Below are 72089 nucleotides of genomic sequence, written 5' to 3' on the forward strand. Positions count from 1 at the left end.
GGAAACACAGAAGGCCCCCTGAATGGTCAGACCCACCTCTTCCCAACACCATAAAGAACTATATTTTTGTTTCCTACCCCAAACACCGTATAACTCATTTCCCGTTTTTCCTGGGAGATTGTGGTAATATGGGGAGGCCTGGGGGGTCCCCAGGATAGAGCCGCTTGTAAAACAACTGTGCGGGGGTTCCAGATCTGACTTAATCAACCTTTCTCAAGATCCCGTAGACCCATAAAACTGCTTTCCTACCCGGTTCAGCCGGCTGATTTATTTCTCACCCCGCTGTCGCTGTCGCTGCTCCGAGCAGGTCATTTGTCAGGTTGAGAGAATTACAATCCACAGGACCCTCACTAGTGCTATCTCAGTTTATAAATTTCACGAATTACAATTTATTGCTACGCACCCTGCGGAGTCTCATATTAATAAATTGCGTCCCATCTGCAAAAGCCCGCGTATATGGGTCCCCTGGACACAGGCTTAGGGTCCTAGGGCTGCGGCGCGTCTGCACGTGGCCCTGGCCCTGAACCGGCTGCAGTCACGTTCCCGCTGCCTCCCTCTGATTTTGCCTCCCCTTGCAGCGAAGGTTCGCGGGCCCTGCTTTCTTGTTTTTACCTCCGCAGGGATGTTGTTTAAAGGACGTGTGTGCATGTTTGTATCCTGGTGGGGAGGGTGCGGTGGCAGCAAGAACTTTATCCCTTTCAAAATGCACAGATTGTACCTTGTTGACTTTATCAACCTGTGGGTACCAAAAAAAAAAAAAAATCCTGTTAATGATGCACAACTTTCTTTTGCTCACTCTTGTCCTTACCTGCCCCTGGAATCTCAACTCCAGCTTTCTGGAAGCCCTCACTGGCTTCTCACGTGCTCTCAGAAGCTAGTCCAGCTGTCCATAAGGTTCCATCGTGCAATGCCTCTTCCTTTTCCCTTCTTTCCCCTGCTCTGGCCTCTTCTACCGGGCAGGGCTGCTGGCACCTGTCGAGCACCTTACAATTTCTACCAGGTACCCCTAAGTTCACCCGGCACCTTTGTTTCTTACTGAAGACCTGCTGGCTACATCTGCTTCCCATTGGGCATGATGGCATGATTCTCGCTCTCTCTCTCTGCCATGGATCCGCAAGTCCCTGCTATGGACTGGTTTGTGTTTCCCCCACATTCATGTGTTGACGTCCCTAACCACAACTACCTCAGAATGTGACTATTTGGAGACAGAGTCTTTACAGGGATAATTAAGTTGAATGAGGTCATTAGGGTGGACCCTAATTTAATATGATGGGTATCCGTAAAAGGATGAAATTTGGCCATGGAAAGATAGAGAGAAGACCATGTGAAGACACAGGTTGGTGAAGCCACCTACAATCCAAGAAGAGAAGCCTCAGAAGAAACCAATCCAGCCAGTGCTTTGGTCTCAGACCTCTAGCTTCCGGAACTGTGAGAAAGTAAATTTCTTCTGTTAAAGCCACCTCGTTATGGCAGCCCTACCAAGGCAGTGCAGTCCCCTGCCAGGGGCTGTCTGGAGACTTCACGGTAACTAAGCTGGGTACCAGTGGATGTCAAGTTGGGGGAACGGGATTGTGACTTCTGTTGAGATTTTGCTTTGTTAGAGGAGTCTCAGGGCTCTACTGTTGGTACCTGGCTGGCTTCTGTGCATAAGGACTAGCCCAGACATCTGGTGCAGCCTGCTGCTCCAGGCCTGTCTCCCTCCCTTCCCAGCAAACAGCCTGTACTCAAATCATACAGGACTCGTGTTTTCTGGAAACTATTGTGACTTAGTTAGAACCAAGGGCTGGGATCACGCAGGGAGATGTGGAATCAGAGAGATCCTCCTATTTGGTGGGTGTGGGAGCCAAGGCAGAGACACAGCTGCTGCCAGAGGTGTACCTCTGGAGGCTGAGGGAGAAGGAAGAGATACTCTGGTTGCTCCCTTCTTCCCAGCCTCCGTCCCCTGCCAAGTGCCTCCTGTTGGCTGAACCCACTGGAAAACACAGGAGTCTGGGAAATGCAGCCTACAGGGGCCTGCCCCAGCCACAGACAGCAGAGTGGGGCACCCAGGCCCGGGACCAGCCTTCCTCTCACACCTCTGCATTCGTTGTCTGTGGCTGCCACACACATTAGTGCAAAGTTAGTGGCCTAAGAAAACCAGAAATTTATTCCCTTACTGTTCTGGAGGCCAAAAATTCAAAATCAGATGTCAGCAGGACTACACTCCCTTCAGAGGCTCTAGGAGAGAATCCTTCCCTGCCTCTTCCAGTTTCGTGTGATTTCAGGGGTTCCTCAGCTGTGGCTGCATCCCTCCCATCTTTACTTCCCTCTTCAAGTGGCCCTCTCTTCTCTCTGTGCGTCTCTCCTCTGTGTGACTCTTGTCAATGGGTTTGGGACCCACTCAGATCTTTCAGGATGACCTCATCTTGAGATCCTTAACTCACTGAGATCTTTGCCAAATAAGGCTGCGTTTGCAGGTTGCTGGGACTAGGATGGGAATGTACTTTTGGGGGCCACCTTTCAATAATCTTTGTTTGAGCTACTCTCTAACTAGAAAATCCTGCAAGTCTCCACTCTGGGTGGGGGGGGGGGTCACCCTTCCTGAACTACACTATCAAATAGACTCACAACCCCTCCTGAGCCTGATCATCCTTTGTTCACGTGCATGGTGCTTGTCGGCTTGGCGGTCCATTCCATTAGACTAGGAGCTCCTCAAGAACAGAGCAGGGCCGGGATCCCTGGGTGGCGCAGCGGTTTAGTGCCTACCTTTGGCCCAGGGCGCGATCCTGGAGACCTGGGATTGAATCCCACGTCGGACTTCTGGTGCATGGAGCCTGCTTCTCCCTCTGCCTGTGTCTCTGCCCCTCTCTCTCTCACTGTGTGCCTATCATAAATAAATAAAAAATTTTAAAAAATTCATAAAAAAAAAAAAAAAACAGAGCAGGGCCTGCGTCGTCTGCTCCAAGGACCAGCTCCTCTTAGCTTCTCTCTTTCACGAGGACTAAGATCTTTCTGTCTGGGCCCCAGTTCTCTCTTTCTGTTTTGGGTCAAAATAGCTTTCCTTACTCTTGAATCGTATGTGGCTCTGTCCTCCATCTGACACACACTTGTTGAGCACCTCATATGTCTGGATTTTATCCCACAATTTGTCTGAACCCCCTTTTTCCCGGACCTATATCACACAGGATTTCCAGTACAATCCTTGTTCATGAAGTGCTGCTGTTAGAAAGTCTTGTTAGAAACAAATAGGTCCAGGACTAATGATGGGGGATGAAACATTTTGTCATCTTAGCATTTCTGGTAGAATTTGATCTGAAATTTGGGAAGAGTGAGTCTAGTCTTTAAAAACACATTTAAAAATAATAGGCAGGTGCTTTTCTGTAATGAGTGATTTTTGCATTTTGTTCCAAGAAGTTTTGTAAAAACTTTCTGAAGTCCTGCAGAGGAAAACCTTGATCACCTGTAACATTTGGGAAATGGGGAGTTTTATTCTTTTAATTTGCCATAAGTGAAACTTCTTTTGGTTTTCAATTCTTGATGCTATTTTGCCTAAACTACGTATCTCTTTGCTGTTTCAGTAGGTGAAGGGGTGGCCAATGGGATGCTTACTTTCTGCTCATAGGTTACAGGACTAAAGATGCAGCCTTGGGAATGAAGCTGAGTAACCTGGGGCATAACCTTGAAAAAGCCTCATTTCTCTGCTTGTTTTCTGGGGATTTTCTATTTTTCTCTAAAAGTAGAGAGCAGAAAATATTCAACTGACTGAAGGTTTCTTTTGCTGACTTCCAATCAATTCTAGCTTTCCTTCTGCAGTGCTAAGAGTACGTTGTTAGCAGTGATTAACTGCCTCTACATTGGAGATAGAGAATATTATAAATGTTGGCACAGAGAGAAGTTTTGACCACTTTTCCTGACTTCTCCAGCCTGAGTACTTGGAGTTAGGTGTGCATGTGAGCATGTAACTGAGTGTGGGTACAACCGAGTTAGGCTAAGGTGGACAAAACTACAAAAGAGTGAATGAGAAAAGCAGTGGATTAAATATCAGAAGCCTGCCCGTTTTATCCCTCTCTTTACTGCTGAGCAGTGTGAGGACCATTGGCAAGCAGATTTACTGGCTCTATTTTCTCATCTAAGAATGAGGCTACTTCTCATCTCTGTCTGCTTTCTAGGATTGTTATGGGAATATGATAAGATGTTTTTAAAATGCTCAATGAATAAAATACTGCACAGACTTCCCATGCCATTACCATGACATCAAGCCCTGTGAAGAAGTGGTGTTTTTATAAAGGACTACTATTTTTATTTGTTTATTTTTTAAAGATTTTATTTATTCATTCATGAGGGACAGAGAGAGGCAGAGACTTAGGCAGAGGGAGAAGCAGGCTTCTTGCAGGAAGCCTGATGCCAAACTCGATCCCAGGACCTCTACACCTCCTATGGGGCTTGAACTCACAATCCCAAGATCAAGAGTTGTATGCTCCACGGACAGAGCCAGACAGGTGACCTTGATTCTTTGGGTTTTAAATGGAAGAAGCAGGGGTGCCTGGGGGCTCAGTGGTTGAACATCTGCCTTTGGCTCAGGTCATGATCCCAGAGTCCTGGATTGAGCCCCACGTTGGGCTCCCTGCTCATGGGAAGCCTGCTTCTCTCTCTCTTCCCTGCTCATCCTCTCTCTACCTCTCTCTCTCTCTCTCTCTCAAATAAATAGGTAGACTTTTTAAAAAAGATTTTATTTACTTATTCATGAGAGACACAGAGAGAGGCAGAGACATAGGCAGAGGGGGAAGCAGGCCTCCTGCGGGGAGCCTGATGCAGACTCAATCCCAGGACCCTGGGATCAGCCCTGAGCCGAAGGTAGACACTCCACCGCGGAGCCACCCAGGCATCCCAAGGACTACTATTTTTAATTGCTATTATTGTTGTTTCATTTGCTAACATTGGTTCTGCTTTGATCACACTTGAGTTTGTGTGTTGAGCTCATCGCACAGTCTGCCCTGCCCTGGTACACAGCTGTTTGTTGTATGCTGGGAGGAAGCTAGATTCTGCTTTTTTATCCCACGTGAAACCTTGATGTCTCCCTGGGTCTAAAAAAAAGAAAGAAAGAAAGGGGAGAGAGAATTAGACGCCAGAGAGACACTATATATAGTTTTTCTTTGACTGCTGGAAAAGATAAGTGGCTGAAAAGAGACTGGAATTGTTTGCCTATAAATTGAGTGCCAGCAGCTTTATCGCTGAATGCTGCAGATTATGTTGAGTGGAGTAATCAGGAGGAAGAAGGGGAGGCTACAATAACACTGCGATAGGGACTATTTGGAGTCCACAATCAGACCCTCCTTGACTTCTGCACCCTGCGTGGAAAGTGCTTATGTTACAAAACAGCGTGAGGTCCTGGCCCCGAGATACTTATGTGTCTCGTGGGTAGTGAGGCGGCCGTTGCCAGTTAGAATGGTATGCTCCTTGGCTGGGTCCGATGTCACCTGAGAGGGCTGGGTGGGGTGGCGGGGATGGCAGGGGCTTCCTCCCACGGGGCATGGCAACACCCCAGAGCCAGAATCCAGAGCACCGCTGAGAAGGGCAGTAAACGCCTGGCGCAGAATAATATTTGGGCAGGGTGTTCCTTGAACCATGGGACCCTTGGAGTTTTCTAGGTTTTCCTCCTCCTGCAACCCTATAAGCTACAGGTGATAAATAATTTCTTCAGTCCTAGTGGCGCCTGGTGTCTCCGTGGAGCACCCTGGTTGGCCCCCAGACGAGGCCACCGTGAGGGCTGCAGTTGCATCATTGGAGCCCAGGATGGAGGGGAGACTTGCGACAACTTTGGGGGACCCCAAAGCCTTTCTGCTTAGTTGGTGTTGCTTGTGTGGTGCCATGGTCTGAAAGGTGCTGTTTGCTTCCAAGTAGTCCTGCGTAGGGGTTGGGGGGCATTCAAGTGGCCAGGGAGCAGTGAAACGCGGTGACATTCATGTTCTGCTGGCAAGCATAAATCAACTCTGGAGGCTTCTCCTCCTTTATCTTGGCAATGGGTTTGCTTTCTTGATAAATCACCCTCATGACCAAATGGATTTGGCCCAGATTAAATGTCTTTTGATGTAATTTACTCACATTATTTCTCATTTGTGACTCCAGTGGGCTCACAGGAAGGACAGACTCAGTCTCCTATAAAATGGATACTCGCATTCTCCCCGGGATCCTGCTGTGTGAAGAGCCCCACTACTGTAAGACCAGGTGAGTGGTCAAAGAGGAGCCCGTAGTGGGTGCCTCTTCCAAAGTCCAATAGCTGAGCATGTTTGCAGACATTCCAGGTGCTCCCTGTTGCCTTCAAAACTAAGCCTCACCTCCCTAGTGAGGGCCTTTGTTCCCAGCTTCATCGCATGCTACTCTCTGCTTATACACCCTTTCCTCTGGCAGCACCAAAATACTTGATGTTTCCCAAACCATTTTCATATCTAACCCCCTGAACATTACTCTTGCTAACTCCCTTTGGCCCAAATGCCTATCTTTCTGGTGAGTTTCCACTTATTCTTCAAAAACCTAACTCAGGTGTGCCCTCATTATGACTTTGGGGGCCATCTATCCTCCTTACCACTACTCTGAATGGCCTGAAGTGTTCCCTTGTCCATGCTCCTCAGGGCAGGGTGTTTATCCCTCTAGGGTAGGGCTTATCATCTGGCATGATAGGTATTTGCTCAAGGTCTGACTTTCCCACTAATACTAGACTCCTTCAGGCTGAGATTTGGCTTAGGTACCTTTTTAAGTACCCAATAATCAGCACACGCTCTGTCCTTGATTACTTCTAAATTAAAATGATGTACCTGTAACATATGTGACAAAACCAAGTGCTGATTTCTTCTTGTCCCTCAACAGTTATGGGAGTAAAAGGACATAATTCTCTGAAAATTATGTCATTTTCTATCTGCTACCTTATGGCACATTATGAATAAAAGCAAAGAATAATGTAAATTGGATTGGAGATTTGTAAGTTGGAAGCAGGAGAGAGAAGACTGAAGATCATTATTTGTGGGAATAATCCTTTGCTCTTATTTTGACTATTCATTTCATCTTTCATTAATATTTCTCGACTCTTATTCTTACCACCCAAAAAGAAGTGACAGTGTGATTACTTGGCTGTGTGTTGTGCTGAGTAGAGTAGCATTGGATTGACAACCCAGGCATCCAGATTCAAGTCCTAAATCTTCTGTACACCATAAATCATCTTTGTTTCAGTTTCCCCATCTGGAAAATGGATCACTCTGCCCAATCCATCTCACTCAAGAACCATTTTTGAAGGTAAAATCAACAGAAGAATAGTAAGTACACTCTTTCATGTGTCAGGCATTTTGCTGGGTCTTTACATAGCTCTGAGGCTCATTTTGGAGGCAAGGACTATGAGGCTCAGAGGGTCACCCATGGTGAGGTGCTGCCTAAGTCACGGGTATGATTCAGGCCTGAGTCTAAGTCCAGAACCCAGGCAGGTGTACTCTGCCCATTGTCCCCTGCTTGTATTTTGGATATAAAGATGCTAAATACTCTGTTGTTTTTAGGCCCTGTGGAAATAGTGCATGATCTCTGCAAAACGGAAAGTACCTAAATGCCATATAGTTGCCAAATATTGAACATCTAACAGAATCTTCTTTTTAAGTGTTCCAGAATGTGTCTTGTTTGTGTTCCTCACTGCTGTTAGGGTGATCTTTTTAAAATATAATCTTACCATGACTCTCCCCTCCTAAAAACCTTCAATGGCTCTCACTTGACTGTTAAGATTCCTGAGAAGAATTTGGAGACCCTTATGATCCAGCCCTTGCATTTATTTCCTGCTTCTTCATGTTTATCTCCCCCAGCACCCCACCCTTATCATGCCAGCAATAGATGGAAGCAAGATAGAGGTGGTGGTGTTCCTTCCAACTCCCATGACCACGCTGTGTTGGCTTGGTGAGCTCTACATGTATTCTCTCTACCTAAAAGAGGTCCCCCACTTGCATAGCTAGTTGCTCAATCCATCTTCCCTCGTCTCTTCTTTCTTATTTTCCATATTAGTTATCCATTGTTGCATAATGAATTGCCCCCAAACTCATTTAAAACAATAATCATCACTTAAGATGTCACACTGTTTCTGAGAGTTAGTGATTCAGGAGTGGTTGAGCTGGGTGGTTGTGGCTAAGGGTCTCTCAAGAGGCTGAAGTCAGGTTACAGTTGGGCTGCACTTATCTGAAGGCTTGGCTGGTGCTGGTGCACTAGCACTAAAACGACTCATTTGCATGGCTGGGATAATAATGCTAGTTGTTGGCATAATGCCCCAATTCCTCACCACGTAGACCTCTTCACAGAGCTGATGGAGTATCTGCACAATATGATGATTGGCTTGTCCCAGATCTTCATTTTTACTGACCTTACATTTTCTTCAGTGTAGCAATGCACCCACCTTACAATCTGGAATTCCCGGGCTCACTTTCACCTAAGGTAGCCCTGGGACACCATTCAAGCCAATGAAATATATGTGAAGCTTATGTTTTATTGGGTGGAGCTTCCAGGAAAGCTCTTATTTCTTGGTCAAAAGGGACAGTCTCACCTGGTGCATACCTTTTCACCTTTATCTGTTCTTCCTTTCCCAAACTCACATTTGATGTCTGGATACGCAAGCAGTCATTTTGCAAGCAAGCTGATGAAAGTGGCAAATGAGGAATGGCAGAGGCGAATGATAAAAAGAGTTTGGTCCCTGACGGCTTCAAGGAGCTTCTATACCTGCCCTAGACTACTTAACCTCTGCACTTGTTACTTGAGAAAAATGACCCTGATTTGCTTATGTCACTGTTGTCAGTTTCTTGTTACATGCACCTGGCCACAATTCTATCCAATATACCCCTTTGTCTTTTTCTAAACTTGTAAAATTTCTTTTTAAAAAAAACTTGCAAAATTTCTATTACTATTCACGTCACACTTAATTTTCATTACTTATTTGCCTAGGCTTCTCCTCAACTCTTCAATGAACTCCTTGAGGGCAAACATTGAGCTATAGTTAGCATTGTACAGTACATTTTTATTAAGCTGATGAATTTATATGTAGAAGAAACTTTAAATGGATTCTTTGAGCTTTGACCTCAGAGAATAAGCTCCACCACTCTATTGGTGATCAGTGAATCTGGTCTCACCCTGACTTTCTTTCCCACCAGCACCAAGACCTCGGTTAGAGAAGAAAGACATCAAAGGCAATGGCGGTGGGGGCTAGAGAGGGGAAGACCTGTTTGATGTGAAAAGAAAGGGAGAGGTCTTGGCTAGGTGACTACAAAGAAGCACTTCTGTGAAAATGGCTGCTAGCTCACCAGGTCATTATTTTTGCCATTCACCTTGCATGGGTCAGAGGACTTGAAGACAGATTCCTGCAGCCAGAGAGTCTAAGCTCATCACGAACATGACTCCAACCTGTCACAGGGTGCCCTCCCCCCTCTCCTTAAGGCCTCTGCCTCAAAGGATAAGGAAGGAAGAGTCAAAGTTGATTCCAGGGTGATGAGGTGACTAGGAGGGTGCCTTGTCATTAAGAGAAATAGGTGGTCAGGGGCTGGGGGCTGAGTACCCAGCTGGCTTGCTTCTGACATCCCAGTGGAGATGTGCAGCAAGCCAGCAGGAGTTTAACTTAGGGAGTTGTCAGGGTGGAAGTGGTCCCTGAAAATGTGGGGGTGAAAATGATCCCCCAAGGGAGAGAATAGCATACAAAGAGAAACCGGTCAGGATCATCGAAACTTTGGAGAATTGATTGACTTGGGTGAAAAAAGAGAAACAAACAGAGGGTTTTTAGGGTAGTAAAACTATTCAGTATGATTCTGTAATGGTCATCATACATTTTCCAAAACCAACAGAATGTATGAGACAGAGTAAACCCTAATGTAAACTAGGGACCTTAGTTAATAACATTGTATCAATATTAGCTTATCAATGATAACAAATGAACTACACTAATGCAAATGTTAATAATGAGGGAAGCTGGGCAGAGGGGGTGGCATCCAGGAATTCTCTGTACTTTCTGCTCATTTTTCTATAAACCTAAAACTGCTCTAAAATATAAAGTCTATTAATTGCTTTTAATCACAACATAGATAAAGAAAAAGGGGTAGGAGGAGAGCAGAAAGTATTCAGTGGAAAAGGGAGTGGGGTGGGAAGGAACGCTAGTAGTTAATGGGGCTGACACTAAATCAGGAATTAGAACAACCTAGATCAAGCCATTTACTCTGTGTGACCTTGGGGGAACTCACTATATCTATTGTGTCTGGGATTCAGTGTCCTTATCTGTGTATCGAGTATCTAAGATATTATTAGAGTGTTTTCTCAAAACTTGGTAAACATTTTACTGGTGGTTTTGGAGATGCTGGAATGTGACCTTCGATAATATTGAATCACATGGTGGGAAAGTTATCTGCTCTCCAGTTCAATTTCAGTTTTGATTTGGTCAAGTAGAAAGTCTTGATTCAGCGCTAATCTTACTTTAACACCTTTTTAACATGTAACCACTGATTTCATTTTTTAAAAAATCATGGTAAAATATGTATAACAGAAAACCTACCATTTTAACCATTTTTAAGTGTAAAGTTCAGTGGCATTAAATACATTCACATTGCTGTGCAAACGCCATTACTATCCATCTCTGGGACTTTGCATCATCCTATACTGAAACTCTATACCTGAAAAATAACTTCTTGTTTCTCCCTCCCTGAAGCCCCTGGTGACCATCCTTCTACGTTCTGTCTTTATGAGTGTGACTACTCTAGGTATCTCATGTAAGTGGAACCATACAGTATCTGTTCTTTTGTGACTAGCTTATTTCAGTACACATAATATCTTTAAGGTTCAACTATGTTGTTGCATGTGTCTGCATTTCATTCTTTATTAAGGCCAAATAATATTCCATCTGTTGATGGACATTGGATTGTTACCACCTTTTGACTTGTGAATAATGTTGCCATTCTTTGTGTAGAGGAATTGCTGGATCACATGGCAATTCTATGCTTAATTTTTTGGGGGAACCACCATATTGCTTTCCACAGTGGCGACACCACTTTATATTCCCAATAATGATGCACAAGAGTTTTGATTTTTCCACATCCACACCAGTGCTTGTTATCTATTTGTTTTCATAATGGTCATTGTAATATATGTAATGACCTCGTTTTTAAAGACTTATTTATTTCAGTGAGTGAGAAAGTGCAGTAGGGAGGGGTAGAGGGAGAAAGAGAGAGGGAATCTCAAGCAGACTTCTCACTGAACTTGGAGCCCGACCTGGGGGCCTTGATCTCAAGACCCCGAGATCAGACCTGAGCAAAAACCAAGAGTTGGATGCTCAACCAACTGTGCCACCCAAGTGCCCTGTGATGATCTCATTTTAAAACAAGGTGTGAATGGTTTTTGGGCTCAAAGCCTTAGCAAGTGATGGTTTCCAGATAGAATTATAGAAGGAATGCTAAAAACATGGCCACCTGAAGGGGACCTTTGACCCCTATTGTTTGCCTCTCCTGGGGCTATGACAGAAACCTGTGGGCAACTGGATGTGAGGCCCTGGGATCTGCTGAGATCCTTATGAGAGAACAGGTGTGGTGCTTCTTCCTCATGGGCTTCACAGTGGTTGGGAAGCAGTGTCTGGGTCTAGGTTCTGGAAAAGATCTGATATTTGGGGGGCAGAAAGGGTTGATATTGACCATTTGCAAGTGAGCCAGGCCTCTGTGAACCCAGATAAGCCATGAGGAAGTTCAGTCGGGCTGAAGCTTCCTACTCCCTGGGTGAGTGGTGGGGAAGCCAGAGAGCTGACTTTTCCCAGGAACTCAGAAATCTACCTTTGATTATTGTCCCACAGGTCAGAGTCACTTTAACTTTAAAATTTAATCGCACTATTTGTTTTCACAGAATTTCTTTATACTGATTCCTCTTATTTATGACAAATGATATTGATTCTTCACTTACATACATTATTCTTTCAAAATAAGTTAAAATATGTGAGTTATTTTAAGAAAAACACTAAGTAGATAGTAATCTAGGGTAAGTAGATATGGCAAAAATTGGGAAAAATTGGGAAGGTGGAATCTCTGAGATATGACATACTTTTTTTCATGGGTCATGAAGTTCAAATAGCAAAATGTGTGTGAAAGTATTTTATTAGCTGTAAAGTACCCTTTGGGTGTAATATATCATTATTTTCATGACAAGTGCTGCAGATTTGATTCAGTTAAGTGGTGTGGGGAGAAGTCTGATGGTGGAAGATTAAAGAGTAGGAGGTAGAGAATGAGAGAACAGGTGCAGGCAGTAGGCTTAGCAAATTTGGTTTTGAAGAGGAAAAAAATCCCAAAGAATGGGGATGCTCTGAGGGTTCTCATGGATGCAAGAGCAGGACAGGAAGCTCATTTGGCAATATTTGTGGGTTGAAGTACATGTGATGGAGCAATCCTCTGGATGAGGCAGGAGAGGTGGGATTTGGGGCAAGAGTGGGAGGTATACAATTCAGCATCAGAGTCAAGGGCCCACTGGCTTGGTGGAAGTGGTGGGGAGAGTACCAGTGAGCAGCTCTGGTGTTCTCAGGGAAGCAGGTGAGCACGTGGGGTACATCTGCAGTTCATTCTCGGTGAGAGGGGTGACTGGTAGGAGTGCAAGCCCCAGAGCAGCATTCTTCAGACTATGTGTGCAGAAACATCTCTTGGGCAGAGTTTTCATAATGCAGATTCCCAGGCTCTTTTCTCTGACTCTATTTTGAAACGTCTAATGAAGGGCCTGGGCATTGAACTTTAGAAAGTCCCCGGTGAGGGGGGCGGGGCACCAGGGTGGCTCAGTCGGTTGGGCATCCATCCAACTCTTGATTTTGGCTTGGGTCGTGATCTCAGGGTCATGGGTTTGGGCCCGGAGTTGGGCTCAATGCTGAATGTGGAACCTGCTTGGGATTCTCTCTCTTTCTCCCCTTCTCCCCCAACTCCTCACACACAATCGCTCTCTCTGTCTCACTCTCTCTAAAAAAAAGAAAGTATCCAAATGACCATGATGCTGGCAAATAATTAAACACACTTAGGAGATACAGGGAAGAAAGCAAAGGTGAACAAAAGAGACTGTTGGCTCTCCAGTTAGAGTTGGAGATCATAAAAGGATTATTTCATGTATTGCATCCTACTTCACCTTTTTGAATTATTGACTATTGAATCTATTGAGCTCCAGTATGGCTGGTACTGTTGGGAATGTAGAGGAAGGAGCAGTCCAGGATCCTGGGTGCTAGATGACTTCTATGACGTCAGGTGGCATCTGTCACTCCATTAGTGCATAGTTGTAAGGGTCATTAGTGAGCACCGCTGGCTTGCAGTCCTGTGGCAGGCCTTATTCTGCTTCGTTTCTGGGGATGGCATTGATTCCTTCTAGTTTGGAGCTGATAGAGACCTCTCCTGACATGGGTGCTAGCGATCTTCCAAATGAGACTTAAAACCCTAAAATGCATTTGTCGTGTGTCTTAAAAGTATCTCGCAAGCAGTCTTGTCTGTTGAGATCTACGCTCTGTGATCCCCCTTGGGGATGGAGTCTAGGGATTTTAGGCAGAGGCAGGTGTTACACTTGGAGGTGATGTTGAGGCTTGAAGACTACATACAGTATTACGACATTCAGTTGGATGTGATTCAGGGCAAGTTCACACAGCCTCCCCTTCAGAAACCTATGCAAATCTCAACTCTATTTGCCAGGACGCTTGTAGGCAGTTGGCTGCTAATGCACTTATATGGAATTTGGACAAAAATGCATCTTGCCCCTCTGGACTATCATTAAGCACATGCTCCAATAGTTTGCTTTCCTCATTTGGTTTCTTCCATTCTATTGTCTTTCCTCACTCTTTCCCTTCATGGTGTGCCCCTTACCATCCTTCCCTTTAGTTGTACCAGATAGTGTAGCAGGAGCTCAGAAGAGGGAAGGGCCTGTTGCTTAAGCTGGGGAAGTGGCACTGCCCAAACTGATGGGTTTGGTGCGTGATGACGAGGCAGATGATGGAACAGTCAACCCTGGATTGGCTCCTCTTCTAGGGAGTTAGGAGTCATTAAAAGGTCAGTTTTAGAAGGAACTTGACACTATAGCAGAATTCCAGTGGGATAGAATTTCTGCATCTAAAGGGACTCAGAGATACAAATCTCACATCTGAAAGGAGCCAGTTCTTGTTCTGTTCTCAGATTTGATCTTCAGTCTTTCTGGCTGAGACAAATTTGTTCCACAGAGCCCCCTTGTGGAGTGTCACAGTGTACAGCTTTATATTAAAGGCTCTGAGAAGTCCTGCAGCAAGGAAACCTGTTTCTTCTCATTCTGCATTCCCTTATCTTATGAAGCCAAAAAGCCCTCTTTTCCACTTCTTTACCATATACCTCCTGGATCACTAAAAATTACCCTTTGGGAAACATTGTTCTAAGAATTTGATAATTCTAAAACCTCTCCTGCATTATAAAAAAAAATCTTGTTCCTCTGTAAATATTAATAAGCTATAAAAAGGTAGAAAGGCCTATTTTTTCTTTCTCTAGAAACAACAAGAAAAATGGATATACTCATTATAGCATATGCTATATAGTTATGCATATGCTAACTGCTATAGCAAACAATTCCCTAAATCTCAGTGTTTTTTTTTTTTAAGATTTTATTTATTTATTCATGAGAGACACACAGAGAGAGGAAGAGACACAGGTGGAGGGAAAAGTAGGCTCTGTCCAGGGAGCCCAACGTGGCAGTTGATCCCTGGACCTGGGATCATGCTCTGAGCCAAAGGCAGACACTCAACTGCTGAGCCACCCAGGCGTCCCAATCTCAGGGGTTTTAAACTATAAAAGTTGATTTCCCCACCATGCCACCATCTAACGCAGCTAATAGGGAACTCTGCTCCATACAGGCATTTAGGGAATCCATACTCCTCCCACTCTGTGGCTTTGCCATTTTCAGAATGGGACTTTGATGTCCCCTGGTGTGATCTGGCTGCAGATGAGGGAAGAGAGAAAGAGAAGAGAAAACACACCCTTTTAGCCTCCTGGGCCTGGAAGTGACCCAGCCAATTCTCTCACATTCCGTGGGTGAAACAGAGTCCTGCACCCCACCCAGGTCATGTGGGCTAGGAAAGGTGGCTTAGCTGTGTGCCTAAACAGGTGAAATGTGCGTGCTGCACATGTAATTCACCTCCACCACTGTGAGAGAGCAAAGATACTGAATTTAGCTGTTTGAATTTTACTCTGGTGCCAATCTTGGTGGGAGAGTAGAGAGACCCAAGAAATGGAGAAGGTGGATGTTACTGAGAAAAAATTGAAAGACAGTGGCAGAGTTTGTGAAGTCTGCAGCAAAGAGTAAGAGATAGCCAGGAGCTGGCCTACAAGGTGAAGAGCCAAAGAATCCATAATCTCCATGAATAGAAAATGTCAGCTTTAGGCTCTGAGAAGAGATTGCATACTATTTTTTTTAAGATTCTATTTATTTGAGAGAGAGAAGGAGGGAGGGAGAGAAAGAGAGCACAAGTGGAGGGGAGGGGAGAAGAGGGAGAAGGAGAAGCAGGCTCCCCGCTGAGCAGGGAGCCAGATGCTGGGCTCCAACCCAGGGTCCTGGGATCATGACCTGAGCCAAAGGCAGATGCCTGACTGAACCACCCAGGTGCCCCAGATTGATTCCTATTAAAGGAACATAGGGAAAAAAGACGGAAGTAGGCATAGGCAGGCACAGATTCCAGGAAGGATGGAAGGGTAGCAGCTATCCATATGTTATTTCCATATGGGTAATTGTTCCTATTTTATCTATAGTTTATCTACAGAATAAACATTTCTTTAAGGGGGGAAAACAGCATTTCTCTTGAGGTAGGCACAAAAGTGGAATGATCTTTATTTTACTTTTATTAGTTTTACTTTTCTGAATATTTTTTTCCCACGAGCCCAGTGGCCCAGCCCTCTGCGGCTGACTATGCCACCAGTGGGCTACAGGTGTTCTGATATCATGGTCTTCTTCACCTTGGAGAATGGGACAGGATGGGGTTAAGACCCTTTAGTAATCTCCTCTGCCTCTGAGGATCTCCTCCATTTACTTCGCTCATCATACCAACATCATCATTTTCGACGTTCACTGATGTGAACAATCCTGGGAAGTACCACACCAGCTGGGTATCGGTGACTGCGAAGGCACTGGGTGACACCAACCATAATGAGCCACAGTCAACTCACAGAATACCATATTTTATTTATTTATACCCAGCATCGCATACATGCCTGCCAAACAAGATGCAATCCAATTTGAAATATGAAGAAAATATGACAAAGGGGAAATAAGGGTTGGAAAGATAAGAAGGAGCCAAGAGTGAGGTCGGTTCACAAACAGGCATGTAGAATAAACTTGCTGGAGGTTGGAAGGAAACTGGCTCTGAGCTTTCTAGCTGCTGATGAAAAAAAAGGACAACACAGTCAATTCCACATTCCATGGTATCAATAATATAAAAATAAATAGGATATTCAGAAGAAGCACAGCTATTCCTAGTACAAAAGTGGGTCCTAAGAAAAGACATTACTTTTCGTAATGACCCAAACCCTTCACAACATTCTTGCAGTGAATACAAACACATGTGTTGTGGGACTCTTCTTCATGGTGTCGGCCAATGTATGTTCAGGGCAATACTCCAAAGTTCAGGCTGGGGAAAGCAGTTTGGGAAGGGATGACGGTGGAGCCAGGAATGTGTCTGTACGAGATGTTCAACATCATGGGGAATCTGCAAATGCAGTGCCACTTTCCGGCTATCACATTGGCGAGGGTCAGGAAGAAAAATTCAAAAGAATAACAATGACTTACACCTGTGAGGGTGTGTAGAAACCGGCACTTTTTATATTACGAAATTGATACAACCTTCTTGCATGGCAGTTAGGCAATATAAAAACACATGAAGACATGTACAGTCTTGAGGAAGACTCTTTCTAGGAAATTCACTGAAGGAAATAACCACGGGTGTGCCCAAAGCTGTAGCTACAAAGATGTTGCTTGCTGTAGTGTTTCTAATATCTAAAAATGACAGGATAGAAACTATACAAATTGTAGTTCACCCATAAAATGGGATAGGCATTTAAAATCATTTCGAAGTAAAAAAAAAATTGAGAAATAAATCATGTTGGATGAGTTTTCCTGATGTGGGAATGTATTTGTAATTAAGTAAATGAGATAAGCATATTACCTTATAGTATGTACAGTATAATCTTATCTTCTTAAAAGAAAAGCACATACATGTGTGTACACACACACACACACACACACACACACACACTGCTTCTACACATGTAAGAATTCCCATAAGGTCTGATGGCTACAATGTCAGAAAGAACTATTGCAATAACTTGTGTGTATATACTCTGTCACAGAACCATAACCCTGGCTAGTACATTATTCTTGTAGTCAAGTTTCCTTTCTTTCTCTCTTAATCTACTCTTTAAAGGGCCAAATAAGCCATTGGTGGAGCTGGGTTGGGGGGTGTGGGTTGCAGGTAGTGGGGAGTTCAGGTTACGTTTCAGGGGTGGCCGAGCAGGCCAGGGAGGAGGCACTGCAGTTACCTGAGGAGGACATTAGCCTCCTCTGTCCACAGGGCAGCCTCTTGCCGTGCTTCCTTCCCTACCAGTATTTGTCTTCTCCGACATTAAAAAAACAAATGCAAATGGGGTCAAATAGAAGCAAAGAGGGGGAGGAAGAGGAAAATGAGAAAAAGAGGAAGAAATTCTTTTAAAATAAAAGGAAGTTAGGAAGTTACCAGGAGAGTATAACATTGGCACCAAGGCGAGAAAAGAAATATGTAAAGGAAAAAGAACGCGGTATTAGTTAAAAATCCATTTAAAATCTTTATAAGATACAGTACATGAGATAAAATGGGTAACATTTAAAATAAAAGATAAAAGACTAGAAGCTAATAAGGTAAAAGGATAAAAACATAAAAGCAGAAGAGGTAAAATGTTAAGATAAAAGGCTCGTGGATAAAAAACTGAAAATGCAAAAGCAGATGGGATTAGCAATTACATTCAGGAATTCAGGACTGAAGAGCCTAGGTTGCGAATATGAAACTAAACTAAAACTAAAACTAAAGGTGAGTACTTCACAAGGTGAGTACTTTAGGGGAATGGTAGGTTTCTGGGTGGCTCCCACATATTTTCTGGTGGTTTCTATAAGATCTGACTACTGGAACTTCACACTGCCCAGCAGCAGTGGTGCCAGGGGGTGATTTCCTGCTGGCAAGTGTCTTTCTTGCCTATACTCCTAAAAATTCTACACCCAATTCCAACCTATGTATGTGTGTGTGGGTCCCCCACACATGCAAGCAAATAGCTCCCTGACACTAGCTGGGTGTCCTACAATTCAACTCAATTCCTGACCCTATCTACCTGGAGACAGCATCAGATCCCACAGGATGGGGCTCAGTCCTACATGACCACACTCCACGCATCCTCAACACTTCAGATGCCAATCTCAAGTCCAAGTGGTCACCTGTGCTTCAGACCAGCTGGCTGTAGATATTGGAGGTCCTAATAGTCCCCTTCCTGGATTCGATTAATTTGCTAGAGTAGTTCACAGAACTCAGAGAAACATCTTACTCATTAGGTTACTGGTTTATTATAAAAGGATGTGACTCAGGAAGAGCTAGATGGAAGAGTTGCCTTGGGCAAAGTGTGGGGAAAGGGCATGGAGCTTCCATGTCTCCTCCTGATGCGCCACTATCTTGGCATCTCCATGTGTTCACCAAGCCAGAGCCCCTCTGCACCCTGTCCTTTGGGGCTTGTATGAGGGCTTTGTTACATATGTGTGATTGATGAAATCATTGGCCGCTGGCTATGGATTCAACCTGCAGCCCCTCTTCTCTACCTGGAGGTAAAGGGGGTGGGATTGAAAGTTCTAACCTTCTAATCTCATGGTTAGTTCTCCAGCCAACCAGCTGCATCCTTAGCTGAGGCCCCTAGATCACCTCATTTCATAACAAAGGATGCCTTTGCTGCTCTGGTCACTTGGGAAATTCCGATAGTTGTAGGAGCTCTGAGTCAGAAATGGGGATGAATATCAGATCGCTATGTCTTCTTATAAGTCACAGTTTTACAACCATCGGCATTGTCATTTGGTTTGAATTGAAGAGCCAGAGGTGTTCTTGTGTTCTCTTCATTGCTCTCAGCTTTCAGGGCACGTTTCGGGTTCCTCTCACTAGGCTACGAGACCCAGCAGATGTGCACATGGCCTGCTTCTTCAGGTCCCAACATTGAACCACACAGAACCACCTGACTGGGGTGCCCACAGGCCTCTGCCTCTATACATTTCAGTCCCTTTGCCTGGAATGCCCTTCCTCCCTTCTGTTGCCTGGCTAGGCTAGAGCCTGTGTTCTGAGGCAGCTCAGGAGTAGTTTCCCTGAGAAATCTTTTCTGAATCTCATCACTGTGTGCCTCCCCCCACCCCCCCCTCCCCCCCGCCATCTGGTATCTGGTTCAGTTTTCAATCACACTGCGGAATAATAATTGTTGATCTCCTGTCTGCCTTCCCCATGAGCTCAAGGGTCGGAGACTACTGACTACTAATGAAAGAACCGCTACTAGTAAAGCACTAGCCATCCATTTTCTCATCAGACCCTCTACACCCCTACAAGGCAGGCCCTGATAGCCATTGGTACAGATTAAGAGACAAAAACGTATTTATTTCTTTGACATACCTTCATTGACCTCATACTATGTTTCAGGCTTAAAGTGGTTAAACAACTTATTCAAGGAGGAGGATGGGGCACCTGGGTGGCTCAGTCGGTTAAGCGTCTGCCTTTGGCTCATGTCATGATCCCAGTTCCAGTGGTTGGGATCGTGCCCCACATCGGGCTCCCTACTCAGCGAGGAGCCTTCTTTTCCCTGTCCCTCTGCAGCTCCCTCCCCCTCATTGCTCTGTCTCTCTCTCTCTTTCTCTCTCTAATAAATAAATAAAAATCTTAAAAAAATAATAACTTACTTAACATCACTCATTTAGAAAGTTGCAAAGCCATTGACTGAACTCATGCCCACCAACTTCCGAGCCTGTGCTCTCCCTAACTGTATTTTTCTCTCGTCAGCATATATTAAGTGCTCAGCAAATGTCAGTTGCAAAAACAAATGAAGGAATGATTGTAAGCTCCTCAGGTAACATGCAAATGAGGAAAAAGACTTTGGGGAACCCCTCTTGCTTTCTCTGATTCACATTCTCTAACAATTGGCTATGATGTCACTACCTGGAGACACTTTGTCTGCATCTTTTGCTCTTCTGTATGCTTTAAAATGAGGTGCTGTGGAGCATGTGGAGTGTGTTAGAAAGATGTCAAAGGTTAACACACAGGTTGCCATGAAGCTTTCCTGGGAATCTTCCTTGGAGGAGGGAAACAGGGCACAGACTTCAGACGTTTCAAGTCTTTGAGATTTCTAGGATTCATTTTTATGGTTTGAGAGTGGAATGTATGGTTTAAGCAAACACAATTAAATCCAAATTATCCGTGGCCAAGCAGCTACTTGCTGTCTTTCTGTGTGGGGAAAGGTAGGGCTTTTTAGGGCTAGAACATAGCTGGAAAAAAAAAAAGCTATGAAATGGTTTTACCCTTTTCTCTTTGTGTAAATGTTCATTTGAAGCACACCACATTCCTGAGGAGGCTGCCGTTTTGTTTGTTTATTTTTTGATTTGTTAGTGTCTTAGAGCATGAAATCTTATTTAAAAGGCACTTCTCTTTCTTGAGAAAGATGCCCAGGATCTTGCATTCTCAGAGTCCAAATCCAGAAACCAAATACAGCTTTTGCCTCTTTGGGGCATCTCTGTGTTCCTTAAAATATACTAGTGTTTTCTTTTCTGCTAAAGATTCTTCAGAGACGGAGTGCAGGCAATTTGTTGTGACTCATAGCAAGTTGATTTATTCGGAGATTGTTTTAAACATCATGTATCCCTTGGTACGTAGTGTATGTGCTAGAGTGTCGTCTCCATATGGTTAGTGTGAACCATTTGAATAAAGTACCAGATGGAAATCATCGTCCAAATTATTCCTTTCCCATCACCTAAATGCAAACGGTAAGATGGGAAGTCATTTCCCATAGCCTCCAAAAATAATAATAACAATAATAATAATAATAATAATAATAATAATAGTATTAAAAATCCTGACAGATATCTTCAGATGGTATGGTATTATAATAACCGTAACTGCTATAATGGGACCCTTTTACAGATGGCAGCCGAGCCAGAGCAAACTCTTCATTAGGCTTTCTAAAAACTGTCATATACTTTCTCTTCTTTATGGTTCAAAACAACAAAAGGCCCTTTGTGCCTTTAGAAACTTAGCTGCAATTTCAACTAAAAAGAGAAGCACATTAGCTGCTAGTATGCATGAGCCATATCATCAGCATAAAAATGAATTTGTAATATTTTGCCACATGTGATGTATTATTGCTGGGCTATGTAAACAATACTGGGTCTGAAATCGAGCCTTGGGGACTCCCTTTACAACTGACAAATTGAGAAACAAGGCCATCAACTCTCACACATTGCATCCGGTGAGTAAATAACTCAGCCAGGATCCATTTCCAGCCCAGTCTGAGATAATCTCTGTCCTGTAACAATAAATCATAGTCAAGGGCGTCAGACGCCCCAGGCAGATCTATAAACCTGTAAACACTGCTATGCTACACGATTCTGATTTCTTGCAAAAGCTCAAGCTAAATCATTCCTGGGTTTAATCTTAGCATTGGTCATAATTACATTCACAGCTCCTGTCCGTCCCTCAAAACCAGCAGGGTTGCTCCTTAGAAATAGATCAAGGTGGTAGCCTGCTCTCTTTGTTGGTTCTTTGGTTTTCGCCTCCACGCTTGTGAGTTCAGTGAGAGCTGGTATCTGTGCAGAGAATCGGGTCACACGGGCCCAGGACAAGCTCTGTTTATTCCAGAGGAAGGACACTGCGCGGTGAAGTTGGATTGTTGAGGCTGATGGTTCTCTGTCATAGGACTGGGAACAAAGCTTTGGGCCAGAAATGGCCTAGGGGATGGTGGGTCCTCTCAGCTCTGCTGCCCTAATTGCTTTCCTCCCTTTGGTTTTAGGGGCATATGTATGTGATTTCATAGGCTTCTCCATCGGTTTGGTGACTACGTTGGGCACAACAGGACAGTTAATACTTGGTTGTATAGGGTTAAAGCCAATCCATAAAACCTAAGGTTTGGCATCTCTGTGTTTAGTTCTTTAACTTACCTTTAAATTCTCAGTAGGGTTTATGTATTGCTGTTTTCATACCTTTGTTTATCAACTGAATCCAGTACACTCAGGAGCTAAAGAGTCAAAGAGAATTTGGAGTTTCTAGGTAAGGTGCCGAACTCCTTTTGTCATGAACACTGGCAGGAAAGGGAATTAGCATTTGTTAAACACAAAGAAAATGCCAGGCCCTGGGCTGCTGAGCTTAGAATGTTCTCTCACTGAATCCTCATAATATTCCTGTTGGTGGGTGATATAATCCTTTTATTTTTTTATAGATTTATTTATTTATTTGAGAGAGAGAGAGAGAGAGAGAGAAAGGTGGGGGAGAGGGGCAGAGGAAGAGAGAGAATTGCAAGCAGACCCCCTGCTGAATGCGGAGGCTGATGCAGGTGGGACTCAATACCAGGGCCCAGAGATCATGACCTGAGCTGAAATCAAGAGTCAGAGGCTTAATCAACCGAGCCACCCAGGCACCCCTATAATTCTTGTTTAACAGAGAACAAGGCCAGGACCCAGAGAGGCAAAGTAACTTGCCCAAGCACACACAGCTAGTTGAGTGACAAGAGTCGGGATTTGAGACCAGTCAAATGTGACTGCAGGCCCATACCCTATGGTCTTCCTCCCTCCCAAGAGAGATATCTTAGGTTTACGTGACCTCTTTGTCTTAAGGCTGGGTAGGCAAATAAAATTTATGCAGAATTCAGTCAGTTTGTAGTAATGCCTGGCAGGCTGTGTTGAGAGAGATGCTTGTTGGGATCTGTGGCTGAGTAACAAGGTCTGACATGTGTGCTTTGGGGAGACTGAGCATCTTCCAGCCTTCTCCTCAGGTTGCCAGGAGACACAGCCCATCTTCTGGCAGAATTTTGCCTGTGTGAAATTTGTGGTGAGTAGTAATGTAGGTCAACAAGTAGCCTGATGTTTATAAGTTGGTAGCAATGTAGTATTGTTCACAACCCATTGGGAAGAGACTTCCCCAAAAAGAGTGCCTCCCAATCACCCCTCTGGACAAACCGTCAAACTGTGGTCAGTCAGCATTTCAGGGGCTCATTCTGGGAAGGAGGCTACACCTGAAGGAACTGTGGAAATACCGAGGATTTCACACCCCAAGGGCATCCTATTTATAAAACCGTTATTTTCCATCTTCTGGTTGATTTAAAGAAAAAGAGATAAATGAATGAAGCCTAAAGAAACTATCACAGCAAACACTTCTCCAATAATTAGGTGGTGATGTAATCGGTTACCCTTAATCTATAAAAGCTTGTGGGTTGCTTGCTGGCTACTTTATTTTCTTTTCATACTCCTTTATCTTCCTTCCCCACTCCTCCACCCCCCTCAAAACAAACCCACCACCCAATGGTCCATTGAACAGACATCTGCACTGAGTGCCCTTTCAAATTATTTTTTTCCTTATAGATCCCATATTTTAAATGCTTTGGTCTAGCAGACAAACTTAGTAATAAATATTAAATTTTTGATTTTTATTAATCAAAGACTGTGTGTCAGAGCTTTTGCCTAGAATATGACAACTGTTACCAGATGAGTTTGTTTCTCCAGCTAAAATCAAAGAAATTTAGAGTTTTAGATAGTGTCTTTAGATCTAGTCTTATCAAGGATAAACATACAGTTTCCACTGGGCTTTTTGAAGTGATGGAAATTGTTCATCGATACTCATAACTGCCTTTGAAGACTTCTAGGAGGGGAAGTCTTCAAACCCAGTTTGAGAACCAAATCATTGATTCCTGGGTGCCTGGTAGACATTTTGCAAAATCCAGGATGGTGATGCTGCTCCCCTAAAAGTAATACCTGCATCTTTTTCTTGGCCAAGTCTAGTCATAAATTCAAAATCCTTGCCTAGGGATTAAATTTTCCATTTCAGATGCTTGTGTGCATATGAATAACATCTTTAATTCTAAGGTCTTAGGACTCATCAGGAAAATTAGGCCACATTTAGTTTAAATTAAACCTCCCAAGGTCTTGGGGCACCTAGATGGCTCAGTGGTTGAGTGCCTTTGGCTCAGGTTGTGATCCCCTGTGGTCAAGTCCCATATTGGGCACTCCAAAGGGAGCCTGCTTCTCCCTCTGCCTGCCTGTGTGTGTGTTTCATGAATAAGTAAAAATCTTAAAGAAAAACAAATCACCCAAGGTCTTGTATGATGAGTTACTAACAGTAAAAGAGACTAGAACCCAGGATATTAGGGATCATTCATAATTTTCACCATTAGACCATACTTCCTCCCAGATACAATTTTTAAGACCTTCAAATAAAAATAAACAGGTTTTCCGGCTGCAAGATTTCAGTGTCTGTTTAATTCCCAGTTAGCCTGGAACCCAGCCGTCCAGATGTCTCTGGGAGAGGAAAAGATGGTAAGACCAAATGTTACTCAAAACCTTGGAGACAAGTTTAGTTCCAGCATGAGCTAGAGTTTAACTAGATTGGAGATTGATACAGGCCACGTTCCTCAATTCCTCTACATGCGTTCCCACTGAACACCGTGGTTCAGGGACCAATGACCCAGACGCCTTAGATGTCAACATTCGTGAATCCAGTTTCAAAGTGTGCTTATTGTTTGTTTTTTTTGGTTGGCAAGGGGACGAAGCTTAAAAGAGGTGAAAGTTTTAGGCCAAAGTGATTCCCAGCCAGTCTTTGCATTAGAAACTAATCCTAACAGTCACCTAATCATCTGCACCCCACTCCCAATTCCATTCCTGACTAAGCATCTTCCTAATGAGGTGTCCCAAATGGTTTCAGGTGGACTCACACTGGAGGACATGTGAGGGGAAATTTTATTATTTTTCTGAAGAGAAAAGGGCAAGAAGGGACTGAAGTGTGAACTTTATCAAGAATGTTAGAGAAAACCTCTAAAATTTATCACGTACCCTTTAATTGGGGCTGTGTGATTCCCAACCTAGTAAGACTCTTTCAGCAAGTCCTTAACTGGGATGGTTGCAGGAGACCACTGAAGAGAGTCCAGGGTGAGAATTTTTAGAGCCTGGTTCATTGCATTCTTGGTGTCTAGACTATAGAGAATTCAGGAGGACAGCAAAATACAGCTCTGTCTGAAAAACCACCCAAGAAGTCCAGAGATTGTTGATGGCTTAGTCCATGCAGACCCAGGGTACATGGACAGATTTCAGAGCCTTTACATTTATGATCAGCAGGGATTCTGAAAATGAAGAGTGTGAATCAGTGATGCCTGATAAACTTCAAAAAGGGAAGGAGGACCTCAACACCCCGGAATGAAGCCAGATATGGCCATGGTGTAGATAGATGTCTGCCAGCTGCCATTCAGGCCTAATCACAGAGGCATTATCCAGGCTGATGACCCCATCCTTGTGCAGAAATTAGGAACACCAAACTAGAGCTGTGTGACTTTCTTGCCCTGGCCTGGATATAAAAGATGCTTAGAAAAGACCATAAATCCAGCTGGTGACCCTGGCTTCAGCCCAGCGCCTCTTACCTCCCTAAATCAGGTCTCAGAGCAGCTTGAACATAGTGCAGAGGAAGATAATTCTTCTGACTGTGGAAAATATTAGGCAGTGACATAGATGACAAAGATTGGCTGGAAAATCTAAGAATTAGGAAAATAGTTATTTAGACTAGCTCTTTGTCCACTTAATATGATATAGACATAATTAGCTCTATAGGCTTCAAATTTTTCATCTATAAATTGGAGACTCTAGTAGTATCTACCTCAGTTGGTGGCTGTGAGGATAAAATGAGTAGTGTGTGTAACTCACTAAGCCATGTTGTTGTAAGTGAACCCTAAATGATATTATGGGGAGAGATTTTTGCTTCCTGTCCTAGAGGTGAGACATTCTAGCCGATTGTTACTGAGTTCAGGAATACTCTTCCTCTTGTTTCTGTCACTCTGTACACACACACACACACACACACACACATACACAGATGTGTGCATGCATATACCTAGGGGTATTAAAGAAAGTCTTTTATTTTCTTTTCTTTTCTTTTTCTTTTCTTTTTTTCTTTCTTTTCTTTTTTTCTTTTCTTTTCTTTTCTTTTCTTTTCTTTTCTTTTCTTTTCTTTTCTTTTCTTTTCTTTTTCTTTTCTTTCTTCTCTTCTCTTCTCTTCTCCCCTCCCCTCCCCTCCCCTTCCCCTTCCCTCCCCTTCCCTCCCCACCCCTTCCCTCCCCTCCCCTTCCCTCCCCTCCCTTCCCCTTCCCCTTCCCCTTCCCCTTCCCCTTCCCCTTTCCTTTTCCCTTCCCTTCCCTTCCCTTCCCTTCCCTTCCCTTCCCTTCCCTTCCCTTCCCTTCCCTTCCCTTCCCTTCCCTCCCCTTCCCTCCCCTTCCCTTCTCCTCTTCTTTTCTTTTTAGAGAAAAATAGTACGCACTAGTTGGGGGGTGGGAAGGGGTAGAGGGAGAGAGTGAATCCTAAGTGGGCTCCAGCACAGAGCCCACCATGGGGTTCTATCTTATGATGCTGAGGTAATGATCTGTGCTGAGGATCAAGACACTTGACAAATTGAGCCACCCAGGACCCCAAAAGTGTTCTTTTAAAGCTATGCTTAATCATTTAGGGTTTGGCAAAAGCTATAGCCTCTCTACTGGACATTCTGAGGCTCAGAATGATCTTGAAAAGACTGAATGGTGCAGAATGAAATGCTGAACCAGTTTTCATTGTACTGCAATGTATCATTTGTGTGTGTGTGTGTGTGTGCTCATTGCTGAGAGACAATATTCTTAGTTTTCTCATGCACACTTGTTCTGAGCCTGGCCAAATGTGACGATGTGACAAAGATCATAGTTCTTTTGGTTCTGATACAGTAAATGTTATGACATGTTTAAAGCACTGTGCTAAGCGTTGCACACATATGAACTCATAGAGCTTTTTGCTAAGACTCTAAGGTGTCTATTATTTGTCTCTTCCTTTGAATAAGGAAATTGAGGTTCAGAGAATGTAAGTAATTTGGCCAATCTCACAGAACCAATATGTGTAGACCTGGGATTTGAAATTGAGTCTGTGAGAATCAGACCCCAAGCTCTTAACTACTCCTTTTTCTCCCCTGCTTCTCACTTCACAATGCCAATGTGACTGGTGCAACAAGTGCTCTAACAGTGAACGTGGCTCCAAGCTTCAGAAGGGGAGCCTGAGGGAGATGGATTGTCATGTGACTTGTCAAAAGAGTTGTCTGTTTCTGTCCTCTTCCCAAAGAGAAGGGTTTTGTCATACCAATCTCAGCCGGGTTTTGTCAAAGAAGAGACCTAGCCCTTTTCTTGGATCTTTGCTTGCCTTCCTTCTATTTCATGAGTCTGCCTGTCTTCTACCTTGTTATACAAGAGAGGCCATCTGAAGTTCATGTCATCGATCCTTCTGCCTCTTAGTAGTCAAATCAAAAGCACGGAAATCAGATTTTCACTGTGAATTGAATTGAAAATTTGTTGAGCATCTTATACGTGATAAATCTTCATTCTTACCCCATCGCTGTTATGTAGGTGTTCTAAACACTGTTCTACAGGTGAGGAATCAAAGCTCAGGTTACATCTGAGGTCAGATACCTAGTTGGTAGACAAGCTAGCACATGGATCTTTCTTCTAATTGAATACAATGCTCTTGCTTTCTGCTTCTGCTCCATCTGAACACTCTGATGCAGCGGTCCTCAACCAGTCACAATTTGGCCCTGCAGGGGACATTTGGCAATGTTAGGGGGTATTTTTGGGTTTCACAACTGGGGGCAGCTGTAGGCAACTAGTGGGTAGAGGCCAGGGATGCTGCTATACATCCTTCAATGCACAGGCCAAGTTTCACAATAAAGAATCATCAGACTCAAATATTAATAGTGTCAAGGTTGAGAGACCCAGACCTGAAGCTCTACAGGAGAAGCTGTGTGATGTAGTGGAGTAAGAACAGGCTTATAAACACTAAGCCATCCACAGAGAGTTTATCTCAACTCTACAGGGGAGGTCTAGTTACCTCTGTTTCACACACAGAGAAACTGAGGCTCAGAAAATTGAAGCAACTTGCCCAAGATCACAAAGTTAGCAATTATTGGAGTTAGAATTCAAATGAAGGCCTCCTGAGCAACTCTGGAGCTTTTTTCCTTTATCATAATTATACTTCTAGGATGTTGCTTTTCTCCTTGAATTTAGACGTTAAGGTCTATTTAAACATTATTTAGCTGGGTCAGTGGTTCTCAGACTATCACATACATCAGATTCACACAGAAACTTGTGAAAACACAAATTGCTGAGCCCCACCACAGAATTTCTGATGGAGCAGGACCCTGGCAGGGCCTGAGAATTTGCATTTCCAACAAGCTCTTGGTGATGCTGTTGCTGCTGCTGGTCTGGGGGTCGCACTCTGAGAACCACTGTGTCGGGTCTGAAGCGTGTTTTCCCTTCTTCTTCCCTTTGGAGTATTCTCCAACCTCCTCCTCCTCACCTCTCGCTCCCCCAACTTTCCAGGGACCCAGGAATGCTGAATGTGCAGCCTGGCTCCCACACACAAGCTGAGGCTGACAGGCCAGTGAAATATTAGCGGAACATGTGAAACCTACAGCCTTATGAATGCTCACTGCAGAGCGCAGCCAGATTACACGCGTTCCTGGTCCAAGTGTTCCTTACAGTCTCCTGGGAGTGAATTAAAATCATTTGCTGGTGACATAGGCGGGTGAGCTGGTTCTGGGTCGAGTCTAATCTGGGTCAGAGAGCACAGGCTGATCTGTCATCTGAAACACTGAAACCTCTCCCTCGTGTCTCCTGGGGAACCATGGCTGCCCTCTGTGTGCAGAGGCAAGAGGGTGGAGGTGCAGATGGAGGCCTAGCCCCTGTCCTTTTGTCTGGCAGCTGCTTTCCTCACAGGGTGGCTGCTTTCAGGCAGCAGTAGGTGGTCTGCCTAAGGGGCTGGGAACCAGGATTCCCACAGCCCTGGGGGCTCCCTCCAATTTATTACCTCTGAATGCTTGGAACATCTGATGTGCCAGAGGTCCAGGAATTTGTGATGAATATACAATCAAGACATGTGCTGTGCTCAAACTAGCACTAAGTAGACCAAGGAGGGGGAGATAGAAACCAGCCTGATCATGTGCCAGGCATTGTGCTTGATGCTTTATAATCATCTCATTTAGTCTTCATAACAGTTTTGCACATTAGGTATTCTCACTAGCATGAAGAAACTGGGGCTTCGAGAAGCCAACTAGCTTACCATGTCCCTAAACCTTGGAAGTGGAGTCAGGATTTGAACCCAGGCTAATCTGACTTCAACAGCTATTATCTTTCCATTTAATCTGTGTGAGTGTGTGTGTGTGTGTGTGTGTGTGTGTGTGTGTATGAGAGAGAGAGAAAGAGAGAGAGAGAAGAGAGGATGCTTGAAAATGTGAGGTTCAGAGGAAGTGAAGATGCCTTATGTCTGATGACCTCCTTGTTCTTAAGATAGTTTTGACTTTTGCCAACCTTTGTCAAGTAATTTTGGAAAAGCACTTCTTTTGCTTGATGCATAGAAATTTGGAAGAAGGGGAAATAATATATTAGTATATGCTCTGAAGGGTTAGGTAAGGTTTCCATGGTTAGGTAAGTGACATGTGGAGTGAATATTTGCTTCAGAGCTTTGCAGGAGGCACAGTAAATTCCAAAACTATTCACGGAGTTTTAGAAGAGGGCTAATGCAAGGTATTAGAAAGTTGAGACTTGGTGAAGGTAGAAATGCAATTTGTTCTTTTCTAAACAAAGTTTACCATCTTATCTTAAATGTAGCCAGAACTCCACTGCTTTTTTTTCCCCTCTTTTTTATGAACAAGAAAAATAAATCAACTTGCTTCCTATAGTTTCCCTGACTTATGAGAATAAATTCAAAATAGGTCTTTGTAATTTTATCCTATCCCAGAAAAAGGCAAAGGAAATATGAGCCCAAAGGATTGCCAACCCATTCTCTGTGGTCCCCAATGCCTGCGTCCTACTTTCAAGTAAGTTGGGCACTTGAATTGGTAAGACATTTTTGGCATTCACTCATCTGGAGCAAATTGTGACATCCATGGGGTTGGAAGAACCAAACATTTAAACCACTGTTGTGGATAATTGGCCTTGAGCCTCCTAATCCCATAATATGCTTAGTGGTGTCTGCAACAGGCCTGACTTCCAGCAGTGGCCAATTGAAATGAGACTCAATTCACAGCATAAGTGATAATACCTTCCATTACTTAATGCCTTTTACAATCTTGTAAAGCATTTTCAGTTACTTTATCTCATATAATCCTCAGAACAACTCTATAAAGGAGATATTTTCAACTTCAATTTATAGACAAGGACACCAAGTCTTAAAAAAATCACACAGTTAGTAAGGGACAAAGTCCCAACTCAAATTCAAACTTTTAAGTCCTATCTGAGCGCTTTTTCACTGTATTTTTATCTGCCTCTTTGTTCTATAAATTTGACTTCATTCTTTTAATTTAGATATTAGATTTGGTTTATTTTTATTTATTTATTTAAAGATTTATTTATTTATTCATCATAGACACACACACAGAGAGAGAGAGAGAGAGGCAGAGACATAGGCAGAGGGAGAAATGGGCTCCCCATGGGGACTGGGACTCAATCCCAGGACCCCCAAGATCACAACCTGAGCTGAAGGCAGATGCTCAACCACTGAGCCACCCAGGTGCCCCTAGATTTGGTTTAAAAATAACTTTTCTTTGATATAAAATAAATCTATATTTTTATTGAAAATATAAAAAGAAATCAGTGAAGATACCTAGTCACCCTAATTAAGAGGACTCTATCAACATGCTGCTGTAGTTTTTTCTATACATATTAAATTAGTATGTCTTCATTTTGATTGAATTCAAATTGCGTGTATATTTTTCAGGAGCCTCTAGCACCATTTCCAAAAACTTAAGTTGCTCTAAAGGGATCAGGAGTGGCTGGAGGGATAGAAGAATGAGTGCATGCATTCATACATATGTGTGGGACACAAAAGAATGAGAAGAAATTGTTCCTGCACTTGAAATGCTTGCCATCTAAATATGACAAGATAGGACATTTACTCATTCAGCAAACTTTTGGAACTAACAAAAACATAAGGTAGCACATAAACCCAAAGTTAATAATGTGGTATAAGTGTCATGTGTAAGTGTTGAGAATGGAATTAAGCAGCATGAATTGGACTAGTCCAGGGGAGTTCTTGGGGAGGGGGGGACCTAATCTTCAGTTAAATCCTGAGAGAAATAATGTTTGTGGTTGGCAGAAAGATATGACTCTCTAGTCTTTTCTAAAATAATTGCCCAAAGAAGAGTAACTGTCCCACTAATACCTGAAAATTGGAAGTTACTTGTATTCTAACCATTTTCCTTTGGTGTTTGGGTCCCTTGAATGAGAGTACAGTATATCTGTGAGCCAAAGAAATGTATTCTTTTAATATATTTATTGAAAATGTAACTGTGGCCTGTGTTTCTGAAGAGTGCTACTTTCTAATCATTGGGGAAATAAGAGAAAGACATGAAAATAGCAGCTTTACTATTTAAACGTTGGGGAAAAGAAATGACACAAGCTAAATAATTTACAGATTAAATATCTGAGTGCTAAGGAAGAGGTCAGCTTTGTTGCTTTTAGAAGAATGATTTATGGGTCTATTTAACTTTTAAAGTCCTGCTGTGACATTTTGGGAACATGCTTTTCCATTGATAAGTAATACTGTACTGTGATAGATGAGGGAACAATAGCAGGAGTTTGGCCAAATAGCTGTTCTTAATGTTTGTTTAACAGATAAAGAAGTCAGGTGACATTTTCTATCAGTATGTTGTGCAATCCTGCAAAACTAACAGTTCCAAGATTTAGCAGAGAAAATGAGAAATTCCCAGGGAAATTCTGGGTTGGCATTTTGAAAAGGCCATCCGACATCAGCTGGATTCCTTAAATACCTTTTCCTATGGTCTTCATGATTCAATGGAAAGTGCACAGGCTTTGAAGTCCGATCTTTGTTCAAATCCCGGCTCTACCACTCCCTATATGTGAGCCTTTGGATCTGTTACTTAACCTCCATAAGTCTGTTTCCTGGGGTTAATAATAGCTATGTCACAGAGTTGTTGAGATAATGAAAAACAGTGACATGAGTAGAATGATGGTTCACATAAAACTTGATGCTTAGTGGACACTTAATACACCCATTCATTCAACAAACATTTGGCACGATGCTAGAGGCTGGGGAGTACAAGAATGATTAAGATGGATAGATTCAGCCCTCATAGGGCTAGCATTTTAGTGGGAAAAGCAGAAAATAAAAGTAAACAGGTAAATCGCCACAAATGTAGGCAAATGTTAAGAAGACCCCAAAGGGAGCTTGAGACTGAGAATATTTAGAGTAAGTGTGAAACTACTTCACACAGGGTAGGAGAGGAATGTTTTTTGAGCACATAAATTTTTATTTTTTATTTTTATTCATTTATTTATTTATTTTTATTCATGAGACACATACACACAGACAGAGACACAGACAGAGGGAGGAGCAGGCTCCTCGTGGGGAGCCTGATGTGGGACTTGATCCTCGGATCTGGGATCTCTGGGATCACGCCCTGAGCCGAAGGCAGACGCTCAACTGCTGAGCTACCCAGGTGTCCCGAGCATGTAAATTTTAAGCAGAGAGCTAAAGCATGAGAAAGAACCAGCCATGAAAAGAGCGGGGCCTAAAGCATCCTGAGCACAGGGAATAGCTGTGCAGTGGCCCTGAGGCAGTAAATAAGCTGGAGTGTTCCAGGAACTGAAAAAGACCAATGGATGTGGCATGAAGAGCAAAGAGGTGAACAACCAGGGAAGGAGGAGGCAGGAGAGGTCAGCAAAGATGGGTCACATGTGACGTTGCAAGAGACTTTGGATTTTATTCTAAGTACAATTTTATCATTAGTTTTGTTTTCTTCCTGTTGTAATTTCAACCACTGTTTAGCACCAAGAACCTGCCAGCTGTCATCCCATTTTGCAGGAATTCCAAAGAGTATGTGCTGCACAGATCAAGGAATAAGTACTAGGTGGGGAGAAAGCATAGCCTGCTGGAAAACTAAGCCCCTGGAACCTGCAACGAGGAGCTACTGGTCCAGGATCTGTCACTATGTACAAAGTGTCAGAGCTGCAGTAGGCTTAGAGTTCCTCCTCCCCGCTCCCTCAGGGTACAGATGGGAAGGAAGCATGGGGCCTGGTTTTACACTAACTGGGAGAAAGAGATTTAAATGCTAATTTATGGACATCCTTGTTTTCTAGAAAGGGTGCTGCCACTTTCTTGTTTAATTACTTTGATCTTCTCCAGTACCTGTAGTCATTTTAGTCAGGTTTCCCGTAAAAGAAAACTGAATAAGTTGGCTAAGAAAGTGAACCTATGGTGTAACTACTCTGGAAAATAATGCGGTTTTATTCTGTTAAATTGAACCTTCATGTACCCTTCCTGCCCCGATTTCCACTTCTTGGTATATTCCCAAAGGAAATTCCTACACATGAGCACCAGGAGATACATATAAGAATGCTCAAAGAAGTGTTGTTCTTTGTAGCAAAGAACTGGAAATAATCCAAATACCCATCCTCAAGGAAATGAATGAATAACTCATGGTATAATCACACAATGGAATATCACGCCACAACAACATGGGCTTCATTCAGTATAATATTAAATGAAAACAAGTCCCAAATGACTTCTTAGAACATCATACTTTTCTTACGATGTTCAAAAACAGGCAAAATCAAACAATGTATTGTTTAGGCATTCATATATATTTGATCAAACTTTTTAAAGCAAAGGAATGATAATCATAAGATTCTGGATCCTAGTTACCTCTGTGTGGGAAGGCAGGATATAGGATATTAGACACATAGATAAATAGAGGTAAATACACTTCATGTTCTTAAAGAGAGTAGTGGGCTCATGATTATTCACGGCATTGAATGAGTGAATCAATAAATGAGTGAAATAGAACTTTACCTTATATAGACCAATGATGCCATGTGTTTGAATGAAGGTAATGAATAATTCAATTCTACAATTGAAGTCCATTAAAAGAAAAAAAAAGAAAAAAGTGACTTATGGTTTTTCCATGATGCTGAGATGCTTGGGGATTAAAAACAAATATTTGACATTTAGTAGAGCTCTGAGCTATTCACTTGGGTAGTTTCGTTATGGGTCTACAGCCACTACTATGCATATGCCCCCAACAATATCGCAATATTTTGCATATATATTGTTTATTGCATAGATTTGTGATCCTCAAACTTTTCTGATTATGCACCAAATCAGTAAAAAATTGGGGACATCCACTCTTAGTATCTGTGAATATACTATTAAACTACATACACTTACTATTATTACTAAACCATATTAACACTAAATCACTAAACCATGTTAACAACCACTTTGCTTTTGTATTTCATGGTCTCCCCGTTGTCCCCCACCATAAGTTTCCTTCTTTGAGGCTCATGATATCCCTGAGAGGCAGAAGGGACAGACAGTGTTATTCCTATGGCACCAACTGAGGAGAGGGAAGCCCAGAGAATTCTTTGCTCTTCACATTCCCAAGAGAGTGGCAAAGTTTGAACTAGGAGGAGGATGGCCTGGCCCCTCCCAAGGGCTCATTCCACTATCCTTGGGAGCTTCTTTTCAATTACCAACAACATTATGTGATTCTTAAAGTTGGACCAGCCTGGCTTCAAATTCCATCTCCAGTGCTTGGTTGCTCTGTGTGCTTGGATGAGTCACTCAATCTCTCCGAATCTCAGTTTTTTCATGTGTAAACTGGAGAGAATTCTCCCTGCCTCATATGGTAGTTGTAAGAAATAAAAATAAGATCAAACAGTAAAACCTAATCGAGAGGACAAGGCAGTCAACAAATGTTAGTTTTCTTTTCTGTCTTATCCTGCTTCCCTAGTCCATTATATGGACATACGTGATAAAGCAATTTTGGGAAGGCAGGGGAAGAAGCAGTAATTGTAAACAGCATATAAAATATAGTTTTATGTATTTTATTTTAAGTGCAGAAAGTCCTATGAACAGTATTAATCTTGTCTCTAAATCTGTCTCGTATTTAGATAGGACTTTGGCCCCTAGGTGGGCAGTGCTATCACAATGAAAGCAAAACAGGCCAAGGCTACTGTAAAGCAACGTGGTCCACACAGACTTTGTGTCTCTTCCACTTTTTTGGTATCAAACGTAATGCCACACTGAAATGTTTCATCAGTGTTCCCATTATTTAGCTAACGCCTAGCTCTTAAATTTGTAATACATTTTTCTTCCTTATCTCTACCCGAAGGAGAGGAAAAGAGTTTTTGTAACTATCTTGGGATGGGAAGAACCAGCTAGCCTGGGCACCAGAGAATCATACAATTCATATGTGGCCCTGTCTGTGAATAGAATTCCTATAAACGTAAGATATAATAACACATCTTTACAGAGCTGACCTACTGAATGCCTGCACGTGTTTCTAATTTAAGTGGGATTGTTCTCTCAGGAGATTCCATTCTCCCTTAAAAAACACACATGTACAAACACAAAACTTGATTTAAATGAAACAGACACCTTAAGAATCTTAACAAGTAGGGTTGACCTTTGCACATAATTCTACAAAACGGTGTTGTGCTTCTCAAGTGCTGCCAGGAGGCCTCGGATAGATCAATGCACTACAACCCCCTTCCTGAACTTCTGTGAGCACTGATAGTAGATCCAGAGGAGAAGAGATTCCATGAGACCCATGTGCCAGGATGACTTGGCCAAAATCAGTTGGCTCTGTTTTTCCCACTGTTCCAGGCTGTAACCGAAAGCCCTTCTCAAAATGTGCTACCTCTCATTTGACGGTAGCAAGGCCTTCGAGTGCAGAGTCCGTGGAGGTTACCTTTCTGCGTGAACACATATGGACAGCAACATACATGCATGTGCAGGGACACCTTAGACACATGCGGCTTCCATGCATGCATGCTATTGATCAAGAGTCCAGGTTTACTGCGGTGCCCGGATGGATTCCAGGGCATGAGATAATAGAACAAAATACATGAAATCTACTCTGAGGTCAGTTTACTATCTTGTTGAAGACATGTTGATATCTTAAAGAGGGTTGGGTCATCTTTTGAACTTCATTTCTCATGGTTTTGCCAAGGGCAGAAGTTGTACTTACGAGGGCACTTGTCCAGAATAGACAGATCCATAGAGACAGGAGCAGATTAGTTGTTGCCAGGAGCTGGGGGTGGGGGGCAGCAGGGAATGTGGAGTGGCTACCTAATGGGTACGAGGTTTCTCTGGGGATAATGAAAACGTTCTGGAATTAGATAGTAGTGATAGTTGTTCAACATTGTGACTTTACTAAAAGCCCTTGAATTATTATACACTTTAAGATGGCTAAAATGGTGAATTTTAGGGTAAGGGAATTTTATCTCAATTTGCCAAAAAAAAAAAAAAAAAAAAGAGAGAGAGAGAGGGACAATGAACTAAGACCATTAAGCCAGGGCACAGATGTCAGATCTCCTAAGTGCTAAAGAACCGAAGACTGCATCCTGAGGATGGCTAAGAGGTGCTCCCAGGGCCTGGGGCAGGGCTGGGAAAGAGGATGCTTTGATTCCAGCACCGGAAAGAAGCAGGTGAGGAGTCTTGGGGTCAGGACTAGTGGGAACACGCCGATGCAGTGTGGACACAGAAGTGTCCGGAAGGCACCCACTCACCTTTTTCTGGCCATTGCCCCTGTTTGGCTGTTTTTTCTGATGCTAGATTATGTTCTATAGAATAAGAGCAGGGAGTGCTCCCTAAAAAACGTAGGTCTGATGTCTCAAAGCACAGCCTCTGCTTTTCTTTGCCTGGGATTGAATCTGACCTAGACGGATCTTAGTTCTGATGCCATCTGGTATTGCTTGAGCCTCTGTGCAACAGCACTGGGGTCGCTCCAGGTAGCTTGAACCAGCACGGAAGTGCAGGATGCCAACTTTCCCAGTTTCCGTGGCCAGAACTTAACCCACACATGTTGACATATACTGTGCATTTCTCCCTGACAATCAAGCCCAGTGTCATTTCTGAGTTCAGTTCAAGAGGAAACCAGCTTAGTTCTAAGGTAAATGAAATTGTGCTTCTTATTTGGGAAGTGAGAAGGCTGAGTAACTGATGAAGATTTTTTTTTTTTAATCAGCTCTCTTACAAAACATTAATGTCAAGCCTGAATTTAGAAGTGTCACGTAAAAAGTTTTTTATTTTGTTCATACAGCAGGACTGAAATGGTCTCCTCTGGAATAAACTCTTTTGTCTTGAAAAATACCAGTAATGAATGCTATGAATTTCTGTATCGGAAAATTTGAATCACCCTGGGATCCACATGAGTTCCTTGATGAAAATGTGAAATTAATTTTGTACTAAATAAAACTTGAAAATGGTTTCAATTACAGGGGGGAAAACGTGAAATGAAGACAGTAATTCCACTGTATCATATTCTCGCTTCATTATTCTGAATTTTTTTAAAGAAAATCATTTCTAGATACTGTACCATTTCATAAAGATGTTGAGACTGTGAACACTGGAGTTTGTGGTAATAGTACAAACCTGTCCCCTTATAAAGAATTGGCCAAGGCTTTGGGGTGATGGAGGAAGGGAAGCAGAAACAAGTATTTATGGAGCATCCTTTATATGCCAGGATCTGGGCTAGGAAATTTCACATATGTTCTCTTATTTGATACTCATGACTGTCTGGAATAAATATTGTTATCTCTGTTTCAGATGGAAAATGAAGGCTCAAAGAGATCATAGAAGATGACAAAAGTGACAGAGGTTGTAAACCAGCAGAATGGGAATCCTAAAGTCTGCTTTTCTTTGCAACCTCTAACCCATCACTGAGGGCAGCCAGATAGGCTCCCACACCCCACACAGAAGGCATTTCTCCAGCCTTGCTCCTGGTCAGCCTGAGTGCACTCCCTGACACCTTCTACCTGGCCTGGGTTCCTATTCTTAGTCTTCACCCCTTACCCACATAGCTGACCCTTTTGAGAGGGTCCTCAGGATATGCCAGGAACTGCGGTCTGAGGATAAAAGTGAACAAAGCCACAGTTCCACTCGCTAGGAGCTCAATTTGAAGATGAACTTCGCAACATTTAACTCAGTGTCTTCACCTTAAAATGGTGAGAATGATACTTGGCCCGAAGGGCTCTCTCGTGGGTTAAAGTAGCGTCAAGTGTCTTGCATGGGGACTGGCTTGAAAGAGGAAATCGAGCTATATTAGTTCTCGTACTAGTACCTCTAGTTTTTGGCAAAAGGCAGAAAAGAAACTTCCTTGGAAATGTTAAGAGGCATCAGATGGAGTTGGAGGCAGACAGCATTTGAGGGGTGTCTTCTGCTGGTTGCTACCAAAATCTTGGTGTTCTCCCAACAAATCTGAATATAATATAGCTTTTAACCATCAGGGTAATTTAAAGACGGGTTTGGTGGTGGAATTTTATGGTTGCAGGATGAGACCTGAGTGGAAATGGCTTCTTGGCCACGTTTTGCGTGTGATGCCTCTTGGGGTCTCCATCTCTATCTACCACTGTCAAAAATGGGTCCAAATCAGAGCAGGAAAGGGGAAATGTTTTCCTCACTCCAACACGCAACTCTGCTGCTGGTCAAAAGAAGCCCTTTTTAAGGAGCCAGCTCTTTGGGAATGAAGTGGAAGCTGCACTGTTCAAAGCAGAATGAAGATTGTCATTGCAAGCGGTGAGGGGCCTCTCCCAGGGACGTGACAAGTAAAGAAAAGACAAACAAACTGAAGAAAGAGTGAGTGCTGGTGCATGTGGAGATGAAGAGCTGCACATTCTGGGCGTGGGGAACTTGGTGGGGGCCCAGGGCAGAGCTGTACCTGTGGTCCTGGGCACATAGGTACCTACCACTCACTTTACTGCTTTTCCTAAATTTATCAGAGCAGATCCACCCTGTCCCCTCCTGTTGCCCTATAAGGCAAGTAGAAGGAAGGACACAGGAAATTGAATGTCTGGGGTGTGTTGGGCACGCTGCAAAAGAACATGGTGACTTTAATTCCTTTAGTCCCCAGGGCTACTACTCTTAGAAATACTGGGATTGCTCTTCCCGTTTTGCTGGTAGGGAAACAGCTTCTCAAGGATAAGAGCCTTTTGTCTTTGGGGGTGTCTGCTTGTAAAGCTTAGAACACATAAAGGAAATATAATTTGGCATCATGGGTGAGGGAATACATACTGTTTATGCTAAGTATTTCACCCCAAAGATGTGCCCCTTAATCCAGTCCCTAAATTCTCAATCACTGCTTGTGGGTCACGTAACATGGTTCATCTGCCTACACAGCACGCACATTACTTTGCAACTGAGAAGATGCTGGGGAATAATAGTAACGATCCAAGTCCATTCAGGTTTGGCAAATCAACAAACTTTTCAAGCCCTTTGAAAACAAATCCAGACAAAATGCAAAGGGCAACATGGTTTTGGACTGTGTTCCTTGGAATCCCGGGGTTCCTTGAAGGATCCCCATGGATCCTTTCCTTGGGGAAAGGTTGTAGTGAATCTGAAGAGGCTCCCGGCTGTCTCCCTCTTACACACCTCTTCCCTCCCCTCGCCCACCTATACTTTGATGAGAACAACTCTGCTTTTATTGGTTCTATGTATTGGCCTTCCCCTTTTGCTTTAATTTAGAAAAGCTACATCGCAACTAACAACAACTTCAAAATCAAGGCTTGAGGAATGGTAGCTCTTGGAATCTAATACAAAAAGCCCTCCTTTGGGAGATGTACCTGAAGGTTAATGGCTTGGAGAGTTTCACCTGAGGGGGTATGAGCCAGAATTTAGGGAAGCACGTTTCACTTTCCAAAATCATGTCAGCTTTCAGAACTGAAAAAGAACAAACCACTGCAAATACAGAATATATCAGAAAAAGAACAAAGTGTGGCAACACCACCAGTGAGATCAGACTCCCTTTAGCCCACAGACTTACTGATTGGAGTTTTCTGATGAGGCAGACAGACTCATGGAAGGCTGCCAGGAAATTCTGGACATCAAATTGCTTTTGCTAAGCCAACCCAGCGGTATAGTAAAGAGCTAAGGAGTCCCAGGAGAGGGGTGGGAAAGGATTGGTCTCTGTTTCTCTACCCCTGATGTGGGCCTTTTTCGATTAGGAAGTGGAGTGTGAAGGAAGTTATCGGGGGTGAAATCAACTCAGCAAGAAACCTTTTTAGACCAAAGCCCAAGGAAAACTAATAAAACCAGTTGGGCCGCTTCATGCTTATCATATGTTGTGCATGTAGGTCAGCTCGCTTTACAGCAGAGACAGACACCCCCAAAACAAAACACTCAGTTCTACAAAAGGATTTCCAAGCCCCTAAAGGATGGCCTGGTTCTTTCAAGGGACATTTGCTATTTGAAACTCTAGCACAAGCAAATATCTGACACACAATTTCTAAATTAATGATTGAAATGAAATGGTGCCTCGTCTATGGACTGGGGATTATATTCGGCTGGGAGAAACCAAGCCCCCCAAAGCAGAGCCTTAAACAAATTACTGGTTCTATTTTTCTTAGACGATGAGCAGTCTGGAGGCACACAGCTGCTGATCTTGGAACCGTGGCTCAATGATGTTCGGGTCCATCTCAGGTTTCTTCTCTGCAGAGCAACGGTTGTTCCCCCTTCTCCTCTGGCATCTCGTTCATGTTCTAGATAGGATGAAGAGGGGAGACACTTAAGGTGGTTGAGTCTGCCTTCCTCCTCCTCCTCCTCCTCCTCCCATCCCCACATCTTAAGGGGCTCTCTGGTAACTTCATCCAACAACTTCCACTTATATAACTTAACTAGAACTATGTCACGTGCCATTCCATCTGAAGAGGAGGCTTGGAAATGAAACATTTTAGTGGGGCGTCTTGTTGTTCCCAAGAAAATTGGGGCTAGTTTCCAAGGTAGAGGGGAGAGGGCATACCGTTCTGACAGTCGTAGTGTCTACCAGAAGATTCCTTCCTCTGAACTCCTCGGGACACATCCATAAGTCCTCTTGGCCTGCTCCATTCAACCTTTTATCGCACTTCGTTCTCACTGTGATTTCCTTGTCCTTTCTGTAACGGGCTGTGATGTTCCTCATGACCTCCGGTTCCTCACTGGAACATCACACCGTGTGTGATATCATATCATCCTCTGGCTGATGAGGGTACAAGTGAGGCTCACGCCGAGTCACCTCCCTGTACATGGAGACTGTTGAATTCAATCCTTGGCAGGTAAAGCAACTGGATCTGGGCTGGAGAAAGCTCACTGATAACTATGGGGCTTCCTTTCAGGGTTCGCTGGCATGAGGTCGAAAGTGCACCAGTGCCAAGTCCACAGTTGATTCAAGAGTAGCTACTGTCCAAGGACGCAGCTAAGAAATATTTCAAACTTAAACGGATTGTATTTTTGTCCCCTCCTCAGTAGTAGGTGACCTCAAGTCCTACTTTGCCACAAAAAAAAAAAAAAAAAAAAGATGAGGTCGTTTGACTTGTGTCCTTTGTGCATTAGAAATTGCTGTATTTGGGGCAGCCCGGGTGGCTCAGTGGTTTGGCGCCTGCCTTCATCCCAGGGCCTGACCCTGGAGTCCCGGAATCGAGTCCCACATCAGGCTCCTTGCATGGAGCCTGCTTCTCCCTCTGCCTCTCTCTCTGTCTCTCATGAATAAATAAATAAAATCTTTAAAAAAATTGCTGTATTTTTACCCTTCCTCTTTGTTTCACATGGATTCTGAAGAATCCAGTTGTTGCTTTGTTCCAGTGCTCACCTCCCACCTCTGCCCCATGGCTCTTGACCCTCCCCTCCTCCCCTCCTCCCATGCCTTGTTTTACTATCAAGCTCTCTCTCCCTTGCCTTTGCAGTCCCTCCACCTCAACCAGAGCCTTCTTGTTCATACACAGACCATCATGCTACTCTGCCCTTTGTCCCTCCCTCCAGCCTACGGCCCACCTCCCACTCACTTGATAGAGGACCTTGTCTCTCTCTGAATTCTGGTACCTACTCTCTCCTCTTCACATCTAAGAGTGGTAAGAGCTCAGGAAAAGACTGAACGTTAACGACTGTTTGCTCTGGATTGGAGAAATTATTGGTGATTATTTATTTATTTATGTATTATTTATTATTTATTTATTTATTTATTTATTTATTTATTTATTTATGCTAGACATAAAGAGAGAGAGAGAGAGAGGCAGAGACACAGGAGGAGGGAGAAGCAGGCTCCATGCCGGAAGCCCAAGTGGGACTCGATCCCGGGACTCCAGGATCGTGCCCTGGGCCAAAGGCCGGAGCTAAACCCCTGAGCCACCCAGGGATCCCCAGAAACTTTTTTTTTTTTTAAGGAATCTGTTTCTTTATTCTTGTATACACTTTCTATTTTTTGACACCAAGCATGTTACTTTTAATTAGAAAGATAGCTTAAAGTTGGATAACTGTCTACCTAGAAAAACAAGTGGATGGGTAAGAGAGAGAATAGAAATCAAGAGAAGTGGAGTTAGAAATTATTTCCTAATTCATCAAATGTCACTAACTTGGCTTCCTCATTTATAAAATCCATAAAATGGCAACCATAATGCTTACTCTCCATAACTCCCGGAGCTTTTGGGAAGATTAGATGAATTAATATATGTTGGAATGATTCTTAAATTATCTGTGGTAAGGACCAAGTTTGTTTCTATTTTTAAGAAATGGATTAACTAAATGGTTATTTAGATTTCCTTCGTTTTTACCTAATGTCCTTTATCTGTTCTAGTATCCCCTCCAGGATACCACATAATATTTAATTGGTCTGACTTCGTAGCTCCTCTTGGCTATGACATTTTTCAAATTTGCCTTTCTTGATTACTTTGACAGTTTTAAGGCATAGTGGGCAGTATTTTGTAGAATGGCCCATTATTGGAATTTGTCCAATATTTTTTTCTCATAAAACCGGAGTTAGGAGCTATTGGGACAAAGACCACAGAGGCCATCCTCATCATGTCGTATCGAGGGTACAAGCTATCAACATGATTTATGACCATTGGTGCTAACCTTGATCACCTGGTTAGAGGATTTATTTCTCTCTGATTTCCATTTTGTTTATATGTGGTCCTATTGCATGTACACAGTTCTGTGCCACATGCAACTCATTGAGGTAGTTTGTCACGTGTGTGGATGTCACAGCCATGTCAAATTGCCAGAAAGTTTCCAAGGCTTACTCTCAACTTTTCCCGCTTATCTCATCACAGGCCAATAACAGTCTGCAGACTGGCCTGGGTCCATGGCCACACTTCAAGTAGCTCTGTGCTAACGCATACAGCACAAGGAGGTTTTAATAAATCATTGGAAATCAAACTGGGCATGATTCAGACACAAAAGGTGAACTTGAGTTGGAATCTTGACATCATGGCAGTGAGCATGGGAAGGAGTCTTGGGGGAGAGACTTTTCAGTCCCTTTGTCCTACATATGTGGAGTGTGAGCCTCAGGGGAAAGGATAAGGTGGCTTCCCATGGGAATATGTGGTGGCAAGCTGGGTGTCCTGTCCCTAACTAGGGCTCTTCCCACCATCTGACTCTGATCAGAATCATTGAGGGTCGTCCTCTGAGGAAGAGCAGGGAAGAAAACAGAGGAGGAATGGGGGAGAGGGCTTAGATCTACAGCAAAGCTAGATTTCTCCCTGATGTTCTGACCTTCTGCCACCTTGCAAAAACTTAAATGAGCAGCTAAGAAAACCAGAATGTTTGAGGAGAGGCCGAGGTGCCTACTTGGAAATAGTTGGTATTCTGATAACTGGAGGTAATTTATGCTTTCAAGATAAATAAGTCAGTCTCCCTCTGGCACTGTTGTATCTGTCTTGTCTCAGGGCAGGTCAGAGAGAAAGAAATCCAGGGCTAAGTGTGGAAAACAAATCAGTAAGTGGCAGAGTTGTCCCTTCCCTCCCCCTCCACTTTTACTTTCCTTACAAAAAAAAAAAAAAAGGAAGAAAGCAAGAAAAAGAAAAAAAAAGGTGGAACGGAGATGTGGGTGAAGGACTAGGGAAACAAGAAATCAGGGACACAGGAGAGGTTTACTCATTTGACTCCTTTTTCTGTGGAAATGTATTTAGGATTAAATTAGACATGACATTTAGTAGACTTGCAATGGAAAAATATTTTCTTATACCTGAAGGAGCTCTGGGAAAACGGAAGAGCCTGGCAGCCAGGCTGGCCCGGCCGGGGTACGGTGGGTAGGTCAGGCCATGGCTGTATGGTGTGATAGGCTGCACAGGAGCCATGGTGTCATGGACAAGGGGACCTTACCTGCTTGTTAACCACCCCTCATTTGCCTTTCTCTGATTTTGGAGTTTTTTATCTTTGGAAGGGAGAGGAGATATAAGAAATGGATGTTATCTGACTGGGATGTCACAGACTTCCACGACCACCCATGGCCTATGTGAAGAAGTCCCTGACCCTCACTGTGGCATACTGGGCACCCCACAACCTGGGCCAGCCTTCTCTATGTCACTGTTCCCCTCTACCCTTCTGCACCTATTCTTTCTTCATCCTGGAAAGGCCTCCCTCATCACTCGTTGTTGAAATCTCATTCAGTCTTAAGGCTCCAGGTCAAACATTCCCTCCTCTGAGAAGCCTAATCCAACTCCTTAGGCTCAATCAACAGCCCCAATCCCACCCCTTGCTGCCTATTGAAAGTCTAAAGCCCACAGCACTCACAACATTGTTTTCAACAATAATTTATATGCAAGACATCTACAGGGTGCTACTGTGTGTCAGGCACAGTGCTAAGAGCTTATATAACTGTCTTAGCGAATCCCAGGAGGATCTAGCAAGTGGGAACCAGGATTACCTTCCTTCTGCTGATGGAAAGGAGAGCCTCTAAGAGACCAGGTCGTTTGCTGACAGTGATACGGTCTATGCAAGAGGGGTTTAAACCCAGGACTTTCTCCTATTGAATCCTGACTCTAGCTGAACTACCTCACTCACCACACTCAGCCCCCACATTGGTTATCCATGAACCTCACTTTGGCTCCAGGACCCCTCACGGCTGCAGCCTTCTTGGGAGCACAATGCCCATCAGATTGTCCTCTGAGTTCCCCCTTGACTCTGGGCCACAAAAGGAGCTGGGGACTATCTGTTGGCTGATTGTAAACTTGCTTGCTTGAGCTCCCTCTCAAAATCTTATCGCGGTAAAGCCTTGACTCAAAAGTCTGTAGCCCATACTGCTCACATAAGGAATAGCCTAGCAGTCCGGAAAAACCCAGAGTTGAGTGTTAGTGGCTGGGTGTGTGATTTCCTTGATACTGAGGGCTTTCATGGTTAGAAACAGAAGGCTTTTGAGCGCAAATGAAGCCTTTTTCTTAAAGACCAAACTAACTTCAGCTCTGTCCGTCTCAGATCTGCTGCAAAACTAGAAACTTTTCACATCAGTCTCTTCCTCCTGGCTTGAGCAGAGATCTGTCATGAGTCTGTATCACCACCAAGCAGATGAAGCGTCTGCACCATCAAGAGTGTATTTGGAAGCCAGTGGGTTGCGTCTTGTTTTGTCTCTTGTCTGGGGACAAATCCCAACTTCTAGGCTTTTGAAATAGCTCAAAGGATGGGAAGGCATGCCTAAAACAAGAAATTCAAACACATACACACACACAACTTTTATTTGTGTGTTTGTGGATATGCACTTACCTCATCAACTTTTATTGAGTCTCTAAACGGAGTTCGTTGGCATGTCCTTGAGAGGAAACAGAAGTGGAGGTCTTTGAAGAAAAGATTCATGGTGTCCTTGGAGCCAGAAGAGGCTTCGCCACCAGCCTCCAAGAGTGTTTCCCTTGCTTTGGAAAAGTAATTCTCAGCTATTCCCACACATTTCTTTTCCCACATGATGTTAGCAAGCTTTCCCCACTCAAACCCCACTGGGATTTTAAGTACTATTACAGGGCATTCACAACTTAATTTGGAGGACTAGCCTCTTGATAATGCTGATTCTTCCCATGTAGGAACATTGTGTATCTTTCCATTTTTTCATGTCCCTCAATCAGATTTTAGATTTGTCTCTAGGCAGCACTTGCTCATTTCTTTAACTGTATCTCTCAAGGTTTTGTATTGTTGCAGCTATGGTTGGGGTATAATGTTGAATTCATGCTATTTTGTTTTTCAGAAGAGGGTCTCCTGAAATTAGGCAAATAGGCTGGATTCCTATTGCGGGGTTTCCGTGGCCTCACTTCGTGGGCATGTGCTCGCGGGCAGCTGCACACTGCAGGAATTCGGACTTCGAGGGTGATGGGTAGGGAGAGGGGTCCTTAATCACCAAGCAAAGGTGGGTCTGAATCCATTGCTTCCCCAAACCCAGGGGCTTCAGTGATCACCTGTTGTTGCTCACACATCCGCAGGTTGGGGGAGATTTAGCTCATCTAGTTGGGGGCTTGGTTGGGGTCCTCTGCCTCTGGCTGTGGATGTTGAGTTTGTGTCGAGCTTGCTCTGCTACTCTTTAATTCTGCATGAGGTGGACTTAAGGTCTCTTAAGTTCTGGACATCAAACTGGTACGGCCAAGGCAAGCCATATGGCTGAATTCAAAGTTAGGGACGGTGTGCACACTATCCGGAGGGTGGAAGTGAAGCCACGGTCATGTCTCTGGCTGTTGCTCTCACTGGTGACCTGCTGACTTGCCCCACTGGTGTGCCCAGCAGCCACCCCCCAGCTCCTTCGCTTCCACCAGACTTCTCTCTTCAGCTGCTCTGAAGCATGGGCCAGGCTCATGGACAGCTCCACGGGGGTAGAGAAATCCACCAGCAATTCTGCAGATCTGCCTGAATGTTGGGGACTTGGAGGCAGTGAGACACCATATAGGAACTAGTGCGTCCTTGTGGGCTCCAGTTGGCCATTGCTCTGCCTCGCTTTGCATACAGCTTTCCTTTTCAAGGGCTGGATCCGCTGGCCTGAAGCCTGGCACCAAAGGCAAGCATGATGCCCTTCAAAGGACTGCTTAACTCACTCCCAAGATCCCAGAAGATCTCATCCCTATAATAAATCCAGCATATCCCTCCTTATGATTCTGATTCTCTGCTGGAACCCTTCCTCCTGTAGCAAGGGAAGGATATGTGGCCCATGATGAGGCCAGGGCCAGGGAGGGTAAAGAATTGGGGCCAGTAATTTATTCTCCCAGGATCACTGTGTACTCCGTACAAAGACAGGAGCTTACATGCAAACCCTTTCTGAATATTTTTGTAGGGGCAAAGGCAAGTGTCCTTCCAGTTAACTTTCAGAACACAGCAACTTTAAAAACCTGTGTGTCACATTTTGCTTAACTACAGATTTAACCCTGCTGCACTATCCACTTTAAATGATCTGAGAGACTTCCAGACAATGACCCCTCGGGAGAAGTTACCAATACTTCATTAGAAAGGGATTTTTAAAAAATAGGCTCTCTTTTCAATCAAAGCTGAAGGTCAGATCGCATTCTAACAAACGCCTCTCCAACAAAATTATGTAAAATAATTAAATTTCTAAGGTCTAAATCCTGACCCACTTACTTGAAAGAATATTTGATAGGTTAATAGGGTAAATAATTAAACAACGCTGGTCTCTTTAGAGTTCTTTTTAACAGGATTTGATCTTTAGTATAAATAATTTCTTCTCTCATTTGCCTACCACCATCCTGGATTCCCCGTTTGTTGTTGGTCGAAGCTGTGGGCTTAAGTAACACTTTAAACGTGAGTTTCCTAAGAAGCCTTTGTGCCTTTATTTTTTCTTAAAACAATTTTGGCTTGCCTGGCCTGGGACAGTGGCTTTGGGGCTTTTGGGGAGATAAGACGCTTCAATGTTTTCCTGACAGCTGAACTAAAGAAAACCTCTTACACACACGTCATCTGATTTGCCTCCTGTCATTTTGATCTCTCCTTCTGACAGTTCTGATCTAATTTTTCTTTCTAAAAAGGGTATCAATTTCAAGGTTCATAGTTCTCAGGATTTAGAATCTTTGATTAAAAAAGTGAAATTTAATCTTGATTCAAGGGTAGGGAATGTGAGCAAGTTTAGTGGGCTTCGCCTCCGATAGAAGACTCCTGTGACCAGTATTTATTATGGTAATGCTTTGTTATTATAAACCTCCTATGAATAATATTTTGGGGAACTACTGCACAACAAGGCATACATTATAACACCCCCGTTGGGAGGGGGGGGTGACATCAACGAACTGAGAAGCACAATTATCTCATGGTTATGCATGCCTATGAAGTGTGTTATTACTTTTGTTTTTTACAACTTGTAGAATATTTTCATTGTAGGTGAAGCATCAGACACATTTTTATTCAAAGGAAGAGAAACAAAACGAAGGTTGTGTGTGCTGTGTGTTCTGAATAGTACCCTCGTGGCCCCAACCCTCTAGTTGGGGAGCTAATTTATAACTGAGCGTCTCACGGGCGCCAGGACATTCTGCTTTATTGTCTGTGTCATGGTCTTCTGATATCCATGGCACAAAAGGAGTCATTATTTGGAAATAGCGATTAGTCAGTTTGAACAGGAGGGTTTGCTGGTTTGCCTGCAGTAAATACGGTTTTAGGTTAATTTAGTAGAAAAAAAATTAGTAAGGCTTGGTGTTTGCTTGCTTGGTGTCCTAAAAAGCAAGTAATCCTGCAGCTGGCATTTACTTTGCCAGAGGCTTTAAGGCCATACAGAGAGGGCTCTGGGGGAAAAAATAAGGCAAAGGATGGGGAAAGAAACTGAATTAGCAACTAAATACTTACTAAGTGTCAAGTGATTAACTTAAAGTGTCTCTTTTAATCCTCACAATAACCTCCCAGGTGGAATTTACTCTCCCTTTTTGCAGAGGTGAGGAAATCCAGGCAGGTTGGGATGTTCAAATGGGCCGCTGTGCACTGCTTGAACACGGTGGAGCAGATAGTCAAACCAGGGTCCCCTTGACTCCGTAGCTTAAACATGCCTTCATTCAACTAGCGCTTCTTAAAATGTGCTTAGAATGGGAATATTGTGGATGATGATGTGTGGAAAAGAGACAGAAGGAGGGATGGGCCATAATCAAAATGTATTTGGGGAATGTGAGATCAAAGACATTTATATGCCTTAAAAAAAAAACTGCAGAACTTCTCAGAGCATTTAATATACAATTATGCAGCATTTCTCAAATTTATTTGACCTGAAATTCCTTTCTTTTTCCCAGAAAGAGACAATATTAGAGCCCTTACAAATTCATTTTTCTTTTCAGTGGAGCATTTGGTGGTATTACTGTTCTGAGAAACACACCCATGTCTCTGCTGGCGATAGCCTGATGGTCTTACACATCTGTTTGGAGCTCCCTCAAGCAGTCGTGCTTGATTTGAATCCAGATATAGGATTTGCTCTGAGGAAAGAGTGAGTGAGCAAGTCTGAATCTGCGTGCAAGGAGGTTAGTGTGTGCACCCACTCCTTTGCTTGTCTTTTTATTTTGATTATGAACACTCTGGCCACTTGTGCATGCTTCCTTCCTTGTGCAGGCTCCTGCCCCAAGCAGACGTGGGAGGCAGGCCACATACACGGGTGATGCTATAACGTGATGTCCAGTGATGGTGACTGGATGCCCAGAGTATAATGCGAGCACAGAGGAAGGAGGGACTATACTGGAGAGGGGAAGGAGGGGCAGGAAAAGATGCCTAGGTTTTAGGGATGGAGTAGGATTTAGTCAAGTGTGTCAGAGCAAAAGAGTGGTTTACATTGAAGGAACAGTTCTAGGAAAGGTCTAGAGCCTGAGACAACACGATCTGCTTGAGGAAACCGAAGTAGTCCCAGCCATGGCTGGAACGTAAACTAGGGGGCAGGGAGGGTAAGAGCAGAGCTGCTGGGATGGATGGTGGGCAGAGTGTCCATGGAAGACCTTGTGTCGGTGGAAGACCTTGTACATGATTGAGGAAACGAGATTAGTACATGAGGAGACACTGTGGGGTTTGAAAGAGCAAACAATAGGGTCAGATCTGGGTTTTGACAAATTCTTTCTGTGGATAAGGCCCCAGCCTGGAGTTGAGGAGGCTGGTGATGAGGAGGTCGGGGGGGGGGGGCAGAGTCACCTGCTGTATGGCCGTGGGAACAGTAATGGAGAAAAGAAACAGATTTGCTCCATATGTAGGAGGGCGGATGATTGGGGGCTGACTGGGAGTGAGAAGTGGAGAAGACAAAGGACGATGTAACTGCAGCTAGAGCACGGATTTGTTCATTTGTTTCCTGCTGAGGCCTGGAGAAAAGTGCACGGGGAACTTAGGAAGAGGTCTTAACTAGGACTTGTATGCCAAGTAGTCAGCAACTTAACTTGGGAGCAGAAGAGCCACAGGCTGCATGTCAGACCTGGGCCTAATTTCCACATGTACCACGTCCTGGCTGTGCTGAGTTGGACCAGCTCCACAGACCTTACTGTCCTCATTTGCAGGATTGGAGACAGCCTCTGGCCTGGGCTCAGGTGTGAGGGTGCCTTACTTGTGGCCTTCCTCTCTCTGTGGTGGGACTGATGCTGCCCATCGGGCTCGCTAAGCAGACAACCCCTTTCCCTCCTCACCGGAAGCTTTGTGCTTGGTGCAAGAAGTCAGTCTCCTTCTCAAATAAACAAGGACCATCCTTCTGACTTGGATATGTGGGAAATTGTGCTCCTCTGCTAATCCTTCCAAATGATCCCTCAAGGTCCAAGAAGGAACTTGCAGGGTGTTTGTGAGGGGCAGATGACATCACAGATATAAAACACTCTGTAAACCCTGAGGGTTTCTTCCATTTGGTTGTTATTATCCTGGACATGGATTCTGTTCTTTTCAGCCATAAAACTTCCCTGGAGAGAATACCCTGGTAGGTTTTACTCTCTGTTCCCTTTGCTTTGTACTAATACTCCACAATTGTGGTGGTCTTTGTGATTTGCTGTGTTGCCAATGATGGTGAGTTATAGCCCTACTCCCGCTCATTTGCTTCCTTAGCCAATGAAGGAATCACCCAGCCACTAAGGCAGCCCTCCGTAGATGCCCTAAGGCTCTGAAGATCAAGTCCTAGTGCCCATGAGAACCTTCGGTGACTCCCTCTCCATCCAGAACCACAGAGGTGCTGTATTAGTATTCTTCTACTGTGTAATGCATTATCCCCCAAACCTAGCAGCTTAATGTCAGAAACATTTATGTTACACTTTCTGTGTGTGTGTGTGTGGGGGGGTGGCTTAGGTGGGTGTCTCTGCCTCAAGGTCTTTCACAAGGTTGCCATCGTGATGTCAGCTGGCACTGTGGTCTCATCTGAAGGCTAGGGCGGGGGTGGAGGGGAGCCCAAGCCGAATTCTGTTCCCCAAAGTCTACTGGATGGAGAATTTGGTTCTTTGCTTTCCAGCAGTTGGAGCCTCTCATCAGTTCCTTGCCACGTGGGCCTCTCCACAGGGCAGCTCATGTCTTAGCAGCTGAATTCCATCAGAGCAATCACATGAGAGAGCAAGGAGGGTAAGGTCTCTTTGTAATGACCTTACTTAACATGAGTCGGGTTCCTCTAAGTCCTTAAAGCTCAGAACTCAGCTCCGTCTTTGGCCTCCTTATTCCAGTTTTAGCAAGAATCCTACTGAGTCAGTTTAACCAGAATCCCCTACCCTTGGTATCTTGATACCTGATACAATTCCTCATTCCCAGCCCTCCATGTCTTATCACCCTGGCCGGCCTCCGGGAAGGACCCTGCTGTGTCAGGCTAGCCAGATCCCCCTCATTCCTCAGGTTTCCTCTTAGTCACTTTCCATCCACTGATTTCCATCCCACTCCATGGTCATAAGTCCCACTTGTCCTTTGTACCCAGTTCTACAGTGAAAACACTCTTCTTCCTCTATTACAATAGCTCCGGACTAAAGTTTGCCTTCACTGCCCTAACTTCTGTTTGGTTCTGGTTTACTTTGACAGTAATCTCATAGCATCCCATCACTCCTGCCATATTCTATCGGTTAGAAGCTAGTCTCTGTCCAGCTCACACTCTGGGGATGGGGTGTCCAAGGCCATAATACCAGGAGGTAGTGAACATTGGGGGTCATCATAAAGGCCATGTACCACAGGTCTCATAAATAGTGGTCATGGGGCTCCTTCTCAGGGGCTCACAATCTCCAAACCACTGCTCTGCTTACTATGGTTCCTTTCCACTGCCCATGGTTGGGCCAATGGTCCAGGCTTTAATTTCGGTGCTATTCTTATGAAGCTCTCCGAGGACCCTGAGCCTTTTGGCTTTCACTACCCAATGCACACTTGGCCTGGGCTCCTGCCACGTTACTCTCCTCTGCGGCCCGGAGCTCCTGGCTCCTGCTTGTTCGGGAGAGGGCTCAAAGAGGAGCCAAACTCAGTGTAGCACCCTGAAGAGCCACATTTGATTTTCTGGGCTTGGAAGGCAATGAGTTCACAATCAATCCAGACTTACTTGATAACAAAGGCCTCATTGCCCCCAAACAAATCCGTAGCAGTTTGTCGCGGATGTTTTCTGTCCCAAATGGTGCCTCTGTCGTCCCAAATTTGTATCCACCATCTCTGAGGAAAGTTTGCAGGTGGAACCAGTAGGGCCTGTGGGTCTCGGTAAAATTCCTAAATGAATCTTTAATGCCCCGAGAGCCTGGAGTGACCTGCTGTTTCCACAACACGTAAGCAATCCTCTCTAATGAAGTTGAGCATTTCCCTTTTGGACTTGCTAAGTTGTGGAAAATAAATATGAAAGAGGTTTTAAGATGCCTCCTGATCCGGGGTGAGCACAATTGCCCTTTTGTTTACCTTAGTGTAATCGGATCATTATCTAGCTTCCCCATTTGGAAGAAGCCTTGAACACATATTAACCTGTTGACTGTATGAGTAGGAATTTAGGAAGACTTCTCAAGCTCCAAACCCAGCTCTTTTAAAGCCAAGTGTAAAGTGGTCTTGCCTTGTTTTTTATGTTGACTCTCATTAAAGATTTGTGTAAACATAGCTGAACGATGACTGCCTTGCTTTTTGGTGCCAACCAATTATGTAAATTGGCTTTTGCTGGCGGAGGGTGTTTTTGATCTATAGAGTCTGTAAAAGGTGGAGTCCTTGGGTGTTGGTTGACCTTGACCTGAAAAAGGAGAGCACTTACCTCTGTATCTCAGGGTCCAGTAACAGACTGTAGGGGTAAGGGTGGGGGAGGCGGTGGCTTTCCATCCCAAACGTGACAGAGTCTCATTCCCCAGAACCACCACAAGTGCCAAAAGGAGGTTTTGTGCTTCTCTTCTCACTGACCCTCTGCCTGCCCCCATCTGCCCAATTAAAACAGCGAGGCCACGACCTGCTGGCCGCCTTCCTGGTTTCGCTCAGCCGACCCACCCTCTCTGCCTTTGGAAGGCATGATGGATTGGTTTGAAACAAAACCATCTCATTCCCAAACTGAAAGGTTCCTTTTTACGTTTGGGAACAACTTGAAACCACTGGAGAAAATCATGTGCCAATTATGTATAAACTCCTTTACCACAAGGTATAAAGGAAGCCATAATTCGGGGGGCTTATGTTTGATTGAATTCATCTGTTTCCATTTTGTAAATAGAGAGCCAGGAGAATCCATAGTGGTGGACAGTTGATATAATGCAGCTTCTATTCCCCGGGCGAAAGAAGGGGTGGCCCTGTCGCTTCACTCCCTCAGAGCCTGGCTTCTTAGGTGTAAGGCATCACAAGAAACTCCTAGTCTGGAAGGGAGGTCAGCCTTGTTGGAGGCAGCACCAGACTCACCCAGAACCATAGACATAGAAGCGAAGGGACCCTGTTTTGTCAACCACCCAGCCAAGAACAACAGCCTTCAACCGGGGAAACACCCCCACCCCCTCCTTGTCCGGGATGAGATTTACACTGATGGGTCTGTGTTTGCCAGCAGCTGACAAGTCAGACTTCACCCTTAACATCCCTAAGTGTGTTGGTACTAATTAGGTGAAAAATGAGATGCATTGTTAAAACCGGCTTTCCTTTCCTGCTTGGCAGCTTGACATTATGGGACACTGAAACCTCATATTGCCTCACAGAAACATGCCCGAGGGTAGCTGCATTATGGCGGGGGGGGGGGGGGGGGTGAAGGGATGGTGGGAAGATCCAGTAAGGGAAAGAAGAAAGGTCGCTTTACCACTATTTTCAGCTGGTGTTAAGGAAAGACTGACTTGTTAATGGGCATAGTAGATTAATCGATATGTCTTTCCACGTGTGTGTGTGTGTGTGTGTGTGTGTGTGTGTGGTTCATGACCCCTGACGTTGGGATGCACCGGCTTGGAAGTCAGACAAACCTGGGTGTAATCTCAGCTTTTCCACCTAACTGGTGACATGACTTGTGGTCCCTTCCCGAGCCTCAATGTCCTCATCTGTAAAATGGGGATACTTCATTGAGCTGTTATTATTTAAATAATATTTAAGAATCATGAAACATCATAAAAATGAATTGTTGGACCTTTCTTTTCCTTTCTGGGCCTCTCATTTCCTGAGCAGGCTGGCTCCTGTATCCTCTACTTTAAACTCCCCAGGATGGACCAAGAGGATTCCTTGCTGTGTGGCAGAGAATGGCCGCACTCAGAGGTGGCAGATAAACCTTTTCTAGATATTTCTTTTTGCCTGGGCTGCTTTACGATTTACCTTTTCATGATTTCTGTTTTCTCATTGTTATGTTTTCAAATACATATTATTTAATTTTTACTTTATGTTCGCCTCTATCTTGGTGACAGTGATAACTGGCCCTTTGGATTGCCACCCACCTTAAATCATTTTCTTTTGCTAATTTTTAAAATACAAAAATATTTTCCTCCCAAATGAAAATGGATGGCTGTTGGAGAGTCACTACTGTTTTTATGAGGTCAGCTCTCGATTCCCTGGGGACCAGGGGCTTCAGGCTCACATTTCATGCATTATGCAGACCCTTGTTCTTTCCTTGTCCTCAGCTCTAGTCTATTCTTAATTCAATTCTGCAGATATTTCATGAGAGCTGAGTGGTTTACATGAATGATCTAATTTAATCTTCTTGACCGCTTTATTTTTATTCCTGTTTTTACTGAGAAGGGGAGGAGGTACAGAGTTATTACACAACTTCCCAGGGACTCTCCAACTAAACCGTGGCAGGGCTACAGCTGGAACTGGGCGGTCTGACCCCGAACCCAAGCGTTAGGGATTGCGCCTTCACCCTCCAGGGGTTGCTTCACCTCATTGGGAGAGATGGTGCAGGGATGCCTGGGTGGCTCAGCAGTTGAGCGTCTGCCTTTGGCCCAGGGTGTGATCCTGGAGACCTGGGATCGAGCCCCACATTGGGCTCCCTGCATGGAGCCTGCGTCTCTGCCTCTCTCTCTCTGTGTCTCTCATACATAAATAAATAAATTCTTAAAAAAAAAAAAAAAAAAGGAAAGATGGTGCAAAGGAATGCCCAAATAGTGGAGCACAAATCGGATAAATCAAGATTGGCCTGTGAAGCGGAAGGACCCCAGAAATCAAATGTGGAATTCAGACACAACTGGGTGCTTACACCAACATTTAATCCTCCAGGCCATTCTCTTCTTCCTTGTCTGGAGTCTCCTCTACTCTTAGAAGCAACCAAGTCCTAATTTCTCAAAGATAAATGTTACTTTATTACAAATGAAAAGAAAAGAAAAAAGGAGCACACCATAGCTTTCCAGGGCAAGTCACTCCTGACATCCGAAAATAAACGCGGTTACAAACTGCCTGCCTCTCGGCGGTGAAAATTGTGTTCAATAGTTATCAAGAGTTGTACTCAAGCGACTGCTCCTCCTGCAGCTCTGGAGTCTTATAATTGTGTTCTTGTTCATGATTTATGCCGCAACCACACAGTTGACATATTTTTCCTGTTATTTGTTTCAGGCACTAGAATCTCTCAGGCTTTTCCTAGGCCTGAGACATAAAGGCTCCGTTTTGCTTTTCGGAGGATTTCCAACCCCCTTGGGGCAATCAGACCTTCCTGGGTTTGCTTGGTGATTTGACCGTAACTTTTTTCATGAGGCAGCATCTTGGACTTTCTGGGGAGCCCTGTCCCCTCCACCCATTTTATGAGCAGGGGTGGCTCATGCCTGCAAAGACAGACCAAGACATTTTGGAGGGTCAATCCTATCAGCATTTCCAGGGAAATCTGTCTTTGTGGGATGGGTGATGAAGGGGTCTCAGAGCCCGAGCGGCACGGTAATTTGTTCCTTTCCAGACAAGGATGGTCTTATCAGGCTTGACTATCCGTGCTCCTGAGACGGTGGAGCTCTGACAATATTTGCTTTTGAAAGGCTGGGAGTCAGCGAACCCCAGCCTCTCTGGTTCCCTTCAAGGCAGCTGACCTAATCTTACCCTGATGTAAGCAATTTTAATTCATGAGATTCTGCTTAATGATTCTGGTGATTTACATTGTTGTCATTCTTGAGCGTTATTATGTTTTCAAAGAAAAGGATCAGGCCTGTGGAGACATTTTCCTGTAAATGCTTCCTTTGAAGGACACTGCTCACCATGTAAGGGAGAGAAATGAAACAAAAGAGAGTCTGCTGTAAGACAGCCAGGGTCTCTCCTGAGCACCCTGGAAGAATGGCATCTATTGTACTATGGGGTGGGGGGGCAAGGTATCTGTCATTTGCTATGTCTCCTCCTGGAGCCTCAGAGTGCTCTTGGGTCTGTGGGGATTGTGAGGATTCCCCACTGCTCAAGGGTGGCTTCACCTAACATTATTCTCCAAAGCAGAGTCCCCTCGATTCCATGGAATGGGGTTCCTACCACCCCAGAGATACAGTGGGCACTCTGCAAAGCGCTTAGAGTGGGAGAGCATGCTATGAAGGCAAACTCAACGAGCCAGGTGGTTATTCAAAGACTTGGAAGAAAATTACAGCAAGGAACAGGAAGCTGGAGACTATAGCTATTACTTGAGGGCTGTCTTTGCTGAGAGACAAAGAAGATTTGCTCTGGCCGGTTGGTAAAGGGTACCCCGAGTGGATGGGATGATGCCTGGGTATGTCTTTCCTTCAACCCTGGATTGTGTGTCTACTATACACCAAGCACCGCTTGGGGAGCTGGGGCTCACGAGCCTGTATCAGCTCTCATTTGAATTATTGTTAGAGCCCCCCCAAAACCATCTTCTTGCTTCCGTCCTTCCTCTTCCTCTCAACAGTCGGTTATCAACAGAACAGCCAGAGCGATCCCATGAGAGCGTGTGTTCGGATCGCGTCACCCCTTTCCTCGCAGCCCACCAAAGGCTCTCCCCGTCTCTCGGGGTACGAGTCTCTACAGCGAGGGACCAGGCACACGAAGAGCTCTCCCCGACACCTGCCGCCCCAGCGCAGCTCCTCTAACTCCTCATTCGGCGCCCAGGCCCAGCTCCCGTGGGAGCTCCCTCACCCCTGTGTGCACCTCTTTGCCCCCTGCTGGGCCCTCGGTTTTACTTTTTTTTAATTATTCCTTTTTTGTATATATATATATATATATATATTATATTGGAGTTCAATATGCCAACATATAGCATAACTCATCCCGTCAAGTGGCTCCTCAGTGCCCGTCACCCAGTCACCCCAACAGCCTCCACCTCCCCTTCCACCACCCCTTGTTCGTTTCCCAGAGTTAGGAGTCTCTTATGTTCTCTCACCCTCTCTGATATTTTCCACTCATTTTCTCTCCTTTCCCCTATGATCCCTTTCACTAATTTTTATATTCCCCATGTGAATGAGACCATATAATGTTTGTCCTTCTCCAACTGACTTATTTCACTCAGCATAATACCCTCCAGTTCCATCCACGTCGAAGCAAATGGTGGGTATTGGTCGTTTCTAATGGCTGAGGAATATTCCATTGTATACATAGACCACATTTTCTTTATCCATTTGGGCCCTCAGTTTTAGCACTTACTCTGAGATCAACTCATTTTTCTTTCCTCCTTGCCACTGCCTCACTGATATCTGAGGTTCTTGCAGGAGGAACTGGGTTTTACTTGTCTCAGGATCAGCCCAAGACCAAGCACCTGGTAAGTTATTGTTGAATGAATGAGTGAACGAATGAACGAATGAGTGTGTGAGTGCCTCTTCTCCGTGGGTATACACGTGGCTCTGGTTGAGGTGCTCTGTGGTAGTCAGCAGATGGACCCCACAAACAGGCCCTGTTAATGCTTCGCACAACCTCTCATGTGCTGTGATGCTCAATGGCTGCATCCAGTAGCGAAAGCATTTCATTTTCTTGCCTCAAGAGACACCGAGGGTCTGCCCACCCTCCCATTCCTGGCTCCTAGAGAAATGAAGCATGGCCAAAGGATTCTCGCTTACTTCCTCGGGCCTGGGCTGGGCCCCAGGAAAGGGTGGGCGGGATGAGGGAAACACCTGTGGACCCAGGCCTGTGCCCTGCCGGCCCACTCAGGGGGCAGACCCCCCGTCCTCCAAGCTCTTGTAGAGCCGGGCTTTGTAGCCTGGCCCCCCCCACTCTCTGAGGCTCCGTCGGTATAAATATTGTTCTTTGAGGCACTCCACTGTGGTGGGCAGGGAAGGAAAAGTCATCACTGGGGGACATGTGTCTGCTGTGCCTTTTCCAGAAGGTGAAATGCATGCTGGGCAGAGCCAGCTTTGCAGTCTGGCTGCTGTGCCCTACTAGGGAGGAGAAACCCTGCAGGAGGCTCTGCAGGTGCCCCCCCTTCATCCACGTGCACTGGTGGTATCTACTGTGGCCAGGCCTTCCTTGGGGGCAGGCACATGATGTGTTCCTGGCACCAAAACGGTTTGGAAAAATGAAGGGGGGAAAGCCATTTGCTTGTGGCACGCTGCCCAGGCGGATTAATCCAATCCCTCTGAGAGAGCTCTTCCTAAACAACTTGTAATTAAGCCTGGGAACTCACGGCCACAGGAGGTTATGAGGCCAAATCCCTCAGTAGGTTTCAAAAAAGGGAGTTGCTGTCCGTGTGTCAGAGTAGCATCTTTCCTTAGATAAGCTGGCAGGAAGTGTGCAAGGGCTGTCGGTGGGTCTGCTGGGGCACAGAGGAAATGCAGTCCCGGGGAGAGGATAGAGGGAGTGCTGATGGCAGTAGCTGACTGCCCCCCCCCCAGCAGTTGTTATGCGCCTGACTTCCTGAGCTAAGCACTTTATTTGCATCTGCTACTGTGCCATCCCCATTTGACAGATGAGGGGAAAGACGCCCAGAGACCTTAAATAACTGGGCTGTGGTCACACAGCAAGGGCTTGTGGACTTAAAATCTAAACTAAGACATAGTATCACTTGGTGAGCTCTCAATGGCTGTATCTTCCTTCCCATGCTGCCATGGGCTGGAGTGACCTTACCCAGGCCACTCGTGTCCTTTCCCTGAAACAGTGCCAGGTGTTAGAGAGAACGCTGGATTTGGAAAGTGCCTGTATTCACCAGCAGCATGACCCTCTAGCAGTTTAATCTCATGTAATCTTGAAATTAGGGTCCTCCTCTGATAAGGGAGACATAATAATACCTCTCGTACCTATTTTGGGTGGTTAAAGGGTATGATGTACTGAAGGGGCGCCTGGGTGGCTCAGTCAGTTAAGTGTCTGCTTTGGCTCAGGTCATGATCCAGGGATCCTGGGATTGAGCCCTAAATTGGGTTCTCTGCTCAGTGGGGAGTCTGCTTCTCCCTCTCCCTCTGCTCCTGCCCCATTCATGCTCTCTCTCTCCCAGATAAATAAATAAAATCTTAAAAACAATGTTATGATGTATTGAAGTGCACAACGCAGAAGTGCTATTCAACTGTTGGGCTTTGGAATGAAATTATCTATTTATAGTCATGATAAAATGAGAGCATTAGACCCAGGCTGTCCAACTGGCCTTTCTACAATGATGGAAATATGCTGTATCTGTGCTGTCCAATATGGGAATCACCAGCCACATACAGCTATTAAAGCCCTTGAAATGTGAGACTGAGAAACTATGTTTTAAATTTCACTTAACTAATTTAAATTTAAACAGCCACGTGTAGTTAGTTGCTACTGTAGTGGGTCGCCTAGGAGATGTTTCAGCTGGAAGACCGTTCAGTCCAACCCTTTTGTCTCATAGAAGAGGAGACAGGTTCTTAGTGGAGCAGGAACTTGCCCGGAATCATACAGGAAGTTAGCAGACAACAGGTCCAGAACCAGGTCTTCTAACACCCTGATAAAGTGGAGAATTCCCCCAAAATTCTGAACATCACTGATTTAGACCAGGAGATTAGAAAAGAAGACTGATCATTCTCCAACCGAAGCCCCCATGAAGTAAGCAGCTGATGAGCCACCAGGAAGACTCCAGTCTTGAGGGTTCTCTGAGGCTCGAGAGGGTGCTGAGACAAGGGTGCCCACACCCACTGTGTGAAACAGTGTGTGACCATCTCCACTGGGAGCCTCACTCGGTACTCCTTGACCGAGGATGGTTCTTCTTCCTTAGAGTCAATAGACAGGAAACGCTCTTTGCACTTGGAGCCCATCCTGACAGTGACAGAGACGCCTGTGGCTAAGTCCATCTCACCGAGGACTGGCCTTGCCAGTAACAGGGGGCGCGGGGCTCCCGTGGACTGTAATGGTATATCTGTGGAAAGAAAGAAAGGGCCTGTGGGGAGCCTGTATCCCCAGTGCCAAATCACAATGCATAATTGGCCCTGATTTTTTCCATATGTATCAACAAAAACAGCGTTGCTTTCATAGGAGATGAAAGCAACCCCTTTCTTTGGTCCTATTTCCTCTCTGTGTATAGTTCCCAGGTCTCCACTGGGTTCATCATTCTCTGTGTAAAGCAAACTTAAAAGAGACAAAGTCAGAAATTAGGGATATGGAAGGACCTATGGAGAAAATATCTTTATGTTTTCCATGGCAAAGACATAGTCTGCTTTCTTCCTTTCCTTAGCCAGAAAAAAATTAATTTGTCAGAGTGGTGTTGGGATTGTACTCTTGGAGTGGTGGAAGCACCTAAGTGCTTAATAGCAGTAGGTGAACGTGTACATGTTGAACTATCTTTCTTAAAGGACGCTCATTCATTCAACACCCCTTTTGTGTTAATCTGCTCAGGCCGCCACAGACTGGGAGGCCGAAGCCACAGAAATGTATTTTTTCATAGTTCTGGAGGCTGGATATCCACGACCAAGGGGCCATCAAGCTTGGTTTCTCCTAAAGTCTTTCTCCTTGGCTTGTAGATGACTGCTCTGTGTGTGTGTGTGTGTGTGTGTGTGTGTGTGTGTCCTCACATGGCCTTCCCTCTGCATCAATGATATATTTTCCTCTTCTTATAAGGACATGGGTCCTGTTGGGTTAGGGCTTGCCCTATGACCTCATTAACCTTAATTATGTCTTTAAAGGCTCCATCTCCAAATACAGTCACATTGGAGTTCAGGGGTACAGCATACGCACTTTGAAGGGATGCTGTTTAGTCCTTGATACTTTTATTTAGTACTTTTGTACTGGGCACTGGAGATACAGGGGGGAAAAAATGATATAACAGCCTGGCCTCTGGGAAGCTGGGAGTCTTACAGACTTGTAAAAAAAAACGTAACACAATATGCAATTTGTATACACCAAAGCCATCAAGGGAGAAAATCTCCTTTGTTTTGGAGACGGGGGATTCTGAGAGGGCCAAGTAAATTGAGTTTGGAAGGAGAGCCTGGCAAAGGCAGGATGGCAGGGAAAGGAATAAAGAATATAGATGGAATAAGCCTGGCTTCTGAAAGGTTCCAAAAACACTTTCCCCAGCTTCAAAGGCCTAAACTTCCATAATTAGAGATAATTTCTTTCATTAAGACTTTGCTTCCTAAGGAGAAAAAAAAAAAGGAAAAACGATAAACTATATTGTCAGAAATGATCTTGATTATAAATATCATAAAACCATGATACAAGGTGGTTTAAGCAGTAGTGGCATGAGATACTTTGCATGAGCACATGGGTGGTGGGGTGTCTTCCAAGCATAGTCTGGTCACTAACTGGATGATGGCATGAAGGATTCAGGCTTTTTCTCTGTCCATTTTGCTTTCCATACCACTGGCCTTCGCCACAGGCTGGATCATCTCCCGGGTAGTGGAAACTGGGTCTATGTGATTACTTACTCACGCCCTGTAGGAGAGAAAAAGAAAACCTCACCCCCAGTCATTGGTGCTGGGGTTGGTTTGTAGGCTCCTGAGATCTGATTGCCAAATTTTCAGGAATTTTGCGTACTGGCTGTTGAGCATAGCTGTTACTAAAAATTAAACTATATGAATTAAAAATGAAATTAATTACATATGGGCGCCTGGGTGGCTCAGCCAGTTAAGCGTCTCCCTTCATTTGGCTCAGGTCATGATCCAGGGGTCCTGGGAACGAGCCTCACATGGGGCTCCCTGCTCAGTGTGGACCTGCTTCTCCCTCTACCTGTTGTTCCTCCTGCTTGTGCTCTCTCTCTCTCTGTGCCAAATAAAAATTTTTTAAATCTTTAAAAAATAAATGAATTACAAAAACAAAGATAACAAATACTCAAAACTCATCACTTCCTAATTATTTCACTACTTTTACTATTACCTATGCCCTTGACACTATTTACATGGCTCATATCTGTATGATGGTGACAGTAGGTTATGATGTGCCACTGTACTTCCCTCTCCAACCCCACATCAATGGCTTGAAATTAGCCATGGTGGGCACGTTTATAGCTCATAAATGGACAAATGCTATGAGTCAGGTAATGATTCACTGTTTTTTGATTCACTCTTAGGAAAGTGATGGAGAAATGTAAACAACGAAGATCGAACTTTAAAGAGTGTTGTTCTGAAACTGTTAACATTGTGAATAGTACAAAGACTTGAGGACACATTCTTCCAGTATTATCTGATTCAGCAAAGTCACTGGTCCTATTGACAAATGAGTGAAGTTCTGACCAAATGTCTTCATTGTCTTACTTGTTAACATAAACAAAAGCAGCCAACATCTGTCAGTTGCAGACCTAGGTTGGTTATAGATGCAAGAATGGCAAAGCCAATTAAACTATTCTATAAAAATCAATTGGCTGTATGGAATTTACAATAAAGAACGATGCATGTTTTGTGTCTGTGTGCAGATTGGCTTCTACACATCCATTAGATGAGTAAAAATTTAGGATAGATGTATATGTGTCTATAATATAGACATATATAGAGATACCCGTATGTATAGATACTTGTATGTGTGTATGTATAGATATCGGTATCACTATGTATGTATGAAAGCATTTTTCCCTGAATAGTCCATTGTTAACATTTGCTAGTACCACTCTGCTTTTTTTTTACATTAAAAAAAAGATTTTATTTATTTAATTAATTAATTTATTCATTAATTCATTCATTCATTCATGAGAGACACAGAGAGAGGCAGAGACATAGGCAGAGTAAGAATCAGGCTCCCTGTGGGGAGCCCAATGTGGAACTTGATCCCAGGACCCCAGGATCATGACCTGAGCCAAAGGCAGATGCTCAACCACTGAGCCACCCAGGTGTCCCAGTACCATTCTCCTTTAGTTTGATTGGGCCAATGCCCACGCTTAAACCTGTATTACCATGTATTAATTACCCTTTGTGTCTGGGAATGGGTGGTTTCCTGAACTAAATAGAAAGTTTGTTAGGAAAATGAAGTGAGGGGTGGATTTAGGTTAGGCAACTAAAAGTACCTATGACTGTAAAGTCACCCGTTCCCGCCAGCAAAAAAGACACATTAATACAGTATCAGTCGTCATAGTTCAGTGTGAATTAATGAAAGACACCTTTTCCAATAGTATAGGGGGGTCAGAGCATGTTGTATGGTACTATTGACAATTTGTGCTGGATAATTCTTTGTTGTGGGTCCACTGTTTTATATGTTATTGGATGTATAGCAATATCTCTGACCTTTACCCATTAAATGCTAGTACCCTACCTTTAGCTGTGACAACCAAAACATGTCTCCAGGCATTGCTGAAGGTGCCCTGGAGGCAACATAGACCCTAGATGAGAACTGTTGGTCTAAACCCAAGACTTATTTGTTCCAAACCTGGAAGATTTTAGTTTTCTATTCCATGCTCTCTAAGGTAAAGCTATCAGCAATTGAATGTCAAATTGAGGGTTCAAAGGCAACAGCAGAGGAAGAGGCACATCCCTGAGAGCTGCAACCTTGGGCCCTTTAAAGGTGTCTGAGGGCAAACCTTCTAAGCTTAGGAGAGACTGGCGTTCCACCGGGGTAAACCAAAGACTCCAGATGCTAACCTTTCCTCAACCTTGCAGATTTCACCATGGCTTTCCCACCTTTGGAACTCAAAGGATGTGAAGCTCTAGACATGAGGATTTATATATAAAGATCTTAAAAAGGCCTTGGTACCTCTCAGAAAACCTAGGAAGATTTTTAGATTGTGTTAGAAGAAGCATTTCATTTATCTTGCTCTTGGGTTCCAGAAGCATCCACATTTCAGACCATAGCAGTGATATATGTTCCAAAGGAAGCAAACAAAGGCTTCTGAGTGATTTGTAAACTGTCCAAAGCCTGGGAAATATCCTCATGCCAGAGTCTATTGACATTTGTGTAAAATAGGCTTACCCAAAGCTCTCCTCTCCTCAAGAAAGCCCTCCTCAGACCTGCTTCCCCTTCCAGCTGCCAGCTGGTCTTTATCTTTCCTCAATAGCTAAAGATCTCAAAGGATTAGTCTTCATTTGCTGTCACAGTTTGTTCTCCTTCTCCCCAGTCTTGGATTCAGTCCACAAATACCAACAATGATGCTCTGATATGTTCAGTCACCTCCTCCAAAATGCCCTCATTCTGTTTGACCCTTAGGACAGCTTTTGATTCTGCTGGTCATCCTCTCTCCCCTATGATTTTTGCCTCCTGTTAGTTCCGTAGTGCCATGGTATTCCTTCTATTCTTCTGTTGAATCTATTACTGGTTCTCTTTTCTCTTCTTAAATTGACATGCTTTCCCAGGTTTCTGTCTGTTCCTGTTCTCTGCTTTCCTCTCTTTTTGGTCCATTATTTTCTCATCACCTCTCCACTCTAGGTGGATGGCTCTCAAGTCTAAATGTCCACCTGTGGCATCTCTCCTTGGCTCCAGAGATAAGTGCATTCATGTTCACATGTGCTGCCACAGGGGCCTCAAAAACAACATGTCACTCCTTGGTTTGTCTTCTTCTCATCCCTATCTCAGCTAGCGAAATTGCTTTCCTTTATATGTCCCTGGCTAGAGACCCTACAGATACCTTGAATTAAACTCCCTTGTCAATGAATCCCAATGTGCCATCTGTCTTTGAATTGTGTAGATTTTTCTGCCATCGTTTCCACCCTTTCCATTCCCACTACTCTAGTTTAGACCACAGGTTGGCAAACTTCTTCTTGAAAGAGCTAGGTACAAATATTTTAGGCTTTGCCAGTCATACTGTCTTTGTTGCAACTATCTAACATGAAAGTAGCCATAAACAATATGTGAATGGGAAGGTAGGTGTGACAGTATTTCAAGAAAATTTTAGTGCAAAATCAGATTTCCGGTCTGATACAGCCCATGGGACAGTTTGCCATCTCCTGGTTTAGAGGATTATCGTCTCTTACTTAGCTTATCTCAGTACTCGGGGAGCTGATCTCCTTGATCCAGTTTTATTTTCCTCTAATTACTTTTATCTTACTGTCCAAAGTAAATATTTGTGGATGAATGCATCTTCCTAAAATGCAGGCCTGATTAGACACATTAGACATTAAGACACTAGATAACTTTCTTTGAACAGGCCACACACTCAAGCTCTCTAACTCTCCCTTACCTATATTTCCTAGCCTGGAGCTCTCTACCCCATCCCTAAATCCTTGTAAGTGCCAATCCGTAAGACCCAGTTTACAAATTACCTCTTCTAAGAAATCCTCAATACCTCCATTCTCAACTCAGAACTCTTCTTTCTCCAATAGCCTCGATGCCATACCATTCTCACAGGGTCATCTCCTAATGAGTCTCATAGGGAAGTTACTTCTACCTATGTTTGTCTACCTCCCTTAATCAAAAGCTTCCTAGAGGGCAGAATGTGTTTTCTTAAAAGATCATTTTTACTCCCCAACATATTACTCTGCTCACGTAGGCTGGTTTCTCTGCTTATACACTCTCCAATTTCAAATACAAAATATACACATTTCCAAAGTCTAGATGCAAAAAAGTTACAGTCCAGGACCAAAGCAAGTCTATTCCACCAAACAGCATTTGGGATTGGTCACTTCAGTCTCAACCACTGCCTCTCCTGTTCATCAGCCCATAGCTTTCGTATTGTCTTTGATTAGTGTTCAGGTTTCTTTCTTTTTTTTTTTTTTGAATGGAAGGAAAGCGTCAAATTATACTGCAAAAATGAATATCTTGAAGGGTCTAGGAAGGCAAGGCTATGGTGGAAATAAAAGGAAAAAATAATTAGAAAAATGAATATGAAAAAATAAATAAATAAATAAAAATGAAAATGGCAGGAACATGGAAAGTGCTGAATGCATGGATTGAGTCATTTGTCCATAAACATCATTCTAAAGGACCCAGAGTGAATGAGATAATGTGTGAAGAGTGCAATGTCAGTGTGATGTCAAAGCAATTAACCATAGGCAACAAGAGGGGAAGATACATACTGAAGAAATGGAAACATATTTTGAGGGCTTATCTAGAGCTGGCACTATTCCCTATGATAATCACTAACTACAACATGACTACTTAAGTTTAAGTAACTAAAATAAAAAAAAAATTAAATGCAGTTTCCCAGTCTCATTAGCCACATCTCAAATGTTCCTATCCACTTGTTGCTAGTGGACACCATTTTAAACAGTGCAGGTAGAGCTTTTCCATCAACACAGGAAGTTCTATTGAATAGTGCTGGTCTAGGATCAGCAAAGTCAAGGGTCTCTTAGTTGAAAGTTGAGTGAAACAAGCATCGGTCTCTGTTTGAGAAGGTGAAGGCCAAACATGGTAAACCTTCTGGTGGTGAATATTCATTCAAAAGCAACTGGTGGTTCCATGGAGTTGAGGCCTACTGGAATCTGTTCAATGTCCATGTAAAATGAGAGATAACCAGCCCTGAATAGATAACCTCCGGGACTCAATAGTTCCATATAGTTGTTGAGGGCATGAAAGCATCACCAATATTACTTGCTTTCTTCAATGTAGGTTTCAATGTATATTTTGGGAAGGGATGCTCTACAACACTATGTGTCAAACTGTGGGTCAAAGTCAATTAGTGGGTCATGAATCACTTAGAAGGCCATAAGCAGACCTTTTCTTAATGAAACAGAGCAGACTGGGAAATGTCAGGCACGTTACACACTGTCAGGGCAAATGCTGTTTTGTGAAACTTTTGTTTTGGTGATATTCGTATATATTTTGTAGTGTGAGTCAGGCCTCCAAAGTTTGAAAGCCAGTGTTTTTTAGAATGCAGATTGGCAAAGGAGAGAAAAGTATGTTTAGACAGACTCACACCTCATTGTGTGGGCCTGCATATGAAGAACACAGGCTTGAAGCCCTCCCTGTCAGTCACCTTGGCTTAGGAAGAAGTCAGACCCAGAAACCAGCCTCATTAGAGAGGGAGACAACCCATAAGAGATTCCTAACTCTGGGAAACAAAGGGTTGTGGCAGGGGAGGTGGGTGGGGAATGGGGTACCTGGGTGATGGGCACTGAGGAGGGCACTTGATGGGGTGAGGACTGGGTGTTATACTATATGTTGGCAAATTGAATTTAAATTCTAAAAAATGTAAAAAAAAAAAAAAAATTAACCAGCCTCATTGAATCGAACTCTTTGTTCTTTCCTCTCACTTCTGGAAATGGGTGGATTGTTCCCAATTCCTAGGTGGTCTGCTTCCCCGAAGAGTTTTTCCCCTGCTGTCACAGGTAGCTAGCCACTGGGGACTGTCTGAGCTGGGCTGCTGGAAGTAGGCTGACCCTGTGAATCAGGTTAACTACTCAGAACGCGGGTGTAACTTGGGCATGCATAGGAGATGTGAGACCAGAAAGTCTGAGATGTGCTCCCAGCCACACAGCTCAACAGTTACCTTCCTCCTTGGCAAAAACAAAAGCTCTATTAAATTTTGAAAGAAGAGAATAATGCTTGTCTTATTCACATATTAATATGATTTATTTAAAAACCCTGATCCCGTTGCCTCAGAACGACTTATAATGCTCTGTTTATCTCTTGGAACGTTGACAATGAGAGTTCAGATTTCTCCCTCTGGCCTTCTAAATGATCTCTTCTGGAGCTGGTGGGAGCCCAGTGTTCTTGCTACCCTATACATTACACAGCAACATGGAAACCTTGATTGCTGACTTAGGCCAATTTAATTAAAAATTAAGAGGAAAGAAACCCCCCAGTTTAGTGAAAATTCCTACAGATGGCCACCCAAATTTGCAGAAACCCTGCAAACTTGATTAGTCACTTAAAAAAGTACATTGATTACTTATAATTGTCATTAAAAGTTTGGTTTCAAAATTCTTTCCTCAGGTTAAACATCAAATCAGTTCTGACTGAAATATATACATCTCCTTGTTCTAAATTATCTACATTTTCATAGGCAAGAACTTTTTGCTTTGACGGGGGTAGATATTAACTGAAATTTTGGAAGTAATTTTCTCAGGGCATTTGGATGGATGAGATATTCCTAAACGCTTTGCCTCTGAGCTTTTACTATACATATACATATGTTTTTAAATGTTTAACAAAGCTGACTTCAGAATGTTTCTATGTATTTGCACTTAACTTTTCAGTTTTCTCTAGGAGACACTATATTAGCAGGGCTCAGCTGCCAACTCCATGCATTATTTGCAAATTGCATTGATCACAAATTCATATCTCCTAATGGATTTAGACTCCTGGGCCCTGTATTCTGGGGGCCACTTCCACCTGAATCTCCATGGGCACCTCAAGTTCAGCATGTCCAAATCTGAGCTCAGCATCCTCCTGCCTCTAAGCTTTTCATCTCCAGCTGTATTCCCTGTCTTGGGGAGTGGTGTAGCATTTCCTCCTTTCTTAAATCAGCAGTCTTCCTTGCCATCAGCTCCCCATTAACTAAAAACATTAATGATTTTCATGAGAAAACATGAGGGTTTTATCAGTTCTTCCTCAGAAATGCCTCTCGTGTCTCAGGCTTCCCTGGCAGGCTGGAGGTGGGGTGCTAGGTCTCTCACCTGAATTATAGCCACAGCCCTTAGTAAGCTTCCCTCTCCATTCCAGTTCCTCATCCCTCTCATCTGTGCTTCTCTGTGCTATCTTCCTAAAAATCAAACAAACATACTCCTAACGCTCCACTGTATGACTTTCCCCTGTAGGACACTCTCTGTTATCTGCTGTTGCCTGTAGGGTGAGACCAAACTCCCAAGAAAGGCAATATCCTCCACAACTGGCCTCCTGCCCTCGGCCACCTCTCCTCCCACTCCTCCCCTCCCAGATGTGGTGCTTCAGTCACAGTGAATTTCCCTCCACTCTTCAAATGAAAGGCCTTTCCTATTCTCTGCCTTAGCAATGCCTCTTTTCCTAGAATGCTCATATCTTAGCTCCCCAGAAAAACACTTCATTCTTCAACACTAAACTCAAACGCTACCTCCAATGGGGACATTTTATAATCACTCCATGAAATTTGTTGGTTTATTAGTCCTTCTTTTTCCCATTTTTTTCTATTACAGCACTTTTCGCCTTGTATCACAGTTATCTGCTCACATGTCTGTGATATTCACTAGGATTGTTCTTCAAATGTTTCTGGGTCTTCCAAAATCTAGCTGTAAGGTGAAATTGCCCTTCCTGGTTTCCTTATGGTTTGGGTGGGACCAATGACTACTTGTGGATGACAAATTGAAAGTGGAAGAGATGAGTGTCATTTCTGGAGTAGAGCATATCATTGCCTGTGCAAGACTCTTCAGACATTTTTCTTCTAGCACGTTGACTGGCAATGTTAAACATGATGACTGCTTCATCAGTGTAGGCTCCTACTGACCCACAAGGACATGTAACATGAGCAAGAACCTTTGCTAATTTTGGTCAATGAGATATTGGGGCTGTATGTTACTGCAGCATAATCTGGCTAATCCTTCCTGATACAGTGTGCGCCATCCCTATAGGACTGTGAACTCCTCGGTGGGCTTCAGTGTATTATCTTGGCATTCCTATTGTCTTGCAAGTACGTAGCAGGTGTTCAATGCAATGTTGGTTGAGGAAGGCATATATAAACAAGGTACTTAAATCCTAGAGATAAATAGAAAGCCATTAATAAAATATAGTATTTCCATGCCTGTTAAAAAATAATGGCCACTTGAGAAATGTACTTAAATCCAATTCAAAACTGCTCTCTTTGATAACAGTTTTCATTAGGTTTCCTGTGCAGCTTTGTGTTCTGGCTCTGGACCTTGCATTGCAATGAGGAGAATGTTTGTTAAAGAAATGGCACAAGAATAACTTGTTTCATTTGTAAATCTCTATATGGCTGGATGATTGGTCCTAATGGACCGTCAGTGCTTTTTAGTAAACGGCACTCAACAATGTGCACATTGCCTTGATTAGCTGAGCTCTTAGACTGGCCTGAATGTTGTGGGGATCTGGTAACCGCCTTCAGATGTCTGCTTTGTTATCCCCACAGAAGTTAAGGGACTAGATGTTTTGAAGCAACTAGGTACTGGGATTTGCAATTTTTCAGTGATAGAAAATGACAAGCAACTGCCCTTGAGCCAGCTGTGTGTTTGCCTTTGTAAGTGACCAAAACTTTGTGTCAAAGCCCCACACACAAGCTAATCACTTGCATTTGGAGCCGCTTCCTCTGTCTTCTGGCAGAAGCTCAACATTAGGAAATTGTGACTAATGGCAAGGGGAAAGAACCCTGGGAGGCTTATCAAGCGGGGGAGGGCTCCGAGGAGATCTTTATAGGAGCCAGAGAAAAGTAAAATATGGTTTGATTAACCAAGATAAGATAGGAACGAGCAAAGTGGACAATATTTTGAAAGGGGACGAGCACTGACACAAGGGACTTCCGAAAAGAGACGTGGTTATTATTAGCGTCATGGTTATTATTTTATTGCATTGGAGCATGCACAGTTTATGATTCTCCAAATCTGTAATTCAGGCAAAGAGTTCCAAAGCCTTTGCAAGCTACGAAGCTTCTCTCACTATGACCTCTTTCTACAGACTAAGAAGGGAAAAGGGAAGCAGCACACTTACTAGAAGAGGATGCGGTCTTGAAATCAGACCCATCTGGCTGGGGGTCAAATCCCAGAGCTACTACCTACTAACTGTGGGCTTAGGCAAGGCACTTCACCTTATTACGCCTCCATGTCTTCATCTATAAAATGCTATGTTTAACGCCACCAGAGTGTTGTGAAGATTCAATGAAATTATGCGTGTAAGACGTTTACTGTTCTTATTAAGCCCATACTAAATGGTCCAGTGAGTGCTAGTGGTTATCTAGTTCTGAAATATGCATTGGGAAACCCATTACAAGTCATGGTGTGCTCCTTAACATGAATGGGAATGGAGAGGCTCATGTGATGGGATGGGGGGCAGAAGTGAAACACTGGAGGTGAAAGACCCTTTCTGGACAACTGGTACTTCTAGCTCCCCATGAGGAAACTGTCCTGTTGTCTCTGCAGCAGCCAGCAGCAGCTCAGAATTGCACACCCCTCGCAGACGGTAACAGCCTGGGAATCGAACAAAGCCCACAGTCTTTGCCTTCACAAAGCAGAGGCCCAGGAGTTGCTGTTTTCTCAAAGGCTGTGTTTGAGCTTTGTCAGCTGGCTGGGCTGAAGTTTATCCTGTGTCCACTTCCCTTATCAGCCGCCCATGGCAGGCACACGTTTCTTTGCTCAGTGAATGGCAGGACGTTAGGACTCCCTGTTGACAGAGGTAATCCATCTTTCTACTGCTACCATCTTGAAATAACTTTGGAGCAGCTTGTCCAGGGACATGGAAGCAGCCATGACGACTGGGAAGTTTTCTCAGGGAACGAGGAGCACTTCTAACAGCCTTTTTCCTATGGAAACTCTGATGAGGATATATTAAAAAGGTGCCCAAAACATCTGGGTTCATTTATGGGGGGAGGAAGACATTTTTCATAGGACAGACCAACGTACCCGACTCATAAACCCTCTTCACATACTGTCTTTAAAGGAGGTTTAATGAATAGGAGAGCCCCT

At 43.9% G+C, this 72089-nt stretch overlaps 2 long non-coding RNA genes across 2 annotated transcripts; both read left to right on the plus strand.

The window, feature by feature from the left end:
* The first annotated feature begins 5469 nt into the window (after positions 1-5469).
* Positions 5470-38071, plus strand: LOC112670706 (uncharacterized). Its single transcript, XR_004804755.2, has 4 exons — positions 5470-5859; positions 6106-6204; positions 7204-7286; positions 37852-38071. It is a non-coding gene; the product is annotated as an uncharacterized LOC112670706 (long non-coding RNA).
* A 7973-nt stretch (positions 38072-46044) lies between these two features.
* Positions 46045-51289, plus strand: LOC125752440 (uncharacterized). Its single transcript, XR_007401950.1, has 3 exons — positions 46045-47772; positions 49284-49463; positions 51007-51289. It is a non-coding gene; the product is annotated as an uncharacterized LOC125752440 (long non-coding RNA).
* Positions 51290-72089: the final 20800 nt, after the last annotated feature.

This window comes from Canis lupus, chromosome 14 (assembly GCF_003254725.2).
Source record: "Canis lupus dingo isolate Sandy chromosome 14, ASM325472v2, whole genome shotgun sequence".
Lineage (NCBI taxonomy): Eukaryota > Metazoa > Chordata > Mammalia > Carnivora > Canidae > Canis > Canis lupus.